This window comes from Argentina anserina, chromosome 7 (assembly GCF_933775445.1).
Source record: "Argentina anserina chromosome 7, drPotAnse1.1, whole genome shotgun sequence".
Classification (NCBI taxonomy): Eukaryota; Viridiplantae; Streptophyta; class Magnoliopsida; order Rosales; family Rosaceae; genus Argentina; species Argentina anserina.
The window spans coordinates 13,948,420-14,019,911 of NC_065878.1; the positions used below are offsets into that span (position 1 = coordinate 13,948,420).

A 71,492-nucleotide genomic window follows, 5' to 3' on the forward strand; every position below is an offset into this window, starting at 1 on the left:
CTTCATCTTAGAGCCAAGAATAGCCCGAAAAAAAAAACTGTTGGAAGACTTCTGTTTTGGAGTCTTCAGCCACCTTTAGACATGGTTCAAAAACGTTCGTCCAACTGAAAAAGTTGTGAATCAAGTGTTTTCCATTGATAAGAAGTTATGCTAATGAACACATCTAAAGTTTGAACAAATAATATCAGAAATTCAATTTAGACAATGATCAGACCAAAATGTCTGAACTACTTGACAGAGGCAAACATTCTATCTATACCAAAGGAAAACTGAGTTCAGCAAAGTAAAGCATATAGTCAGGCTTCCAATAAATTTGGAGATCCAATGAAAGCTAAACTAGTATAATTGCATTATAAAAAGTCAGCTTTGGGTTGCAATGCACAGGAGTTGTGTTTTTGAGGTTGCAAATGTTGGTTAAGATTCACGAAAATTACAGCCCTTCTTGGCTGCGGAGGTCCGCATTAAGATTTTGTTGCGGATTTCCATCTTTTTACCACTTTTTGATCAAATTTTCTCATCTCCACCGTCTAGTATCTAGATAATATTGTGTAGATCATCTCTGCAAAATGTCAGACAATTTGGTAATCGTTAAGGCCCTCAAAATTGAGTTTTTCTGTTAAAAATATGAACGGTTCATGTTCGACAGAATTCGGTCCGTCCATTTGTTATTCGATTTTGAGGGCCTTAACGATTACCAAATTGGCTGAAATGTTGCAGAGATGATCTACACAATATTATCTAGATACTAGACGGTGGAGATGAGAAAAGTCAATCAAAAAGTGGTAAAAATATGGAAATCCGCACAAAAATCATTGGTGCAGACCTCCGTATTTGAGAAAATCCGACGAAAATTATATCTTTGCCACCCCTAACCCCTAAGTTGGTCCAAATGAAAGCTGATAACGAAGTGTTGTCATGCCAATATCTTCCAAGTTTATGATAACTTGGGATAAAGACCAGTTGCTGACACATACTACAAATTTTATGATACCTTTGGAATGTTCATAGTCCAAACGAACACAAGGGCCAATATATAAGAAAATAACATAATATAAACTTTTACCTATTGATGTATTAATCAGTGTTACGGAATGCATACCTTTGAGTAACAAAATAGGAATGACACTCCCAACTAGCTCCAACAGACCTTCCAGAGGTCACTGTACGCACGCACTAGGGATCTAGGGAGGGTTCCATCTAGGATGTGGGGGCAAATGCTTTGTACAAAGTTGAAAAATTGGGTTCAGCCAAACTATTTGTGAAAACTTCTGGACTGTGGTAACTCTAGGTAGTACTGGATGTAGGTTGACCAGCCTGGTACTTCAGACTCTCTGTAGTACATAAGAAACATCACAGCCTTTCATAACTGCATTGCCAATCATTCTTCTTCTCCCGTTCTCCCAATACATGCATACTAACAAAGACGCTATGAATATCCTCACAAAGCCAAAGCTTGTCATAATCTTCTGTGCTTTCACCTACCTCTCTTTAAACTTAATCTCATCCTCTGCTTCACACAATGAACTCGCTTATGCGGATCACTGTGCTTCAGTTGTTCCTAATTCAAACCCAAAATTAGATCGAGAACTTCATCCCTTTCCTTTCAGCCATTCAGGTTATTACCACACTCCTGGTGACAATGCCAATAGTCCTAATGAAAACTTAACGTCTTACGAACAACAGGTTCTAAAATCAATTGAATTCCGCAAATTGTATATTAGAGCAACTGATGTGCAAGGCCTGTTCAAGTTAGGAGCAGTTCTTCATGTGGAAAAGGCGAGCATATTATACTATGTAGGAAACTCCAGCGGCAGCCTGCCTCAACATCCGGGCTACAGGAGTTTATCAAAAACAGCAAATCGAAGGCCTGTTAACTTTGAACTTGACGGGTTCTGGTCAGAATCGTCTGGGAAGCTTTGTATGGTTGGTTATGGGCACAAGAAGTATGATCCAGATGAGCAACCCAGAATTGGTTTCATCAAAACCATCTCTCTCCCTCCCTCCCTCCTTGATTCCGATATGCACCCAACTAGGGCACAACAGCTCTCAAGCCTTCGACATGGAGAACCGAGGTATATAGACTTCTTGACATGGGGAACGAATGGAGAGGGAATAGAAGAAGAGGAATTTTTCAGACCACCCTCTAAGGACCTCGGAGGTAATGGAAGCGAACAACCCAACCGGGAAAAGAAGGGTGAAAACAACAACAACAGCAGTCCCTTTCTCTCTACACGGAACAAACAGCTGTCAAGAAAAGAACCAAAACACACCTGCATCCCACAAAATACCCGCAAAGCCCAACCAAAAACCCGGCCCAATGGCATTTTTACAATTAGCTGCACCACCCTCCCATCCTTAATAGTTAGTAAATCATGGTCGCCGCACGATAGGTGTCTTATCCGAAAAAGAAAAAGAAAAAGAAAAAGAAAAAGACGAAACCGAAATCGGAGATCTTCGAAGCCCCTCGAGCCATGCCGTTTCCTCCCGACGACGATGAAATTCGCTCCATACGGATCCAAGGCTTGGCCCCGCTGATGAGTGCGAAATATCTCTTCCAGTGCTTCTATGACAACGCGGAGGTATATATTTAGGCTTGAATGCCTCTGATTTGCTTTTTCGAAAAAATTGTCTGATGATTACTTTGTTTTTGGTTTCCAAATTATAATATGTCTGATGATTACTTTGCTTGGTACATTAGATTTTCACGAGAAATTATTTAACCCAAGATTGTTTGTTTGTATTATGTTAAACACCTTTTTTTGTGGTAGGTTTTGGCTGCAACAGTCCTGCGCGTAAACAATTTGATGGGAGATTGGGATTCTGATACGGTGAGATATATGGAGGTGGAACAGTGTGGTTTTGTCGAGTTTGCTTCTCACGGTATCGCTCAATCTGTCTTGACCTCCTACAATGGTGAGCTGATGCCCAACTACGATGATATACGATACTGCCTGAGCTGGGACACTCAAGGTTTCGGTACAAGGTGGCGTTTCGATCGTGCTTACCAGGATCGCTCTTTCTTTGGTTATAATTGGTCAGCACATGAATATGATGCCAAGGCAGTGATCAAGCTCTACAAGGACTCCATACCATTGATCGATCTCGACAAGGACTCCACGTATGGAGTTGCTAAAAAGCGAGCTTCTGAAATCGAAGGTATGTATTCTAGAGTCCCAGTTAATACTGCATAGTGATCTATAGTAACACCTTGAGTTACTATGAGTATTGCATGCAAAAGTGTAGGTGTTTTGTGTTTAAATGACAATTTGACAATTCAATTGTTTGATAACCATGATGTAGAGTGATTTATTCTTTCAAATTATGCAGAGAGCTTTAGTGTGCATATGCAATCTTAAAACCCCATAGACCAGTGCTTATGTTGCTCATCTTGTGCAGCTGCCTATCCGAATACACGTTTGAAGCTTATAGACATTTCCCTCACTCAATATGCTGGACATCGTGAGCTTAGTTCTATAATCCATCAGGTTGTTGATTCAGACCTTGTATTCTTCTTAGCTCTTCTTTGATGCATGCATGTTAACAGGTATTTTTTTGATTGACACAGTGGAATCAGGAACTGTATCCTATGGGGAACATCGGAATTTCTGATCTCCATTTTAATTGCATGTATTACGGTTATTCTAAGACAAAAGAGAAGGAGCTGTATTTATGCTTCAATGAAATCAGCCAGATCAATAAAGTTTGTTATGTCTTCCGCACCATCAAGTTGTCCGAGTTATTGGAATGTTTCTGTGAGTTTAACATCGGAACTAGAACATTGACCAAGTGCAACTATTGCACCGCCAAACCAGAACATCAGTTGCGCCAGCGGGCTTGGATCTTTCCCTGGGAGGATGCTGCCAGCTGCGGCGGTGAGGAAGCAAAACTCCCAGCGTATATGGGTTGCTGTTCCTCCGGCTCCAGTATCTTCTTCGCCGGTGGCATGGTTCCACTTCCACCACCAGATCCAAAAACAATAGGGGATTATGCGCCTAGTGGAGCTGTCTATAGTTTTACTCCAAAGTGTACTAGATGGCAAAGGCATGACTGGAGTTTCAAGAAGGAGAAGCCAAATCCCCTGCTTTTTGAGGTGAACGGAAATTTATACTGTCTTGCACGTCAACCCATTGGTGGTCTTATTAAACATCCCACCTTCGAGGTATACAATAGCCGTTCTGGTGAATGTGAGGCTCTGCCAGATCCTCCATTTTACAAACTGGAGCGGGAACACTCTTTGTTCCCTGGGCCTCGTCTTAAGTTGTCTTGCACTATTGTTGGTACCAAAATCTTGATTTCGAGCAGGTTAGAATCATCTAACAGTCCCATTATGTGCTTTGACGTGAATGACAAGGAAAATAAATGGAGAGAGATGACTTCCTTGTTTGGTGGCAAGGGTTTTCCCTTTGATGGGAGGGCTTTAGTATTGGACGTGAACGATAATACACATGTCATGTTTTCCTTTCGTGAGTGTGAGATATATGTATCTCTGCTACATTCACTTGATGAAGGTAGTATATGCATCTCTGAGGACAATCGTCTGCATGGTTGGTTCATGTTACAGGACTTGATGGGTGACTTTGATGAACAGTCATACACCTTTGTTGATCTTGGAGATCAAAAGGTTGGCTTTATTTTGTGTGGGAACAGGTTATCAGCGGAAAAGTGGGATAATGATATGGATCCCTGCCGGAAGGCGCGTGCTCTTATAGTGGTAATTCATTATAAAGTGGTGGATTCAACTTGTCTGATCAACGACATCGTGGCATGTCGCACCTTTGATTACAATTGTCATTCCCCCAGCATCTATGGCAATAAATTGGTCGGTAGCTTTGTGGCCTAACCCAATCCAACCATGGTAATTCCTCCTCGTTTTATCCAGTATTAACTCTATATATGGTGTGCTCTTTAACTTGTATGGAGTCTAGCTAGATGTTTCCTCATATCAGTCTTATGGAAGTAGTTGTGACCTAGGAGCAACCAGGCTGGTTTCTTCCGATTAAGACGGTTGAGGGAGGCACGCCTGCATGCGCAGCTGATTTTTCTTTGTTTTGTAACAAATTAATGACTGTTCTTTCTGTTATGAGTTTGGAAAAAAGATGGAAAGAGGTATTGGTTTGTTGCTTATGTAGGTGCATTTTGTCTGTGTTCACTTCAAACTAAAGCACAGAAGGTACAGATTTGTGGATCACCTCAACCCGTTTAGTTTTATATTATGAGCATATGGTGCATTCAAGGTACTTATAAGTAGGGTTCACAGAAGCTTGTTTATATACTGCATCACTGGCTTTCATCAAGTTTGATTCAGATAACCATTTACGATGGTGGTATTATTTATATGCCATAACTTTTGCTTTGATCCATTTGCAGGTTTTGAGGTGTGCAGATGAGAATTGCAGGCTTATGAAAATTGAAATCAGTTTGGTTGATATGTTTGGTCATATTTTGTTTTCCCCTTCTCTTGGAGAGGATAGCGGGTGAACTTGTAATATTTCGTAATGCAATGAGGACCTTCTATTATTCTCTTGGTCCATGAATACTATTAAGAATTAATTTTAATTCTCTCCTAAACATTATTTTTTTAGAAAGCCCATAACGGCAGCCCCGAAACCGTTACTATTACTAAAAACACATAATACCAGGTGAGGATATAGAACTTTAATTCCAAATTACATCAATTCAATAGCTGAAATCATAGTAGAATTTTAAACTAAAATACTGATGTATTCTATCACACATCAATAGCAAAGAGTGCAACTTTGACAACTCTAATTGTTTTACAATTTTTGCGACATACTAGGAAGATATTGCTCATATGGAGCCATAAGTTCTTAATTTGAATAGTTTTCCTGTTATGTTGCCACCAAATATAAAATCCGATGATCCTGTTACTAGAAGGAAACGACCAATTGACAATGCAAGATACTTGTTGCCATCCTAGGACAAACACGGCACCGAAGGTGCTCATTTGGAGACTATGCTCACCTCTACTACTCAAGAAATTGAAATAAACAAGACAAAGAAAAAGTAAATTACAAGAAACATAAATAATAAAAACTTGGGATACAAATCATACAATTGAAGCTCAAATTATTTGCAAGAAAATCCCAGCCGCCGCTAGCCAGAATCTGCATCGGGGCAACCCTCGTACAATGGTCATCATCTCAATTCTCACCATCTACTATGAAATAAAAATAACTAAATAACCAGCTAAAAATAATAACCCACCAAAGAAGGCCCAACAGCCTAGGACATCAGGCCACCAACCCGGCAAGATTACCCGACTCGGAGACACACCACTAGTATTGTCGGAATTGCCTCGTAGATACCATTAGAGCCTATCATGTCATTGTACCAAAATCACCCACAGATCTTGGCGACAAGATCTCCCTCGTCTCTGATCGCAATAAGGAACCCGACACACACCGGGATCGAATACATCAGCCACCCTCAGATCTCCCCAACTCCAAAGGGGGGAAACACAACAGATTTCCACCTAGGCACCCATGAGCGGTCCTTCCAAACACCAAGACTCCCTCGCGTCGCCATCACCTTTCCTTGGATTGTTTCACATCTTTTGGAACCTGTGCTCAATCGTTGAGCCACTGCAAACCACGAGACTCGTCCGACCACACTCATCGCATGTGGCGAGGCCAAGAGGTTGTCGCAAGCATAGAGGCGTAGTTGAACAAGTAGAGATACTTTTAGGGTTTTAGAGAGAGTGGATCAAGTGATGTTTAAAAATATTCTCCTAAATATTATAGCAAAAAGCAGTCTACTAGTTAAACTTTCACGCCGGCCCCTGCTCTCAATAGAAATCAATCAAGGACGGAAATAATGTGAAATCAATTTAGCTGTTGGAGCTTGTATTCGTTAGCATTTACCTTATTTTTTTGGCAAATTATCTAAATTACCCTTGTGAGTTTTTTTTATCTCATTACTGAATCCATCTTTACTATTATTAAGTGAGCACCCAAGTATGGCAGCTAATTCTCTATCCCTAATTCTCTATTCTATACCATGTACCCCTATTACATTGTTGCATGTGGCACATAAAGACTACTCAGCTCCATAGCCTCTAACCTCTTGCTAACGGACTCCCACGGTCCCACCAACAATGTTAACCACAGTTACCTATAAAAATGAGATTTTGTGAGAATTATTGTTTGGACATCATTGACGCCTCGGCAGGGGTGTCAAGAGGTTGGACATTTTCACCAAATGAGATGGTGGTAACTAGTCATGGATTGAATATGCAGGAGCTAAATTGAAATTAGAGGAAGAACCCAACGATATCCTGATTCTTAAATGGATTGAACTCAATTAATGAGTTGTGAAGGAAACCAACTCCCTCTATCTCCCATTCCTATATATTTTAAGAAAACCAACTATAATCCATATTAGATTAGATTGTGGTAATATTGAATGAAGAGTAGTTTTAGAGATCGATGTTGTTATATTGGAAAGTGTCAGATTGTCAAGGAAGTATGTTGGGGCATAAACATTTTGGGAGAGAGATTGCCCAACAAAAATCTCACTCCTTTGGTTTTCGAGAAGCCCTAGACGCAACCATCATGATAGATTTTGGGGAAGAGGTACCTGCAAAATAAAAAGACACTCTGACGCCTAAGTCAATGTCGATCTAAGCAAGGAGGTTTTTGTAGTGGGAGGTTTTTGTCGTAGTAAGGAGGAGAAGGTGTTTCACGTTCTCCACTTTATGATAATGCGTTAGTGGTTTTACTAACTTTTACTTTGTCAACTATCAAGTGTCCTTGGCCTTTAACCATATGATTCAGTCTAATAAGTAGAGGGCCCAAAGCTGAAAATTTATTCTTTCACAAAGTATGGCTGATCCGGATATTGTATTGAATAGTCAAGGTGCAAAGTGTTGCTGATTAGAATTGAAGAAGATGAAGGAAGTCCAATTCTATTGTGAACTGCAAAGTGAAGGCTTTTGATATGGAATTCTAGTTTTATTGGTTTTCTCGAGAAGACAAAGCAAAGTTAGAATTAAAAAGTAATAATTAAACGACAGTTTCCTTTGATATACCACATGTCAGTTTCATACTGGTATGTGAAATTACATATGTTAGATAGCTGGCTAAGAGGGTGTGAGGCTGAGTAAGAACAAATGCCAAATATCATAATTTCATAGGGGTATAGAGAAGATAATAGAGGATTAGCTACCCCAAACTACCACCAATATAAGAACTTTCGAAAACATTAATTTCATATATTACACTGACAAGCAAATAAATAGGGGTATTACGGTTAAAATATTAATATTTTTTTATAAATAAACCACTAATTTCTTCACATTAATAACCGAAAATTTCCCACACCCATACGATCATTAGGATGTGTGTAGTTTCTAGTAAGATGTAATTCTAGCAATTAAAAATGCCATATCACTAATTTACAAGCTAGACAAAAATGTAGTTCATCGTCCCCTCCCCGGCAGCAAGCTTATCGCCCTCGATAGACAGGCCTTGGCGACTCCATGTTGGTTGCTTACAAGTCTAGTTCCTCAGTTCATATAGGATCGAGGATATCGTACGTGACTGCTAGGAAGAAAGAAACTGCGCTGGTCAATTGTGCTTCACTTGAATGAGATTTGCGTTGTAGGTGTGGCAGTTGTTATGCGACGTCGAAGTAGTTATAGGGCGGCTTGGATCAGATATATCTAATTGGACTTGGGTTATGTTTCGGTGTTTCCTCAACTCGATCGGTGGAACTACTACTATGCTAGGATCAATGTTCATTTGTGTAGCAGAAGGATGCGAATGGGCGGCGGCCGCAACGCATTAGGTGGTATTACAGGAGCTAAATCCGGGCGATCGAGCTTCTCGTAGCCTTGTATTCCGGTGTGTCAGCTCAATGAGACCTACGCAATGAGTCAAAGTCAAAGGGTCAACGGTGCGCCGGCCTTCGACCCTCCGAAGCTTAAGTTAATTCAAGTTCGAGAGTTAAGGACTTAGGAAAATGTTATCTCCTTTAGGTGGTTAAGGAAGCCTATTTATAGGTGCACTGAAGAATGTGTCTGGCTCTTCTCTCGATGTGGGAATGTGTACCAGTACATTGTATCTATCTCTAAAGGCGATTCACTATGCGTGGCGCCAATGTCGATACCCAAGCAAGCAGAGGGGTTGCCGAGCGAGCATGTCTGCCTGTTGGGTCTTCCAGGTCTCCGGCCATCGGTCATCGGTCTGGTGACCGGAGAAAGAGGATATTAAGCCGGAGATCACTATATCTGGCGTAAATATCCGAGTTCAAATTACTTGGGACCTGAGCCGGCCTATTTGTGTCCATGGAGAATGATTTAGGACCCCGGGGCTAGGTACATGTGTTATCTAGCGCACTCAAGGCGTCCATGAATCTAGCATGACCTAGGTATGTCGGGGTCAGGTTCGAGACTAGGACCCCAAGTGCCGACCGCCCGGTCGGGTGCCAACTATATAGGGAACCCATGGATTTGGTCAAGGACCTCCGTATGGAGTGTAGCCTAGGGCTTCGAGAGTGGCCGGGACCTCAATGTTAAACAAAGGTTAACTAACAAACGCAGTTAGGCACATGGGTTAACTAACATCGGAACGTCACTAGACCTGGAGTGACCTAGGATCTCGAGGTTAGGCTCGCGGGTTAACTAACACATTCAAACCATCTATGGATCTAGAGATTGGCCCAGGTCGGAGATTTGCTTTATTCTTGAGTTATATGGCGAGTCCCCAAAGTCCCTATTCAAGGAATGTCCTCTATTGCAACAGCCGAAGTCTCCCGGTGCGAGTGGCAAACTCACCCCGAGGGCTAGGCCAATTAATGCAAGGGATAAACGTGTGTCCCTCAAGGACGTGAAGCGATGGTGACGTGAGGCGATGGGGAGGGTAACCGAGGCGGTTTTACGGTAGTGGGGCACGTGGCGATCATCCGACAGCTGGGGGCATTTTTTGTCGACGATCGGGATCATCTATAGCGGCTATATATAGAAGGGTTGAATTGTTGGTTCTCATTTGCGAAACGTTTTGAGGCAAAAAAGGAGAGAAAGAGAAGAAATACCGATGATTGTGATCGGAAAAGAGTAGGTATCATCGCGTTTGCAACCAAGGGAAACGCTACGTTATTTCATCCAGTACAACCGAAGGTATCGCTCTCGTTTCTTTACTCTGTTTTCTGGTTTGGGAGAAATTGGATGATATGTGTTGTAGCAAATAGGAAAGTCAGCCGAAGTTGTTGGGAGTTGCAGATCTAAGGATTTGTGCTCAGATTCGCCGGCTTCCAACACGCTGGAGTGGGCTGTAATGTGGGGAAAGTCCAGTTCGGGAGGTGTGCTACATATGGGCGACATGGGGTCATCTAGTAACCCGCTCGGTCTTTTTTTGTAGGGCATTCAAATGACGAAGAGAGAAATCGAAGATGCGGGGACCAGTGACGACGACCGCAAATGGTGGCTGGGTGACAAGAAGGTGGAACCGCCCGGTCGCGGTGCGACGTTAGAGGAGTTAGAGAATATCCGAGAGGTGTATGGCATCCCAGCGGAAATCATCATGATACCGTTAGCCAAAGGAGAGCTCTTCCACATGCCACCGGAGGGGGCGTGTTGCATAACAGAGGAAGCATTGGCGTACGGGCTTACGCTCCCGATGTCTTTTTGCGTGTAGTATATGCTCTCTAGCCTAAACATCACCCTGAGGCAGGTAACGGCAAACATTTGGCCGCAGTTGTTGGGGAGCATCGCGGTGTTCCGGGCGCTCCGACATGGGAAGCCGTGATGGCGGGAGTTTCTTGCATATTGGTCGCTGTTGTACTCCCCGAAACGGGGGAGCGGGGGTTACATTAGGATGGTACCCCTGGAGAAGAAGTACGCCCCATTGATTTTTGAGCCCCCGAGCTCAACTCCAACGAACTGGAAGGAGCGGGCGTTTGTCATAGAGGGGTCGTAGCAGAAGGAGGCCTCAATGTTCCAGGTGCCCAGGCCCTTTCAGCCACTAAGTAAGATGTCTCCCCTTTGGTCTTTGTTTGTATTCGTGTTTGACTGTGTAAGCGGAGGTAAATCCTTGTTTTTTTTTGTAGTGTCTACACCCACCGAGCTATCGCCGATGATGGAAAAGCGACTGATGAGGTGCATGCTCGCTTTCAGAGAGCATGTCGACATATTTGTACCAGTGGTGCCGGATGGTCCTATATCAAGCCTATTATTTCGTCAAAACGGCCGATAAGAATAGGGAACAAGCTAACTTTATATGTATTTTTGATGTGTTGGTTCTAACAATGATTAATTGAAGTGACGATGGAGATCAAGTTGCCCGAGAGGAATGAGCCCGGGTCGTTTGACAAGTTGACGGACGAGGAGGTGGTCCAGGGGATCGAAGAGGTCTTTATAGATTGGGGCCGAAGGATGTAGATGTGGAGGTGAGGGAGCGGTTCCCTCGCGGTAACGGGAAGTTGGAGGATGACATCTACCCCATGTCCCTGGCGCTGAAGCAATATAGACTGTTGTCGGTTGAGCTGGCAGCATTTTGAGGGGTGCAGCTAGACACCAGTCCTTTGGGCGGACCATTCGGAAAAGGTGGTGGTGGTGACCGAGTCAGAGAAAGGTCATGGAGAGAACCCGGAAGAGGTGCAGCAGCCTAGTAACGGGCCGATGCTAGAGCGGATAGTGCCGGAGGAGGTGACCGGCGTGGCAAGGGGGGTGACCCCGGAGGTGCAAGTCGAGACACCAGCCATGCAGGCTTCAGCGGCGAGTGGGGTTGTTAGGCCGGAGGCAGAGCGAGCGGCCGAGGGGAGCCAGCTACAAAAGAGGAGCCGGAGTGGCGGGGACCAGGAGCGGAGAGGATGAGGTTCGTCAGTGCGGAGACGAAGGCCGGGGTCTTAGCAGAGCTGGCCGAGGTCGGGGCGTTGGCGCCCTACTTGAAGAGGATGATTGGGCACATGAGGCACATGTGCAAAGGGCCAACGATCCAACATAGTGACAATGCCCTGCTCAACTTCTACGAGGTGGAGAAGAGGATCAAGCAAGTAAGCGTTGTTTCAGTTGTGATACTGATGTGACAAAGTTAAGGATTTAATTAATACTGTATGCAGGTGGCGGCCGAGGTGCATAATGCCCGGGACTACCTGGAGGCCCAGTTCCAGGCAGAGTGGCCGAGGACAAGCTAGTCATCCATGAATATGTCGCCGCTAATGAATCACTACTGGTGAGGGTGAAGGACTTAGAGGACCGGCAGGTGGTCGACAACGCCTAGATGGATTAGGCTAACGGGGCGGTTGGGGAGTTGCGAGGCGAGCTCCAAAAGAGTAAGGATTCACTTGCTGAGAGCGATGACAGGGTTGTCAAACTAGAGGGACAGCTGGCGGAAAGGGAGAAGGAGATCACGGCCCTGAAGGAGAAGGAGAAGGTGTGGAATGTCGACTCAAATGGCACCCTCAAGTATAAGGGTCAAATTATAGTGTACTGGGTTTATGAGTAGGGGATATTGTACCCAAGGGATTAGAAAAACCCTCTCTAGCTAGGAGAACCTAAGGGATGCTAGAAGAATATGCAAATGTACAGTCACAAATCAAGGCTCACAAGTGAACCCAAATTCATGGTGGATATATGCAAGATGGTGTAGTGATTTAAATTTGTTTCGGATGTGGAGTTACTTCTAAATATTAAATTACCACTTAAAATGTAAACTAGGCTATGCTAAACTAGATGTGATGAAATAGATGGGAGTTAGGACTTAAGGTTTCCACCTCTAGCTTCTTTTGTGAACAATGATGCTACTAAATTGAATGATGTCACTCTAACTAGTCAATTTCTCTTCTTGTATCCATCTCGGGTATGAGGGACAATCTCTTTTGTTGGTATCAAGCAACCCTCTCGGGTGTAGTACTTAACTACCCAAGTCATGCATATGAATCCGGTTAAGTATCAAATGCATCATTGTTCATAAATGCATAAAGTTTAGAGATGAAGAAATCATGCAAACCAACCATGCTTATCTCTAAGTGATTGTAGTTCACAACTGTAACATGCACATATGATATGTTATCATACTTCAAACAACTAAGGTTAATCAAGTCTTAATCATTCATCATGTCATGGCAAAAAATCATACCCAAATTGATTAAGTTTAAATATGAATGTTCAACTTTTGAACTAACATATTAGAGTGCTAATGAAAAGTGCATCAAACAAAATACTTATATAAATGTCATACAAGATTGGCTAGGGCTTTCATCCTAGCCCCAACAAACTAACTACTCACTCATAACCAAATACACAAGCTTCAACATGTTTATGAACATCAAAGTAAAGAGAGAGTAGAGATAGGACTAGTGAATCTCAAGTTGAGGATGATGTGGATGAACTCATGGAGGTCTTGACATGGTGGTGATGAAGGTGGTGGTGATGGAGATCCTAAAATGATGTTAGACTCCTCTTCTTCCTCCTTGCTTGATGATGGTGTATGAAAAATAGTGGATGATGAGGTGATGAAACTTGGTGTTTTTAGAATGAGATGGGTAGATGGAAATATTCTCTTCCTCTCTTCCTTCATTTTTTTTTTGCCTTGGTGGTGGTGGTAATTGAAGTTTTTGTAGATGATAATGGTGGTGGAAAAAGTAGAGAAAAGTGAGAGATAATGGTGTAATGAGTGGGGTGGTTGGTTATGGAAGAAGTGAGTGATAAATGAGGAAGTATGTGGTTATGGAAGAAGATGGTAATAAAGAATGAAATTGGTGATAAAAGAGGAAGTAGGTGATACAGGAGGAAGCATGTGGTTATGGAAGAAGTGAGTGATTAAGGAGGAAGTGTGTGGATGGCTAGGTTATGGCTCGTCAACGGGCCGGGCCTTAATAAATTTAAATAAGTGGCAAGCCGGGCCGGGCCGGGTATTTTCAAAAATACGAAGATCCAAGCCCGCCCACCTAAGGCGGGCCTTGCGGGCTTTTGCGGGCCGGGCCTTACGGGCTTGTATTAGAAAAACAATATAATACTCTAATTTAAAGGTTTGAAACAATAAAATAATTATTAGAAAACATTCTAAAACAAAAGTCACAAATAAATTCTAGTTTCGAAATATTATTGATCGACACCAATAGATGTGATCGATATATATATTTACGGACCGTGTAAACATTTCATCCAATTCGAACCTCGTTTAACCGTCGAAATTTTCGGTCAACAAAAAAAAAAGCGTTTTCACATAATAAAATCTCATTGACCGAGGCTTTACCAAATGGTTTTCTGGTTGCGACAACGCACGATCAGTGAAAAAATTAGGTAATTTCAAATATGTAAAAAAAATTTCGCATTCGCATCTTAGTAATTGGTCCCTCCCCTTATGACATATTAGTGTTATTTTTGGTTTACCGGAAATTCTGACGGTTAAACAAGGTCTGAATTGGATGAACTTTTAAAATGATCATTAAATATATATATTGATCACATCGGATGGTGTCGATCGATTCCGAGAGGTTTCCTTCATATAGTCGCTTCATAATGTGATAGTTTTATTATAAACCTAATATAAAGGTTATAATACATTAGTGGACACTTCGGCGATCGACAACACCAATTCAAAATATGGTCGATCGACACCAGTAGATGTGATCAATATATATATTTAGGGAACCCATAAAAATTTCGTCCATTTTGGACATGGTTTGACCGTTCGTACCAACGGTCAACTAAAAAAGAGGCGTTTTAACATATTTAAACATCATTAACCGGGGCTTTGCCAAATAGATTTCTTCAGTTCGACCGCGCACGATAGGTAAGAAAAATTAGGTAATTTCAAATATGTAAACAAATTTCCACATTCGCATCTTGGTAATTGGTCCCCCCTTAGGACATATTAGTGTTGTTTTTGGTTTACTGGAAATTCCGACAGTTAAACGAGGTCCGAATTGGATGAAATTTTAAAATGATCATTAAATATATATATTGATCACATCGGATGGTGTCGATCGATTCCTAAAAGTTTCCTTCATATAGTCGTTTCATAATGTGATAGTTTTATTATAAACCTAATATAAGATTATAATACATTAGTGGACACTTCGGCGATCGACAACTGAAATTCAAAAATATGGTCAATTGACACTAGTAGATGTGATCGGTATATATATTTAGGGAACCCGTAAAAATTTCGTCCGTTTTGGACATGGTTTGACCGTTCGTACCAACGGTCAACTAAAAAAGAGGCGTTTTAACATATTTAAACCTCATTAACCGGGGCTTTGCCAAATAGATTTCTTCAGTTCGACCGCGCACGATAGGTAACAAAAATCAGGTGATTTTAAATATATAAACAAATTTCCACATTCGCATCTTGGTAATTGGTCCCCCCTTAGGGCATATTAGTGTTGTTTTTGGTTTACCGGAAATTCCGACGGTTAAACAAGGTCCGAATTGGATGAAATTTTAAAATGATCATTAAATATATATATTGATCACATCGGATGGTGTCGATCGATTCTGAGAAGTTTCCTTCATGTAGTCGCTTCATAATGTGATAGTTTTATTATAAACCTAATATAAGGTTATAATACATTAGTGAACACTTCGGCGATCGACAACACAAATTCAAAATATGGTCGATCGACACCAGTATATGTGATCGGTATATATATTTAGGGAACCCGTAAAAATTTCATCCGTTTTGGACATGGTTTGACCGTTCGTACCAACAGTCAACTAAAAAAGAGGCGTTTTGACATATTTAAACCTCATTGACTGGGGATTTTCCAAATAGATTTCTTCAGTTCGACAAAAATTAGGTGATTTCATATATGCAAACGGCTTTCAGCATTCGCATATTTGTAATAGGTTCTCCCTTAGGGCATAATAGTGGTGTTTTCGATTTACCAAATATTCCGACGGTCAAACGAAGTCCGAATTGGATGAAATTTTTACAGGGTCACTAAATATATATACCAATCACATCGACTGGTGTCGATCGACCCCGACAAGTTTTTTTCATATAGTCGCTTCATAATGCGTTTGTTTTAATATAAACCTAATATAAAGGTTATGATACATTAGTAGACGTTTCGGCGATCATTAACTCTAGTTCGAAATATGGTCGATCGATACCAGTAGATGTGATCGGTATATATATTTAGGGAACCCGTAAAAATTTCGTCCGTTTTGGATATTGTTTAACCGTCCGTACCTACAGTCAACAAAGAAAAATGCGTTTTGACATATTAAAATCCTCATTGACCGGGGCTTTGCCAAATTGGTTTCCTTGGTGCGACCACACACAATCAGTGACAAAAATTAGGTGATTTCAGATATGCAAACGACTTTTGGTGTTCGCATTTTGGTAATGGGTCTTCCCTTATGACATATTAGTGTTGTTTTCGGTTTACCGGAAATTCCGATGGTCAAACGAGTTCCGAATTGGATGAAATTTTTACAGGGTCACTAAATATATATATACCAATCATATCTACTTGTGTCGATCGATCCCAAGAAGTTTCCTTACTATAGTTGCTTCATAATGCAATAGTTTTATTCTAAACCTAATTAAATATGTATGTATAATATTTCATTATTTGGCGGGCTTTTACGGGTCAGGTCTTGCGGGCTTTTGGCGGGCCGGACCAAGTTTCACACCTCTAATTTAAGCCCAGCCCTCTACCCACGGAAGCGGACTTTGGCGGGCTTTCTCGCGGGCCGGGCCGGGAAAAGCCCGTATGGCTTGCGGGCCTCTGCGGGCTTTTCGAGTCCGCGGGCTAAATGATGAGGACTAGGCTAGGTAATGATAGACCTAGAGGTGATGATTATACCCAAAATCAAATCAGATTTTTGCATAATATAGGTGTTAGTTGCATCACCTAAGTATAGGAGGTCAAGTTTTAGTAAAGGAAAGTGTAGAGTATCGTACTCAAGAAATTGGGGGAAACTCAACTCTAATTAGATTTCCGCAAGAAAAACTATAAAAACATGCATTCTAACTTTTTACAAGTTCACAATCTTAGCCCTTTGGAAACTAAGAGTCATATAGATGGTATTAACAAATGGTAGTGACTTGGTTGATTTTAGAATTAAGCTAAGCAAACTAATTCTTGCACAAAAACAACAAAGAAAGGTAAATATAGAGATAGAATCACGAAACTAAGAGTCATATAGATGGTATTAACAAATGGTAGTGACTTGGTTGATTTTAGAATTAAGCTAAGCAAACTAATTCTTGCACAAAAACAACAAAGAAAGGTAAATATAGAGATAGAATCAAAAGAGGAGTAGATACTTAGGCATTATGGTGGACAAATGTGGAAGCACAAATTTTGGATCTTAATCTTGAAATTGTCCCCCTCATTTGTCTTCTTCTATTTTGAATTTGAATTGAAATTTAAATCCACAATTCATGAAGCACAAATTGTGGATCTTGTTCTTGAAATGATCCCCTTCATTTGTCTTCTTCTACTTTGAATTTGAATTTAAATTTAAATCCACAATTCATGATTCACCAATGCTCCATTGACTTATTGACTTCAGCCACCACCATTTCCGACAACCACCTTCTCATCCCCGGAGTTTAACCAGCATTTTCCGATGTTGACTTGTTTCCGATCATTTGCACAATTTTCTAGCATGAGTAGGAGTGTAGGACACGTAATAAGAAATAGATAAATATACAAAAAGATCAAGAAAAAGAATAAGAATAAGGCAAACATTACTAGGTTAATATTAACCTAACAATATGTGTAGATTTTTGGACAATGGGGAGCCATGATTTTGTGAGAAAGAAAGAAAAGTGTTGTGGTTAAATCCCAACTAAAAAGATGGGATCTAATTGTGATAGAACAATGTGTTGCTTCTCCATAAAATTAGCCTGAAAATGCATGGCACCACCAAATGGTGGTGCTCCGCCATAATAGTCGAGATATTCCATAAAACATGGAAATGAATTAGTCTAAATTAAATTAAGCACATAGAATAAGTAAATTCCATGTTTTTGGGCATTAGAATATATGAGAATTATGATCCAACATGGAACCAGGCTGCCGCGACCTTGGAGACCCAGAAGAAGGAGTGAAAGGAGAAGTTGGACGCGGAGTGGAGAAGTTGGACGCGGAGTGGAGAAGCTGACCCGGAAAATGGCGGCGAAAGAAGCCGACTTCGCCCTGCGTCGGCAGGCAGCGGATAAAGAGCATGCGGAAGAGCTCAAGAATGAGAGGGCAATAGCGCTGCAACGGTCGAAGGAGGCCTATCTGGAGGGTTGCAGCGACGGCCGACGAGAAGGGTTCAATGATGGGCGGTAAGACCTGTTTGAGTTTGGCATGGATCGTGGCTTCATCATCCTTGATGAGACGCGGAAGTACCTCCAGATTTCAACACATGTGCCCGACCAGCATGCGCAAGTTAGGATGCCGCCCACGGAGCCCATGCCCAACCTCCAAGTGGATGTGTCCTGAAATGCCGCGACGCCTTCCGCATAGACGCAAAGTCCGGGAACCTAACGAGGACATGGGCGAACGCCCTCCAAATCGATGAGGCCTCCGCAGCGCGCTCAACTGGAGACCTCTGCGTCGGATGTTAGAGCCCCAGTACGAGGGTACCCTCCGACGACCTCCTCGACGCCCAAGATCCCATACGGTCGGGGTCGTGATCGGAGGAGGTGAAGATTCTAGGAGGGGGGCGAGTCCAACCTGTAGGGTAGCCTTGAAATGTACTCCCAAACGGTTCGGCCGAGGCACCAATGAAAATGGAGATAAATATTAAAAGCCAGAGAAAAGAAAAGAAGAGAGGAAGAAGAAGCTATATTGACTTACTGATTAAAGAGTAGAAACACCACCTAATTTCATTAGCGTTTGGGTCCCAATCTTACGTCTCATTTTTCCTTCCTAAGCATAGTCGTATCGAAGGGTGATAAATATCTCAAAATTTTTATTTATGTGCATAAGGCGCATCATTGTGATCAAATCTGCAAATTATGTCACATGGATTACTAAAGCTACTTACGAGGGTGATAAATATTACCGAAAATATGTGAATTTATACCATGTGATGGGATTGTACAGTGACTGGCTCCGCGTGTTATTAGATAAGGCATTATGATGGCCACACAGTTGAGTCAATATTGATTTTGACCAAGTCTAGTATATTTGATGAACTTCTTGAAATGAACAAAAAAAAACAACAACAACAGTAACTTTATTAGAGAATACGCTCAACAGAATACACTCGATATTTTACTCCAGGTAAGACGGCTGCACGTTTTATAATCAGGCATTCAAGAGAGAGATGCCCAGGACCTTGTATCAAAATAAATAAAATGTCAGAGAAATATGATATCTGCTACATAATTCTCCCGCTGTAAATACATTGTACATTAGAACAGTACGACCAAGATAGATACAGTCGCTACCAGAAAGGAAACTTTGAACTCTGAAAAACTCGAGAAGATCTCTCGGCTTCAGTGTTACTGATGGAACATAACAAACTGTTCCTGCACTAAAAGCATTGCCGGAGTAACTCTGAAATCTTACTGGAAGTTGTGTATCCTTTTTGCTGATATGAGTGTATTTGTGAGAAGCATTACTATAGTCATTGGACCAACTCCTCCTGGCACTGGAGTAATTGCTGAAGCAAGTTCTTTGGCCTCCTTATAACAGACATCTCCGACTAGCCGAAATCCAGAACGTTTTGTATTATCCTGTCCAAATATACAAGCACAGAATGAGCGCATAAGCATATATGGTACCTTGAATGAGGCAATAACATGCAACGATCATATAATTTCATGCCTTCAATGTATTATATAGTCCAAATATATCCAATTTTTTTTTTACTTTAAGAAAAAATAACAATAATTATTGAAACTAAGAGATAAAGCATAGAAACAAACAACATAAGACAAAGATCAATTACCACATTTGCATCTTTACAAGCACAAAATGTTCCAATATAACTGATAACTTAGCCAAAGATTCATTTCCTGTTTTAAAACTCAAAATAGATATGCTAAATGCATGAGAGAAATGGAGAGGGGGAGATATAGAACGGAGAGAACAACAAATAGTCAAGCGGTGATAAAAAAAGACCACAACAAAGCAATTATCACCTCAACTGGATTGATTCCAACATCGATAACTACTGCACCAGGTTTAATCCAGCTACCCCTCACCATATTTGCTTGCCCTACAGCTGCGATTACAATATCTGCTTGTTTCGTTAACTCCTCAGGATTCTTCGTTCGGGAATGGACTATACTGACTGTAGCATCTTCCCTCTACCATAATTTCAAAGTTTCAAGTTAGTTTAAGAAGACAAAGAATGAACTCCCTAGTTTGGAAAATGAAACTCACCTGCAGCAACAGAGCAACTGGCATCCCAACAATATTGCTCCGCCCAATTACAACAGCTCTCTTTCCTTTGATAGGGATGTCATATCTATGCAACAACTCTATGCAGCCTTTGGGAGTACAGGGAACAAAGAATGGTTCCCTACCACGCATGGCAAGACAGCCAATATTTAGCGGGTGAAATCCATCCACATCTTTCTCAATCCTAACAGCATTTAAGATGTTCTGTTCATCCATATGCTGGTATAACAAACAAATGAAAATTGTCAGATAGTTGAACATATCATGAAAGGACGAATACAATTCTTATAAATTGAATATTTCTGCACAATTACATGGTCATGAAAAGTACCAAGATCTCCAAATGTTGTATAACAAAATGGGGTGCAAAAAGAAATCCAAGATCAGGAAAGTAACCCTGATTTTAATTGTAATTCATACAATAAACGTGTGAACCATTCTTTAATACATAAAATACATAGACTTATATGTATGTAATAGATACTTTAGAAAAATATGCAGTACAACCTGAGCTAGGGGATCAATCATTGCTTAGACTATAAACCATGTACCTATATGGCTAACAGTTGTCTATTCACAAAAAATGCCTAACATACATTAACACAAAAACTTGCAAACACTAGTGAAAAATTAATAATCTTTGAAACATTAACTCATACTCGTATTCTCACTGTGGCAGGATATCATTAACAGGAAAGCAAATTCAAAATAAGTCACACACCCTAGGCAAAGGTAGCTGAACAAGAATCCCATGAACTGATGGATCCTCATTGAACCCGGAGATGGCATCCAGCACTTGTTGTTCCATGGCGTCCTCCGGCAAATGCACTTCAAAAGAAGTAATCCCCACAACCTCACAAGCCTCCTTCTTCTTACTAACATAAGTAGCCGACTCCTCCCTATCTCCAACCAAAATAACCGCCAACCCCGGAACAACCCCAATTGCATCCTTCATCCTCAACACTTCCTCAGCTATCTCCCCTCTAATCTTCTCCGCCACCTTCTTCCCATCAAGCCTCTTATTCACTATCTCGAGCTTCGTACCAGATTTATCAAGCCTCTCATTAACAACAGAAGCTGTAATACACACCACATTATGCACAATTAGCCAAACAAAAGCACTGCTACTATAACAGAGTTCTGATTTCGATAACAAAGCTTTGATTTTGATAATAAAGTTCTGATTTTTTTGACAATAAAATGTTCTGATTCTGATGATAAAGTTTCGATTTTGACAACAAAGCTTTGATTATTAGAGCTTCTCATTATCAACTGAAGCTGTAAAACACACACACAACACAATGCACAAACTCACTAACTAAATTGATAACAACAACCAATACCCATCAAACAAATTCACAGCCACTATTAACAGAGTTTTAATTTCAATAATAAAGGTCTAATTTTGATGATAAAGCTTTGGTTTTTTATGATAAAGCTTTGATTTTTAAGTTGTAGGGAGAGAAATGAGAGGCGTACCGGTGGAGAATTGGGAGGGAGAAGAAGAGGAGGAGCGGACTGAGAGGCTTCTGGGAGCGGTGTTGGGGTAGAAGAGGCGGCGGGGGGAAACGACAGCGTTTTGGGTGGTGCGGAGGAGGAGGAGAGGGGTGGTTTGTTTGACGAGGCGAGCGGCGGCGGCGGTGGAGGAGGAGTCCGTGAAAACCATCGAGGCTGCGGCCATCGGAGGATGTGACGGACGACAGAGGAGGAGGGCTCTTCTGTACGTTATGGACGGAATTTGAAACCCTCCGGGAAAGGGTTTAGGGTTTTAGAGAGATGGAGGTGAGGAGCGACATATATATATATATATATGACATTATAAAATAAGTATATGAGTGTAACTTAGTTTGTGATACCAACAACTCCGATGTAGCTCAACTAAAATCGGAAATTGTTAAATCCGGGTTCGACTCCCGGCAGCGGAAAACATTTTTGCTTTTCTTTTTCTTCTTTCCTTCCTTCCCCCCTCAATGGGGTAAAGTTGTAAAATGAGCTCTTTTGACCTTCATGATAATTTGACGTACTACCTTGCATTTGTTTCACAATTGAGATACAATTAAGGTTACAATCTCTAAGGATAGCGGTCGAGTTGGTGATAAGCTTGGTGTGAGAATTCCGCATACCTAAGTTTGAATCTCACCGATGCTACTTGGAGTTTAACTCTCAAGGAGAGGAAGCATTTTAACATGACTCATCGGCACGGAGCGTAGGAGCCTACAAAGACTCTGAGATACCTGACATTAATTATATTCAAACTTCTGACAATAGAAGCATATGTTTTGCAATTTTAGTATGGGGGAGCGGGAGTCAGCTAGGCTTGGTTACTGAGTACTTGAATGAATTCTATTGTTCGAGCCCACTCCACGACATCAATCCAACATAAGTCGGAGAAAAAGAAAAACAAGTCTACGTCTAGAACTGGAGCATGAATCATTGGAACAAAATGATTGAACTGTTTTGAAATCCCAAAGGTGGAATGGCCACCAAATGGGAATGCCAACTCCATTTGGAAACGATTATTTTCATTGCAATTGAAGCAGACTCTGATCTGATGAGGTAAAATTTTGTGAAATTCGAATCTTTCCTTCATCTTAGAGCCAAAATTAGCCCGAAAACAAAAAATGTTAGAAGACTTCTGTTTTGGAGTCTTCAGCCACCTTTAGACATGGTTCAAAAAACGTTCTTCCAACTGAAAAAGTTGTGAAACAAGTGTTTTCCATTGATTTCTCCAGATTTTTTTTTCTGTACAAGTTACCCAATGGAAGATAATATCTTTCCTTTCATTTGGGTCCAAAATTGAAGAAGTAATCTGCTATACAGTTCGTGAGCTGTTTCTACAGTTTCCCTTTCATCCTTTACTGTGTCATCCGGCATCTTTTATATTGCCAGAGTTCCTTCGGTGAATTGGTTATCATCAGTGGAATCTGAAGCCGGACCTTTAGGTTTGATCATCATTCGCGAAAATCCGTAGCCAAGAGAGCTTCCACTGGTTTCACATAACTGCATGCAGAAACATAAGTTTAGGACCCCAACTCAAATCTGAAGCATAAGGGAGATAAAGAAGGCAGTATATAGTGAGAAGATAAGAAAAATAAGTGATACTAAAGCCACACAGGGAGTACCTCAGTTAGCTCTGCAAGATGCCGGGACCTATACTCATTGATGGCTGCTGCAATCTCTGATGTCGGTAGTTTAGCCTGAAAGAGGACAAAGTTAACCATAGAAACCGTATTACCATCATCTCCGGGAGAAATTGACTACAAACTGAAACTGCAATCTCAAGTTGAAATAAAGGAGAATGTTCAAAAGCTATTGAATCAGTTTTGACTATGATGCTGAACAATCAGAATCATACGCAAGTTTCAGATTAATTGAATAAGACCACACTTACTCCCATTCAGACTCAATATTTTGAATGATACCATATTACTTGTGTAATGAAATTGGAAAGTCATAAAACCAGGACTCTGGGTAGGAACAGTACGGATTAAAAGTTTATGTGACATTTCAGTTGGGCCATAGTGTATATTGACATTTCATTACGGATTAAGAGTAGCTGCACCCACAGTACAATACACTAAGGCCCAACTGCAATGTCACGTTAACTTTGGTGGGACTCAAAAGATGTTAGACTGAACAGAAATGATCAAGAGTAGGAATGGAACTTCTATAACAAATACGAGAAATTATCATTATATGTACAGTCCAGGACAGGTACACATGACTATAAGGAACATGAGACGTATCCAGCACTTGCGACAAGAGTCACAAGAAACATAACACATTAAAGAGAGTTGTAAACCAGCATCTCCATCAAGTTACAATATAAGCTACAGCAAACAGGTATGTTTTTTTACGACTTGTACCAGAAAGTGATGATAAACCATTTACCTGAGCAAGAACAGCAGCTGCCAACTGTAGACTCGGTTCCAAGGTCTCTGGGACAACCTGTAAGTTTCTCAAAATTTTGCAAATTCTCAGGTATGCTATGAAAGAGATAATAAGAAGACAAGATAAGCATTCCAATCTGTAAGTCACTGAATGTCATTAGTGGATTTACTTTTGTTAAGTAAAGGAAGAATGCAGTTTTAAACATAACCCAATAAATATTGCATTACATTTACTGGGTTACTTCTGACAGTTGCAATAACAGGTAGTATAATAAGGAAAGGTATAGGAGCATTACCGCTGTGGCCCCAGCCTTCTCTAAATTGAGACCATGGTCAACATCATGAGCACGGACAAAAGTTTTCACATTGGGGAAATACTTGCTCAAAGCCCAAACAGTTCTATAATTTGCACCAGGCGAATCTAAAGTTATTGCTGCAGCACATGCTCTGTGAGCACCAACTTTGTGGAGCACCTACTCAGAGTAAAAAGCATGTCAGATCATAAATCAGCATGTTCAGATCATAAACCAGCATGGCTACATGTAAGTTCTAAAGTAGTTTATACTCATTATACATACCTCTCGACTACCAGCATCTCCAAAATAAACTGGAAGGTCCAGGGAACGTCCAACTGTCACTCTATCACTGACAAATATAACACATGATAGGTAGTTATTATTTTTCAATATATACCAGAAACATATTGTAAACAATGTTGTAAACCTTATTTATCCAGAGAATTTCTTGGCTATTTTTTTTTCTTGAGCAAAAAAAACTTCAATAAATTTTGGACAACTTCCAAAATTAAGGTTAAAATTAGTGGTAAAATCTTGCTCAGATCTAGGCAAAAGAAAGAGTTTGGAATACAAACAACTTCAATACTGAAAGACAGTCAAAATGGCTCAGTATCCATTTACAAACAAGATGGAGCAAATTTAGCTATCTTATGAACAGCCTTATTATGATATTGATAATCATTAATAATTTAATTAATAACTTCCAATAATCATCATATTCCTGGTGATGACTAAGAGGAATTACTAAATGCAAGACCCATTTTCAGGCATTCATACTAGCTAGACAAACTACACGAGCTTTTTACAACAACCACAGCAACAACAACAAAAACAGAGATACAGGAGACTGAGGGGAGTAACCTATCAGTCTATCACCAACATGAACTATGATGGCAGAACTGTAGAAGTACTAATTACCTCCTCACATCAAGGGCTACAAATGGAATTAGGCGCTCCGAAAGAAGCTGTGCGATTATCTGCAGAGACAATGGGAACACCACAAATTGTTAAAAATACATCAGTAGGTGCAACTATGAATATAAAACAATTTGTACAATGAGCTATTTCACAACCTGGCCAACTCGTCCGAATCCGCAGATGATTATATGATCTTGTAAATCATCTGTCTGGAAATATTATCAAGCCATGCGAACCCAAAAGTATCAGTAATTAATAATTCCCAGAAAATATAGGATCAGCAAGCACAAACAAGTCTGTATCCAGTCTTACAAACTGACCTATATAAATTGAATATAATAATTAAAGATACCATTGTGGACGGCTAAATTTATGGACCATGATATACCAACCAAATTTTCTTTTGAAATATATATATATATATATATATATATATACCTGCAAAATTTTCACCATGATTCCATAGATTCGCACTTGAAGAATTTTTGGGTAAAACAGTACATATCAACCATTTGTCATAACAGAAAAATTACGAATAACAATCATGCATTCTCCGTCAGTCATTTTTACCTCACTCTCATCAGGTAGTAGACTACGAACATCATGCAGCTCAAAACGAGATGCAAGTAATTGTCCTCCAGCACCTAGCCATGGTGTGAGGGCCATTGAAATTCCCACGACAAGAAAGAGCAAAGAAGATAGTTGAGGAGACATTATTCCCTAAAGATGACAGAAAATGGTATGACAGAAATGAGTATGGTAATCCATCAAACATCCAAGACCAGCTGAGATGGTATAAAGCTGCAGATGCACCAACTCAGCAAAGCAGATGATCAATATATATTAGCACTATTATAGAGATCTGATAGTTAATAAATAATTAAACCATTTACTATTGCCTTTACCCTGTCTACTTAATTTAGCAGAGCAGAACCTGCTCCTTTATTGTTTGACAACTGTGAGAAAATTCTTTTGAACCAAAAAGAATATCAAATGCATTAAGGAAGTGAAGAGGCCAGACGAATAATAATTAATATATATATATATATATAGAGAGAGAGAGAGAGAGAGAGAGACTGTATAGCTGATAATATTATAAAAATTCAAGCAATTTTCCAACATAGTAGTTGATAAAGAAGCAAACCTGATTAACAGCTTCACCAAAAGCAACAAATGCAAATTCTCCACCAGGAGCAAGAAGAAGACCAACTCTTATTGCCGATATAATTGAAATGCCAGATAGTTTGCCAATCAAAGCAAGCAATAAGGTTTTTCCAACAAGTAGGAGTCCTAATGATCCAACTACAACGGGGAAGTTTGAAACAAGAAGTTTTGGGTCAATAGACATTCCAACCTGAAAACCAACAAAGATAACATGTAAGAATCAATAGGCTGACAGTTGACTGCATGTCCAAGTCAAGAACTCGTTTATTACTATAAATTGAACTTTTTTAAGACTGTTGATGGTAATTGATATCAATATTTAATGGATGGATGTGAAAGAAAAGAAACTACAAGTTTAAGTACATACCGTCATGAAAAATAGACCCAATAGAAGGCCACGATATGGAGCAATGTCTGACTCAACCTGCAATGAAAATTCAGTTTCTGCAAGAAGCAAACCAGCCAAAAATGCTCCCAATGCCATGGATAGTCCAGCCTGTTTGATAGAGGAAAAGATCAAGAGCAGTAAACCACTAAAAAATTAAATTTGTCAAGCAAATAGTGCAGAACCTACCCTGGCAGTGAGAAGACTTGTTCCCAGAATAACAAGCAATGTATTGGCAGAAAATATTTCTGCATTTTGATTTTCTGCAATTTGCCTATAAATTGGTCGAAGCAACTGCAAAACCACACCAAACGAGTTTAGGTTTAAGACACAATTTTGACTCTTATAGAAAAACATGCGAAGATCAAAAGAAGAGCTCGCAGAATACACGCATTCCAAAATTGTTTTAACAAGCAGTAAAGTAAAACAGATACGTTTTATTTCCTCCTAGCTACTTCATTCTAAGAGAAGCATCACACTAGAATAAAAATCGTTATGAAAATACATACATTGTCCCAATATTTTTCTCACTTCTTCACACTAAAAGGAGTTTCTTAATCATGCCAAACATGGGTAACATTTTGACCGATACAAATAGATTTGCAAGTACAACATTGAAGGTCTAAAAACATGCATTAGTCGTCTACCTATTCAACGTCGTTATTGAACAAGGCTTACCAAGCGACCACCAGCAATAATGGCTGTAATAGCAACTGCTGCCTTTACAGCAGCAAGTCCAAGAGCTTCAGCGATAGCTTGGAAGCCAATCTGAAATGTAACAGACGAAGTTATTCAGTATGTCCCGAAGAACATGCAGCAAGAGAGTTCATAGTATTTCTTGATTTATTTACTTATCATGTTTTATTTAATTACTGTGTGAGATAGTAAGAAATCAATCAAAATGAGAGAGCATTCATCTCTGTTCTCCGGGATCATAAGCATTCTGCTTTCGGGAGAGGACGAATCATATATGAGTAAGTTATTACCAAGTTAGCAGCACTAGTCAAGATAGATCAAAATTTAAAGAAACAAAAATATACTATTATCAGCCATTGGTTGGTTACCCAGAATATATATGTGGTCAGTCCATGCTATTTGTGTACCATTCACATCTAGTAATCAATATGTCCACATCTGAATTTAAATTAAACAAAATGAAACTGAAAGCTCATGTGTGTGTGTGTGTGTGTGTGTGAGAGAGAGAGAGAGAGAGAGAGGGAGTGTGTGTGTGTGTGTGTGTGTGTGTGCGCGCGCGTGTGTTTCATTCGGCCATTCGACATTCCAAACAAAAGTATCTGAAGATTGAAAAAGGTTACAGGAAAGTGTAAGAAATATTACCCCTCCTTTGGAAGAATTTGGTGAAACAAGAGGTATAAGTATTAGCAAAACCACAACAGCCAAATCCTGAAAATTAATTAAACGATCAGGAAAGTACCAATTTAGGTCCAAGACAGGCATAAAATAGAAAAGTGCAAACCCGAAGTTAACTACAAATTAATCTCTTAACCACATGTTATTCAAACATATTGACATCTATTTGCTGATTTACCAGCACAAAAGGTAGAATATTTTTCAAAGGAACTATGTATACTGTATAGACAATACTTGCTTTTCTAACAATATATATATATATATATATGCAAGGACACAAAGTCATAGCAATCTCAGCCTGACAATTCAGTTGAATAAATGAAAGATGATCCAAACTCTTAGCTTGACATTCAAATCATGGTAAAGGCCCTTACTATATTTAACAAAACAGAATCCAGATTGCAATATATTAATCTGTCATACTCAATACATGATGGAATGTCAGAATAGCCTGGAAACCTGGAAAAGTAAAACAGAAAAGGTTGCACGACCATGACGTGATGTGCTCTCACCCCGCTCTTGCAAGACCTGAAAATTAAGTCATGAAAATTAGCTTCTCTGTCAAAAAGATGAAGATAAAAAAAATTCCATACATGTCCATTAGAAGGCTACCATATTCGCCAATCTTTCCATACATAGAGCTTTAAGAAAGAAAAGTACTTCTCACTGTTACTAAGCATCCTAACAGACTAAAAAAACAAGGTGGCAGATTATATTTTTTTACTAAAATCCACATTCACCAATGAAAAACTCTCAACCCAAAAATCCCAGAAAAAAAAATTGCCATAGGAGCATTGAAAAACCTAGTCCATCCAACCATTCCAAGTAATCCATTATGCAGTGTGACTATAAAGCAGTTGGATTTGTCCATTGACTGTCTACAACTTCAATATTGAAATCAGGTAATTTATCTGTGTCGGCCCTATTTGGCCAACCTAGGCCCATGTACCAAATAAATCGATCCACATTATTGGCTGAATCCAATCCAGCCACATGTGATGACGCAACGTGAGGACATAAGAATTTCAGGTTATTACTTGCAGTTGTGTCTCAACATATAACTATTCTGGCCCTCGCCAACTGGTTTTGTACTGTAATGCTACTTTAACAGACTCAAGCCAGGCAACGCCTAGATATCTTAGTTGTCCATCCATTACATGCTATGTCTGTTTAGCATAGCATTGAAACTATCCCTTTTGACCATAACTGCTATAAAAGATTCCTGAATAATCCATCCTTAGAATGATGGGCTAACTGGTAATTACTGATCTGGCTTCAAGAAGGGGATTTGTCCCAGTCTTTAACCACTTTAGTCTTTCTAAATATATATTACAAGGGTCACAGTGAAGATGTATGTTGTAACTTGTAAGATAATTAAGAGATACAATTAAAGATGCCCAACTTTCTGTCTGTGAAGCTGCTTATTTAAGCTTTAAATTATCAAACAATCGAATTGAAGATGCCTATGCACAAAAAAGTATATACTAGTACTGCTTATAACTATTACCTGCAGCACAACTGCAGTGGATGATAAAGCTAGACCATTGCCAATCACAATTGCAGCAGGGCCAGGCAGCCCACAAACAAAATGAGCAGCCAAGCCAATTACAACAGCTGTAATCAAAACCTGCATTTGTTATATATATTAAGAATCTTGTAAAATCTTATTTACCAATAGCGGATGAAAAGTTTTGTTGTGGCCCAACAGAACAGAAAATCACCTGAGCAGAGCCTAATCCAAATACATATTTCTTCATGGAACTCAACCTTTCAACAGAAAGCTAAAAATTCAAACCAAATTCCTGTTAATTTTCTGTTGTTATTCACATAAAATTTCAGCATGGTGAAGATAAATGAGTGATTGGTCTAGAAATTTTCATTTGATAGACTCACCTCAAGGCCAATGTTGAACAATAAGAAAACAACTCCAAATTCAGCAATTGCTTTTGTTCCATGTACATGAGTAATAATTGAGAGGCCATAAGGTCCAATTAAGATACCAGCTGCCAAGTACCCAAGAACAGGACTACCTACAGATAGCAGCGCAGAGAAGGCACCCATTAGTGAGTGACACCATTATTACTAGACACAGCAATATTTTGGCTGCAAGAGATGGTGCTGGAAATCCATAAGGTTTTCAAAGCATAAGTTAGTGGCCCAGGTTTATGTACAATAAAGATTGGATGAGTATAGGTGTAGATTATAGTAACAAATGGAAGATGACCAGAAAGTGAAAGATACGATGATTTAACAGCTAATCTATAACAGACTTCTTAGGAATATGGATCAACCATGTACTTCATAGACTAATGGACTAAAATCCTGTAAAAGAAAGAAGACCGAGTGTGAAAGTAGATATAGAAATACAGAGCCAGTTACCTCCAGGAATCTTCGTGAATATAGGCACAAATATCACACTTGCTAGCAATAACCATAACATGTCAAAGAGGGAAGCTTCCTCCTCATTCACCTGAAGGAAGAGATCAGGTCAAGCAAGTAGAAAGGACCAATAATAGACTCATGAAAAAGCACATTTATGTTAAGGTGTATAGCCACATACCTCTTGATGAGGCAGCATATCAATTAAGCTTTTAATTCTCTTAGGAATTTTGCGTAATTGTTGAACTAGAGGCATAGCAGTTGATGAAACTTCTTCAAACCTAGTTGTAATGGCATCTGGCTGTTGTATCAGTTGAGTGGCTCTGTCTGCCCGATTAGTGTAAAAGGTGAGCCTGTGATAAATCCCACCAACTTGAGATCAAAGAAAGACAAATCTTCACACCACATAATTATTTAATAATAACAGAAAGCCCAAATATAGAGAGCTATCTGATGAAACAAAGAAGAGTTATAGTGAAATAAAAAAAATCATGGCAATAATGTATTTGCTAGGCAATTTGTGCTTGATGAGGGAGAAATATGCATGGTCAAAAGTTTGGAAATTTCATAATCGCATGTATCTAATTTAATGTATCTAAACCCTGATATACTGTACACACACAGATTATCTCTCTTATAAAACTAAGTAGATCTACAGTGTGTGGACCGGTTTTCATCAGAGATCACCCCCCCCCCCCCCCCCCCGGCCAGGATTCCAGACATGTCATGACACTGATTATGCACCCACAGACCAAATACTCAATATAGCTGAAAGACACCTTATAAAATCTGAGCAGTAAATTAAATGAAGGGATAAGAAAAAATTATACGTACCCTATGCCACATAGGAATATCCCAACAACCAACTTTGGCCATTGCTTACTTGCATAATCCAACAGACCCTGGAACACTGATGTTGGTGTGAATTCAGTCCCATCTTCAGGAAAAGAGAAGAAAGATGCAGGGAGAAAACGAGAAGATTTCTTGACTATTGTCTTGGGAGTACTTAAGGGTGCACTTTCCCTACTCAATTCCTTCTGAGTTTCCTGCTTTTTAGTTTGAACCACATTCGTTGACTTTTCGGTCTCTACTTCAGCTTCTTTAAGAGAATCTGTGCCTATCTTTCCATTCTCGTGATCACCTACATCAGCAGTTTGGCTTGTTTCTTCAACACACAGAGTGATTCTGTCCGAAGGGATCACTGGTAAAGGATTGATAGCAGAAATATCACCATCAATTAGCAGATCTTTGTCCTTTTCTGTAGCAGAGGTTCCTTCCTTCTCGTCCTCCTCGATAGCAGCATCATCATTTGACACCGGTCCCAGGTCGTTTTCTGTAGTATCAACAATTGAATTGGATAAAAATTTATCTGCTCTTTGTAATGCAATCTCTGCATCGTTTACACGTTGTGCAGCCTCAATTTCAAAGGCAACAGCTTGCTCTGCTAATAGCATTATATTTGTTACATCCTCCTCTGCTTTCAAAGAATCCAGCTGTGCTTTTTCTGCAACCACATTTAACCTGTCTACTTCCTTCTGCAACTCATCCTTTTTACTTTGTAAGCGCCTTAATTCTAACTCACAGCTGGCCAAGTTCGCCCGGCATTCACGAATTTCTTCTTGTGCAATCGAAAGTAATTTTTCGTCGTCTTCAGAATCATGTTCATCGTCACTTTCTCGTGAAGCATCCAGCGAACTAGTGCCTTTTTTTGCAACCTCCAAAGATTCTACTCCCACCTGAAGTCTTGCCTCTGCTAATGAAAGAGTCATTGTTGCTTTCTGAACAGCTTCTTTGGCAATCCCCTCTTCATTCACAATCTCTTGGATAATATCAAGGGTTGAATTAACATCGTTCCAAGCAGTTGCTGCTTCATCCTGCAGGGAAATCGCAGCTTCTGAGATTTTCTGAGCCTTTTCTTCGAACATGGTACTATTACAGCGTGCAACTTCCAATTCTTTCCTAGCATTCAGCAGAAACTCCCTCAATTCATCCACAGTAGGTGCTTCTGATTCATCTGTTTTTTCTTTGTCACCATCTTCTTCTCTGGAACCACTCGACTCATCATCATGGATAGACCCAACCCCTGAGCTCTTGTCATGGCCTTCTACGTATTCTACATTCCGACCATTCCCATTGACATATGCTAATGAGTCATTACTCTGACACCGTGACCACCAAACCATTCTCAACCCCTTAAGAACATTACCAGAGCTGCGAAACAAAGGTGTTTTCAGATTCAAACTCCAGCACCGATCGTCAGCATTCTCTCTATACGCCAAACATGAAACCCTACAATCATTAAAACACACACTCCTCTGCACCTTCTTCCCCAAACACGACTTCACAACCACTCTCGACCCCCGAAAGCTACACCTACCACCATCTCTACTCCCAAACAAAATATGCTTATCGACTCCATTCAGCTTCCTAGAACTCCCCCCTTCACCTCCACACAACACATTCGGCTGCCCAAACCCACACGCAAGATCCATACTTGATTAACAAAACCACTTAAACCACCTCCACCCTCAATCAGCACCACATTTTCCACACTCCCATTTCCTACCACTCAACACAACCCACCTGCTCAAACAAAACCCAACAGTCAAAACACTAAACCAACTCAAAAACCAATCAAAGATTCAACCTTTTCATCTCTAACACTAAACACATCAATCAACTCAAACAGAGATTCAAACTTTAACAAATTCCCACACAAAAAATGAATATTAACTCAAACCCATTATCTGTATACCAATCAATATCGATGAACAAATACAAAAACCCATGAAGAGTGAATGTAAATGGGTTAATGAGAGGCGGACTAACCGATCAAACTGAACAGCTGAGCAATCCAAAGGCGGAGTTTTTGAAAGAAAAACGACTGAATGAACGCCGTCGTTTCAGAGATATCAGTTTGGGGTCTGAGAATATGAGTTGGAGCTCAAGTCTCTGGTACTCTAGTACTAATTGACTCAATTCTCTCTGTGCTTGGGAAATGGGGAGATGTTACCAAAATGGCATTCTTTGTTTTCCTACTAGCCTCGTCCGTTTTAACGCCAAAATGATATAAACAAAGAATATTCTCTTTCTCATTTTATATTTTCATTTTTGTTAAGAAAATCCAGAATTTCTACTTGCAGGGTTCTTCCTATTTTATATCCAGAATTTCACACACGCCTACCACATCCCTCACTGAGATCCAAAAGGAATCCGTCATGGCTAATAACTTCTTTTTGGCTTTGCCTAGTTTGAAAATTATTTATTTACCGGACAACGTCTTCTCAAAGTATCGGTATTTTAATGTATTGGCAATAAGAACTGTTGATGGTTATTAAAAATAACAATCTAATTGTTGAATTAATATCAACATGATCAAATATTAAAACTATAAATATAGAATAACTTTTAGGGAGTAATTGCTCATACGAAAAGTTAATCCAAGATCATAAAATGAAAATGGTTATGTTCACTTGCTTATAAAACTATATTACAATTTATTATCAATTTGGTTTCCTTGATATTTCAAGGTTTCTCCATGCCAACTTTCGTCATGAGTCGATGAATTTGATACGCTCGGATATGTTGATAACTTTTTCTCTATCGCCTCTTTTTCTTCTAATTATCGCAAATGAGAACTCCTAAATTCGTATTATCAAACCGGTTTGTACGCAGATGAATATCCTATCTAAAGTTCAATCTTATGTCAACATGCATATTAATGATCAGTTCTGTTACTTCTGTAATGATGAGTATCGCATGAGCATGACACAACTACTTCAAAATACATAACAGAACACATGAACATATAATAATGGCATATGAAACAATCTAAAAGAAAAAAAATCATGGCAGGTACTCAGTCATGATCAAGGTTCGAAAAAACGTTAGGCGGTAACCGGACAGGCGATCACCTTTAGGCGGTTTCAAATTATTAAATATTTATTTATTTTTATACATGTATTAAATATTATTTATATGATTACAAATATATAATGAGTAAAAAAGTGCTCAATATTAATATTCAAAATAGTCTCCACTCATAATAATTAAAGTCCAAAGTTTATACCATAATATTAGAACAAAAGGTAAATATTAAAACAAGTGGAAGACTAAATCTTAAGTTTTTTTTCTCATAGAACTCATTCTCAAATGCGGTTAAAAAATAAAAATAAATTAAAAGTCAAACCACTTAGGACCGCCTAGAACCGTTTAAAACTACTTACGCGGCCGCCTAATCACTCGACCGCCAAAAATGACCGACTAGCCAAAAAATGAAATGGTGACCCACCACCTAGGCGTTTTTTAGAGCACTGGTCGTGATGATATAGTTCAATCTTAGTGAGATATGTGGGAACATTGTCCACCTCTTCAACCTCTTAAAGGTCATGATCCTTTGAAACAAAAATATTTGAGGTCATTGATACATGTGACCTTTTTTGCCTATTGACACATGATGGTGATGTACAAATTTAGGGTTTGTTATCGTTTCGAGAAGAGCTTACACACTTGATCAAATACCAATTAATATAAGAAAGGCCATAAAATATTCAATTTGCTCAAAATTCCCCTTGATAATCTGGCTACATGAGGACATGAGGTAACATGTTGCCATTGGGTTAGTTGTTGAAGGCTAGTTTGGGAAATTTACTATCGTGATATTATATATGCCTGGGATATTCTATATAAGGCACAAAGATGCAGCTAGAGTGAGGATCCAAATCAATCAGTTTCATGTCGTTTGGAATTTGCTGAGATTTGCTCTCTCTATCTTTTAAAGCATCACCACTCATTCCAACTCCTGATGATATGCACATCCGAGAAATTTTTCAGTCCTCCCGAAAAATTACATGAAAATGTCCGGTGGTTATTATTTTCAATCACCATTTAATACTCAGGATTTAATAAAAAATTATATTTAAGTTATTTTATTAAATACTATTTTAGGTTTTTTTTTTTCAAATCTTTTACACCCTACACTCTAATACCCTAAACTCTACACCCTAAAACCAATATCATGAACCCTAAATCTTAATCTCTAAACCCGAAATCCTAATTCAAAATTATTAATATCTATGAATGTCATTTCACAAATAATAAAAAATGTAAAATTATGATTTTAGTGTAATAAATCCATGTGTTAAAATATAACAAGTGAAAAGACAAAGTAATACGTGGTTCTCCGGGATGATTGAAAAAAAAATTTCTACAAACCCTAGTTGCAAACCCTACACTCATCTTTTCAATCGTTTTTTTTTAATTGCTTAAAATCCTTCTGCTATTACTAATACACGAAAATGGAAAGTAACATTCTCAAATTCTTGTGTTTTTAGAAAACAAAAATATCGTTGAAAGATACTTGTAATACATAATATATTGACATACGGGTTTGATTACTCGATTTGCTTGAGTATATCGTCAAGTATAACTTGGTTTCCTCACCAAATTCAAATCCTCAGATGCACTAGGGGGATCACTGGGGAGCCACAACTTGTTAATTATTTCGACACATCTTACTTCCAACTCTGTGCTCATCCAGCTTCTCAGGCTCTGTCACCAGCGCAAATCAAGGATTTTGAGATGAGGACAAGAATCAAGAATCTTCTCCAAGCCATTACAAGTTAGCTCATTCCTCTGGATCTCAAGGAGGAGTAAACCAGGCATGGTTTCTGATATAGCAATTGCATCCTTGTCGCCATAATATCAATCATCACGTTTGGGCGTTCTGTTGTTAAATTTGAATGATTTCAAAAGACGGCAGCAGCGCCCAACTATTGTAGAGATTTACTGTATAATTTGGACATCGAAATGTCTAGTTCCTCCAGAAGTGGAAGTCTCAAAGCTGCTTGGCACAACACCTCATCACTTAGAACAGTACAGTTGAACAAACTGATCGAGGTGTCTGATAAATCCAGCTGAACTGTAAGAGATCGAGGTTAAGAAGAAAATCGACGTTAGCCAATTCGTACAATGCAACTTCTATATTAATGACCAAATATACATAATTACTCTTTAAGGTATACATGTATGATGGTCGTCCGTCTCCGCTTTGCCGGCCGATAGAAATCATATATAATACATTCGAGTACGTCTATAGCAAGTTCGAGTACGTGTGCATCAATATGATATAGTTTATGTCTTCAAAGACCTTAAAGGAGGAGGAATTCTTCATTGTAAATCATACTTTTTAAGGTTTAAAAATCATGGTAATTCACTTACCAAAAAGATAATATATTATATATACTTTGAATTAATCATATTATAAAAAAGTATAATGAATTTGAGAGAATAACAGTAATTTGTAATCAAAGATCTCGATAAATCTAGGATAAGATATTATTCCTCATCTAGTTGGGCTATACTAATTAGGACAAGATGTACCAATAATGTATAAGAAATGATTCTCCTACAACACTCCCCCTTGTATCACGATCCTAATGTGTCATAGTGCAATATTGTTGTTTCAGTAAACACTTTGCCAAGCAAAACAAAAACCTCTTGAGTAAAATTAAAAATTTTGGTCGAAGGAGAAAAATAGCACAATGCACTAACTACAAATGGTCAATGCATGTGACGTAGACTCCTCATGTTGTCTACAAAACTGCTCCCCATGATCATTAACTCAATCTTGGAGTTTTGATAAACAACGCAAACAAGCCAATTTCTCTCACATGCTTCATAAATGTAGATTTAGGTAGAGACTTAGTGAACAGATCTGCCACATTATCCTCGTAACGAATCTGATTAATTTGGATATACAACATCTCTTGTTATTGCTAATTAGAAAAGAACTTTGACGAAATATGTTTTGTGTTATTACCCTTAATGTAACCCAACTTTATCTACTCAATGCAAGCCACATTATCTTCATAGATACAAGTTGGTTCAACTGTAATAGAAATTAATCCACTAGCATCTCGAATATGAGTAATGAGTGCTCGAAACCAAATGCACTCTTTGACAGCTTCATGTAATGCAATAATCTCATAATGATTTGAGAAAGTAGCAAAAAGGGTTTGCTTGGTTGATTTCCAAGAAATTATTGTATTCCCCATGGTACAAACATAACCAGTTTGGGAACGTCATTTTCTGTGGATCCAAAAGGTATCCAGCATCAGCGAATCCTACTAGCTCATCACTATAAGTTGTAGGAAAGGAGGAATCGTCGTTCAAGTGCTGAGAACTAGCACTGGCGGTGACAGCGGTGGTGGCAAAGCCATGTCTGGCTTTCCAGGGGGCTGTGGCGGTGACACGATCACGTACCAGTTTGACATCGCCATCAATTCCCGCCAGAATAGCACCAATTCTCGCCAGAATAACACTTTTCTTGTCAGAATACTGATAGTACAACCTCATATCAATGGAACCCTTTAAAATACTTGAAGATGTTCTTAATACCGTTCCAATGACGAACGGTTGGTGCAGAACTAAACTTGCCAATAAGTTCATTGAGAATGCAATGTCTGGACGAGTACATTGAGCTAGATAAAACAAAACTCCTATAGCACTCAAATAAGGATATCAGGACCAAGGATCTCTTCATCGTCCTCTTTCAGACGGAATGAATATTTCTTGGTATCTAGATTTCTTACGACCATAGGAGTACTAGTAGGGTGCTCAATTTTGTCTATATAGAAGCGCCTGAGTATTTTTCGGACATATATATACTGGTGTACAAGGATTCCACTAACTCTATAATTTCTAAACCTAAGCAAAACCGAGTTTTTCCCATGTCTTTCATCTCAAATTATGCCTTCAACTAACTTATCGTCTCACCAATCTCATTTAGAGATCTTATAATATTCATGTCGTCAACATAGACAGCTACTATAGAAAAACCATAACTATTGCGTTTGATAACACGCAAAGGCACAATTCATCGTTCTTGTATCCATTCCCAATCAAGTACTTGCTCAAACGTGTATACCACATTCTACCAGACTGTTTCAATCCATAAAGTGAGCGTTGTAACCTAATAGCATAGGTTTTGCGTGGTTTACTTGACTTGGGTACTTGAAGTCCATCAGGAACCTTTATGTATATTTCTATATCTAGATCCCCAAAAAATACGCGGACACCACATCTAACAACTGGATGTCTAGCTTTTCAGAAACCACTAGACTTATCAGATATCGGAAGATAATGATATCCATAACCGGAGAATATGTCTCATCATAGTCAACACCAGGACACTGAGAGAATCATTGAGCAACGAGTCGTGCTTTATACCGCAGGACTTCGCCTTTCTCATTCAGCTTTCGAACAAACACTCATTTATGTCCAACAGGGTTAACATTCGGCGGTATTTCCACAACTAGTCTGAAAACTTGTCGTTTATTTAGTGAGTCTAGTTCTGTATGAATTGCTTCCTTCCATTTCGGCCAATCTGCTCTTCGTTAACATTCTTCAACTTAGCATGGTCCATGTTGTCATCCTAAGCGACAAAATAAGCAAACAGATCATCAATCAACATGGAATTCATATCCATGACTTCTTGAGCATTTAACTCACTCAATGAGATTTTTTTGCTCTTTGATATCAACAATGAGTCTGAAGCGTCCCTCAGATCATCAAGTGTTAATTCATGGACATAACTATAATCAGAGACAATCTTGAAGCTCGACTTATTCGAGTCTATAATGAGTGGATCGGTTTGTGCCTTAACTTCAGCTCTTTTTCTTGGCTTTAAGTTTGTGGAACCTTTTGGTCTCTTTGGGGTAGGCTCGGCCGAATGATGCCCGGGTACGGCAGCATCATGCCCGGAGTTCGGGACTTCTAAACTCGCAGGACAGTTTACAGCAGGTTTACTTGATCTCGTCACTTTTGCAATATCCATAAAGGCGTCAGGCATCAAATTTGCCACCTTATGTAGTTTCAAAATATGTTGCACTTAAATCTCACTGTGAGATATGCGAGGATCATAATGAGATAAAGTTGGGGCACACTACGTCAGTTCTTGACGTTTCTATTGAACAAGAATGTTCTTATCTCCCCCTAAATGCGGGAAGTGTATCTCATCGAAGTGACAATCTGCAAATATAGTAGTACATAGATCTCTTATCTGAGAGTCAATATAGCGAATAATCGTTGGAGAATTTTAACCAACATAAATTGTCATTCATCTATGTGAACCCATTTTCTTACGCAATGAAGGCGTAATTGGCGCATAAACAGCCCAACCAAATATGCGTGAATGTGAAATGTCAGACTCATATCCAGTTACCAACTCGTACGCACTAACATGTTGCTTAGCGGTAGGTCTGAAATGAATAAGTACAACTGTATGCAAGATTGCATATCCCTAAGCAGTTATGGGTAAATTTCTTTGCATAACCAAGGCCTTAGCTATAAGCTATAATTGTAATTGTCACTTATGCTAATCAATTCTGCAAATGAACATGGGGTACGGGATGTTCCACATCTATCCCGATTGACATGCAATAATCTCAAATGTCTTCGAAGTGAATTCTCTTGCATTATCCAGTCTAATAAACTTAATCTGATGGTCTGGGTGGTGAGCTTTGAGCTTAATTATTTGAGGGAGCTTCAGAAATGCAACATTGCATGTGGACAATAGATCGACATGTGACCAACATGTCGATGTATCCCACCATAACCATAAAGTATCTACATGATCCGCACTTTGGTGTTATTGGTCCACATATATCACCTTGGATCCTTTGTAAGAATGGTATGTTATGTGTATTATCAACTGCAAAAGAAGGCTTAGTCTGTATCTTAGCGTACGCACAAGCTCTACAAAATGATTTATGGGTATTAGCGATCGCGGTAAAAGCATCGCATAACTCCATGAGCTGCATCACGGCCTCAACGGACTGTGGGATAGCCTTGGAAGGCTGTGAGGCCGGGGCATGGACGAACACAGGTGCCACAATCTTGCCACCATCATCTATTGCGTGTGGGATTCCCTCATGCTTTCTGACTTTGAACAATGGATGATCGTATGAAGTTTTAAGTATACGAATCATCATATCACGTCAAGGATGACCCAGACGACCAAGTCATAGCTTGTAAGCATCTGAATCACAAAAAGGCTGACTAACTACATTAGATTTAATGACACGTAGTGTGGTAAAGTACAACCCACTACTAACATGCGCAAATCCCTTTAGAGTACGACAATGACGTCTGAGTCCAGAGGTAACACATAGATATTCAGTTCCCTTCACAACTTTGGTGTTCACGTGATAATTATTGGCACAACTATCCTTAAAAGTGAGCAAGGTATGGTTTCCCTCTGGTGCATAAAGTGCATCTTTGAATGTGATGGGAGTACCATTAGGTAGCAAGAATTGCGCTATATTACGCCCTTGGATCAATTGAGCAGTCCCAATAAGACAAGTCACAGAGGATTTGTAAGGCATAAATTTTGTAAAAAAGTTGTTTATCCCGCAAAAATGTGTGGGTAGTTCCACAATCTACTAAACACCCGATCTCGTTGGTTGACATCTACAAGTAAATTGTAAAAAATAATTAGTCTTTGAAAAAAACAAGGCGAACATTCTCTAATAAAAGAGAAAAATATGAATACTAAGGGTTAAAACAACTTGTGATCCTTTAAGAGTGCATAACGACATCATAGATATTTAGATGAATCACTTGAGAATCTTAATTGAGTGTCAAAGAGTAAGCACTATGCCATTTGATCAAAAGTTATGATCGGCAAAGGACAATGAAGGATTAAATGCAGGCTCGTGCGGGGGGTTGAGGGGGAGGCCGTGCAGGGACTGTGGGGGAGCCGTGCAAGCGTTGCAGGGGCTCGGCAGCACCAGTGGTGCAGGGTTCTGCCTGGCTATGTGTAGGCCTGTAGGGCTGTGGGGCAGGGTCGTAGGGAAGCCTACATGGCCAAGGCAGTGCAGCTGTAGGGGTGCCGAGATCAGGCAGCGAGGTAGGGGCCGTGCAGGCATCTGTAGGGCTTTAGGGTAACTTGCAAGGGGGCTACAGAGACGGAGCAGAGTAGGGTCGAGGCAGGGGGCTGTAGGACCGCAATGGAGCACTATCAGCCATAAATTGTTTTTCCTTTTCTTTTCATTTAACGTATGTGTGGGGGTAAACCGAGCCGCGGACAAAACTTCTCAACTGAGGTCAAGGTCATGCAACGCAAACCTATTATAGTTTTGCCACTCCCCTAAGCTTGCATGTATTAGTTCAATTCGAACTATAAATTCTCAAACATCACCATAATTAAACCAATGGAATTTAATTCTATGAAATCTGTTGATTATAAATTCCAAACCATTCTCCTTCTCCTTAGTCTGAAAGTCATCTACTTTGAGCGCAATGGTAGTATTAGCATCATGCATCTCCACATCTTCAACATAGTTAGCTTCCTTTGACAAGTATTGCTTACATCTCTTGTAAGCTCGAACAATCTCTGTAAAAGCACGACATTGCTTATGCAAGTGCTTATTTGAACAACACTTGTAGCATGGAAGGTTTGGATTCTGAACCTTTACTGAGTTGTCAGGTCTGGAGGATTGGGAGGCACCACAGCCTCTAGGCTTAGAGGAGCTAGTGGCGGCGCCATCCTTAGTCCAAGTCATGTTGTGACAAAGCCCTTTGTTTCCTCAGTTCTGGTACGGTGCAGATCAATTCCTTAATTTCTCTTTTGGACTTTTCCCCTTACTTTCCTGATTAGCTTCTGGAACTCTTTTCATCACTGCAGGTCTTAGATTGTTGTTGAGAATAATCTCATGGTGACATTCCTTCTTCTTGAGAAGGTTCATCAAATCTGCAATACTCTTGATTTTTTTGTCTCATAATTAAGACGATATTTGTGACCTATTTCACTCGCAAATTCTGGGAAAGTCTCTAATGTCTTCTCAATCATGTCATCATCAGTGTTTTCCTTGCCACGCACATTTAGGTCTACCTGGAGATTTAACATTGTATGCTAGTAATCATGAACCTTAGCAAAATCTAGTAGACGAACAGATCTACATTATGCTAAAAGAGTTGACAACCGTGCATCATGCACATTATCAAACCGTTCCTTGAGAGCTTCCCAAAGAACACTCGAATCTGTATACTTTAGGCACTATTTGTTGAGCACCTTGTCTATATGGCGCCTGAGAAACATCAGGACATGAGCTTTCACCTCATCGGACGCTCCCTCTTCCTTATCTTTTGGAGTGTTGATGGCAGCAGTAAACTTCTTCCCGACGAACGTGATTTCTACGTCGGACACTCATTGATGATACTCAGCACCATGAGAATCTAGGATGTCGAACTTTGTTCGCGTATTTTCTAGCATCTACAAGAAAATATTGAAGGATGTTAGTTTCGATTTAAAGAAACAAGTTTGATTAAATATTGAACAATTGTACATGTCAAATCAATGCGAATTTGCGACTATGTGATAGAGCGTTTTTTAAAACGTCTATAATAAACCCTGTAAAACATCATCGTTAGTATAGAATAAGCAGGGATCATTCTTTCCGGGGAATTGAAGGGAACTCTAAACTTTTAGTGTTAACAAATAATGGGGGAGCGTTTTTTAAAACGTCTATAATAAACCATGTAAAACATCATCGTTAGTATAGAATAAGCATGAATCGTTCTTTCTGGGGAATTGAAGGAAACTCTAAACTTTTAGTGTTAACAAATAATGGGGGGTTTAAGATTGATTATTAACTACTAAAATAAAACCTAAATTACTATTTACATAATCGACTTCTCTTTAACAAACTTAAACCAAATTTTCCATTACACCACATAATTACAAGTTCGAACCTATCATGCATTCTAATTCCACCAATTACATACTTTTTAGACACCAATACAATTAGAGCCTTAGAGGATCATCTAATCATGCAAGATTTCAATTAACATTTAGATTGACTTAGGGCCTAATCTAAATTCGCATGCAATCAAATTCAATAACACTTAGAGTAGAAATCAAATAAGATTACATTTAAGCACCAAATCTTTATTGGAGACATGTTTCATGTATGGCGTCACCCACCATGGTTTCACATGCAAATTTCCAGAATTTTTCCCACTTTTAATCAACACAAACCGAACCTACTTAGGGCATGATTCGATTTGTGTCAATATGATTGATGAATCTAGCACTCAAACACAATCTTAAGGACTACATCCAAGCACTAAATTCATATGCACATATATGAATATCTAAAAGTATGAGAAAGATGATTAGAACACAACAATAGAAATACAAACTCATTAATTATAGGAAACTATGAATTTGGCAAAGAACCAAAAGTCCAATAAAACAATCTAAAAATTTTGATTCTTAATACAAAACAATAATCCCACACAAACATCATACTACAATCTTCATAGACAAAGTATTGTAAAAAATCAAAAACGAACAAACCCGTGGAGAAGAGTTGCGAGAATCACACGTTGTAGGAACCTTGGAGGTGTGTCTTCAATGGTGATTTTAGTGGAGATGGAATTTGTATATGGGGGAGAATGGCTTGCTGTTTTGGTGAAAGATGTTTGAGGTAGTATTTTGATAGAGATTTGGCTCTTAAATGCAAAGGAGAAGTGATATTTTTCTTTGTGAATGATGTGCTATTTATAGAAGAGTTTTGGCTCTTTGAATATTATAGCTTGAACTTTTTCTCCTTAATTTCTTTCACTTATTTTTGTCATTGGTGGGTGCAATCTCCATTGATAAATTCCTTCTTTTTCTTCTTCTTTTGGTGTCTCTTTTGCATTATCTCTTTTTATTCTCTTCCTTTTTCTTTTTTCTCTTTTTCTTTCACTTATTTTTGTCATTGGTGAGTGCAATCTCCATTGATAAATTTCTTCTTTTTCTCCTTTCAATGTGTCTCATTCTTTCTTTATTTTCCTCCTTTGCTTGACTTTTTCTCTATTTTTTTCTTTCATTGTACAATCTAAAAATAATAAAAGAAAAGATGATTCATATAAAAAGATCAGTAAGTTACTACAATAGGAGAGTAAGATTAGGAAAGTTACGGAATAAAAGTTTAAGTTCAAGTAAGATTTTCTCAAATGGTACGTTTTTTAGTCTAAAAAAGATTCCTAATGCAAGAATGACTCTCAAGATATTGCCAATGCGACCAAAATGTAGAAAGATGAAGACTCCTAATCCAACTAGGTTTCCTAGTCCTACAAGGATTCCTACTCAAACTAGGACTCTAGACCAATTATGCGTTTTTAACTCATATAAGCACAAAAATATATCTAATACCGCCCAAGACTCTTAATACGACTCAATAACTCAATAGTACAACAGTAAGGACTAAACAAAGTACAAATGGATGTAAAAACATGTTAAGAACGTCGCACAAATTGCTCTTATCACTATGACTGTCACGATCAAAATTTTATTATATTGTTCTTCTTTTTCTTTCATATGTAGCTACACACAATGGCTATGGGTGGTAACAACAGCAATCCCAACCGCTCCTATTATATAACTCGATATTAGTTAACTAGCAAGTTCCCCTGATATCTAGCCGAGAAGCAGAGAATCGGGTTGACAAGAAAATGGAGTTTGAAAGTTTCCGATGCAAGAAAAAAAATCTCATCAAAGTAAATTTTATTGAAAGTAAGAACTTTAATATATAAATTTACCTTGATTTTGTAAAAACAAGTCTTGAATTTTCTTTTTCTTCTCTTCTCTTCTCTTCTCTTCTCTTCTTTGGCTTCACTTGGTGCGGCAGCAAAGGAGGCTAAGACCACCGAGGAGCAGCGGCCGGAGGAGGCAGGGGTGGAGGCCGGAGGCGCTAGGAAATATGCGGTCGGCTAAGAAAAAAATCTAGGGTTTTAAGTTTTTTTTTTCGGGTTCTAGGCCTAAGATTTCATGGCTAGAGCTACGTGCTTGATAACGTGAAACATTATAATGAATTCGAGAGAATAACAATAATTTTATTGATAGATATGGAGCCTTATATATAGGCATTACATCAAAGATCCCGATGAATCTGGGATAAGATATTATTCCTCATCTAGCTAGGCTAAACTAATTAGGACAAGATACACCAAGAATGTATAGGAGATAATTCTCCTACAACATATTACTCTATGTGTGTATTATAAATTAAAACGCAAACCTGATAGTGATATACTTGAGCAGTTCAACGTTACAGAAGTAGTTGGCGTTGATATAAACAACACTACCGGAGTTGTGAGCCCTTGAAAAATTTCTTTATTCTTTCCGGCATTGTTTTCATGTTAACCGACATTTTTCCGAGATGTCAAATTTTTTGTTTATCATTTTTGTGTTAAACTACGCGTCATCACGAGCGTAAGGGTATTTGCGGAATATTTTTTCTACGCTCGGTTAATTTTCTATGCATTATGAAGTTTACGATTACTTAAGTCGCATTTTCATATATTACACTTTTTACATTTTTAAATCTCAACCCTTGATTTCCATCATTTTATCTCCGCCGTTGATTTAAAGAAAAAAGAGAGCCCAGGGCACAAACCTCTCTCTCATTTTCCTTTTCTTTTCCTTCTCTTTTTTTTCTTCTATTCTGGCTCTCCCTCACGCATCTCTCTCTCTCTCTTTCTCTCTTCTCTCTGTTTGAAACAGAGAAACCCAGAAAAAAAAAAGCGCCATTGACCGCCGCCTAGCGCCGTCGTCCGGCCACCAATGGCCACGAGACCACCACCAAAATCTTTCTTTCATTCTCCTCTTCAAAACTCATTTCATGCATGTAAGATTCAACCAGTTTTGTGACAAGGTTGATTTTGAGGCAGTGGGAGTGCCTCATCGAGTTTCGGAGCTCCGATGAGCTTTCTTGTCGTTGTGTTGGTAAGCACGGTCATTGAACTTCAGCTCGATTATGTCCTCAATTTCATTAATTTGAAATTGATTTGGGATTTTCCTCCCTGTTTTCCATGTTTTCCTTCACCGCAACCATTTGAGCTCCGACGAGACCCATCTTGGACCCTAGGTGATGGAGCTCGGCAAAGACTTTTCTGTGTAGTGAAAAGCCTTGGAGCAGCGCTGACGACCAGGGTTGGAGAAAGGAGGCATAACAGCTCCAATTGGAGGATCGTTGAGGTATTAAATCTACCTCTTTCTCTTCGATTTTAGTGTGGTTGTGATCGTTGTGTTGTTGTGATGTCTTCTATGTAATTGCATGTTGAATTGGATGAGTGTAGATGCCGGATTTTGGCCAGAAAACTAATTGGAGATCATAGGGTAAAACCCCTGTTTTAACCGAGAGAATGTTACCCTTTTCACCTTTTATTTCTATGTAAAATGACAATTTTGCCCCTGTAGTGTTTGGTATTTACTGTTTTGCCCTTAGTCACCATCTTACTCTTATGGATTTACGGTCTTACCATTTACTTATGGTTCAGTTAATTACCTTTTTAGATTTATGAATTGAATTGGGGATTTAATGTTAAAATCTAAAGTTGGTCCACGCATTTTAACTATGGAATATGGCTACGTGACGTTTGTTTTCGATTAAACATCCACCTTAGTTCTCGCCCGGTTTGATAATTAAGAACGTACCTAATTTAAAATTTTGTTAGATATAATGAATTATATCACCGAATTGATATTGATGCATTTGCGCACTAATGTGCACTTAATATTAGTCGGTGTTGTAAATCGGTGATTATCTAGTTTACTGAGTCTTGGCCCACTTTGGTTAACTTGTTAGACTTGGTCAATGTCAAGGTCAACCCTTGACCTTTCCTAGTCAAACTAGGAAATGACCATTTAACCGAGATAAATATTTCCTTGACCTTCATATCATTTGGTTGCTTTCCAATTGAGGATCTTACTTCACAGTGTTCAACTTTCCGATCTCTGAGTTGGATCCAGTTGACGTAATTGGCGTACTCTGGTATTTCTCGTCTTCTGACATGGTCATTTACCCTATTGTCAGACCGAGTTGGCCATTGAGACTTAGACTATGCTTTTTGTGTGATGTTTGAGTCTTACATTGCTACATTCCGCGTTTGTGTATTTGCGTCTACTCTTCATGTCTTATCGTCGGTTTATTTTTATTTTATTCATAGCCTTGTAGTTTCGGGCTGATAGGTAATCGACATGTCGGGTTTGACGTGTCGGTAACTTATTAATTCAGGACTACAGCGAATACTGTTGCATTTCGGTCTCGGAAATAATCCTGGGGTGTGACATGAGCTACGGTCTATGGCAAGGTGACAAATCTTGACTATATGGAAACGCCGCGGCGGACCAAACAGGTTCGTTGTATGGTTGCTCATGAAGTCGATGGTGCACCAAATGTTAGGGTCTTTGCATATTTCATGCCACCTCTTGCACACCATCTCAGCCGCTGTGAGGGACTCGATGTCTCCGAGACGTGACAGTATCGACGCTATAATGGGGTCCGGTATTCCGTCCAGTAGTCTCGACGGCTCAGGCGTCGGTTTATGTGAGTTCCAACACTTCCGGCCATAATTAATTAAGGCTTGCGCTGTGCCCCGATCGTCTAGTAGTCCCGAGTATTATGATTACGTTCTAACTCGGTCTCCGATCCCATATATATCTACGTATGACCCCGGTTTTTTTTGTTTTTTTAGAGGAAGCAGAACACGAATTGGAACTGATTTACATGATGGGCTGACAGAATACGAGTCCGTAAGATATATAGTATATGAGTTCGTACCCTAGAAGGAGGTGGAGAACGAAGACCCCTCCGTAAGATACCGAACAATCCCAAAACCCAAGGAAACAGGGCAAACCCCAATTAAGCCGAGGCAAAATGGAGTCGAGGTTTGCCCTGATTTTATTATAAATAATCTCATCGATATTTTGATATATTTTTTTCAAATTTCATGTATTTGTCGTATTGTATCAAATATGTGGGAAAAAGGAAAGTAATATTCTCAAGAGATACACAAAATAACGATATTTGTAAGGATACTTGTAATATATTGATACGGGGTTTGATTACTCGATTTGGTTGGGTACGTACACTAAATCAAGCGTACCTTCATCGCCAAGAAAAGGAAATATAAATTTCATGCTCTCCAGCCTCTTTTTATATATACCTTGCCTCCTGTGCATGGTTTTTAACTAGTTAGGGTGAACTACCTATAGCATCAAGGCAGCCATGTCAATCCAAAGCCAACTTAAAGAGTTATGTTCTTCCTTCAGATTTCGTAAACAGCTGCTTGTATGGTTCTTTCTAGCCTTAGTTTTCGTTATCGCCATCCTTACTCTGTGCCTCACCAAGAGCCCGGACAACGTCATCTGTCGCGTAACCAATGCAACGTTGCTCACTGATTCCAACCAGCTCAATCTTGAGTTCATAATTCGAAACCCTAACGGATATTACCATGTCCGCCATGAGAACATTAATTTTACAGCCTACTTCCAAAACCAGACGTCCGGTTCGGTATTGAATTATACCTCCTTCTCCCAAGGACGCAAGAAGGAAACTCGTCTAACACCATCCTTCAACGGGCTGCAGATCTGTGGAGGCAATAATGGCCTAGTTCATCCCTGTGATGGCTATTACGATATTCTTGTCAAGCTCAACATGCTTGACGAGTACAAGAAACAGCTTCTTCCCAGGAAAAGATATCCAAGGAACTTGCAGTATATGTGCCAGTTGAAGGTTCCTTCTAACGGTGGGGGTAGCTTCAATACCACCCGGTGCCATCGAATCTGAGAGACATGACTGCATGATCGAGTAGTACTACGACCTACTGGTAGGACACTAGGACGTAGCTGGACATATATATGATGAGTTTTGATTCGAATTAGAAGAACAAATATTTTTAGTTATATAGGCATGCATGCATGCTTTTGGCTTATTATTTAGTATATATGCATGCAAAGCAAGTCTGGAAGGATTGAATTTTGTATGACTTATCAATCATTAAATTAAAAAAATTTGGATTCTATTATTTGAATTCGTTTCTTCAATTCAAATCAATTCATCTATTTACATATTAATTTTGTTTATTATTCTTTCTAATATTGTGAATTTGTGAAGTTTTTGACTGCTATATGTCCAAAGTTAATTACGTACTGATTAAGTAGACATTTAGCTCTATCCATAGGAGATCAAATTAATCTTCTTAATTAATCACACCGACAATATGGCATGCATAGATGAGTAAAAAAAAGGAGAGGGTAATCTCTTTAGGAACTTTATATTATTTAAAGGGAACGTACGTGCGTCCCCTAGCCAAAACACTATAGAAAATCAGAAATCGAAGACAAAATCTCAAAACAAAAGAACCACATCCAAGATTCCAGCAGCTTCTTCAACGCAAGGAAAGTTCAGGGACAGTTTGCCGGAAGCAGACCACTCCAAAGTCACCATATTACCGTTCAAACAGCACTCCTTTGGAAATGACTTGAGTAGGCCAAGAAGTTGCCTCCACCTTTAACGTTAACCTTCATCATAGCGCTGTTAGATTCTATGCCGCTTGTATACTCCAGCTCTTGGAGGGTGCCTCCACTGTTGAACATGTTGTAGAAAAAACAATGATATATTACATATATAATTTAATATTTTGAATTATAAATAATTATAACACAACATTAAAATCTAATAACGAAGAACACGAAAAAAATTCAATATGAATCAACCAAAATACCGAACGATTGATGATTGAAAAACTAGTCGAGACATGTGTAATACCACATTGTCTTTAAGACGTTTACGCCTCCTCTACCGGTGTAAGGATGTTTATCGTTTGTCTCCAAAGATAAAATGACTAAACAATTCTAGGAAGTTGCACTACTAACTAGAACTCTCAATGAACTCGAAAAGTACTTATTTCTATCACTAGTGTAAAACTAAGAACACTTTGAGAGAGGGAAAGCTGATTGTGATTGTGTTTAAACAGTCAAGAGAAGTTGAAACGTCCAAAAAGAATTTTCGAAAATGCAAAAAAAAAATTGCGTTCCAACCCTCAATTCGGTGTTACATTCATGTCCGCATGTTACACAAGTTTCCCTTGTAACCTGAGATTTGCACCCCCCATGCGCGTGCGCGATATGGTATAAAAAGACTTACACACTTTACAATTCATAAACAATATATTTCATATAAAGTTTTTCCAACACTTCTCTTTTCCAACGTGGGACAAACATTTTCTCTCATTTTAAATAGTCATCTTTTAGTGATAATTTTTTATTCACCCACTAACCAAATAATTTGGTCCCATAATTTCAGAAACATGCACTGAACAGAGGATTTCCTTGCAGCACTGAGAGTAGCCTTTGATTCTTTCCCAACCATCCCCTTGGCAGTTGAAAGCTCCCACCACACCACCAATTGTGCAACAAGTAACAATTTGAGTCCCAATTAAGTTACACGTTAAGTTGAATCAAGCTCCATAATCAATTAGTAAGTGTGATTGAATATAAGAGAAAAAAAAGGTTTCGAGGTATATTTATAAGGGTTTATGCATGTACCTTTTAACATCTTGAGAGAAGTTTTGCTGTCAAATAAGGGGTTCTTGAATAGGCAGTCCCCAGTTGGAAGAGCAAAATGCTGGCACTTGGGAATGGTACCATCTTGATTGTAATAACCCGATTTTTCGGAACGAGTATTGGATAGTTTTTAAGTTTATAAATTTGTGAAATTCAATTAAACGAATTTTGTTTACTAGCGAAGCGGTAAATCGAAAACGAAAACGTTATCGAAACGTTTATTTAGAAAAACGTTACGTTTCTGCGACGTAAAAATCAACTTTTACTCCGTCGATCATTTGTGAAAATTTCCTTCACGAAAGTTGTAGAGCTCGTCGTTACGAGTTTGTGGACACTTCATGTGTCCGAATCGGAAGTCGGACGTGAAAGTTATTAACGACGGAAGTTAGTTTCCAATTTTGGTAACAAGTATAAATATGGTATTTTCGAGATTAGGGTTTCCATAATTGGAAAACCCTCTCTCTCTCTTCACTTCCGCCTCCCTCTCTTCTCTCTCCCCGAGTTCGTCCTCTCCTCCCTCCGAAAAAACCTTTCACCGACGATCTCCACCTCCAGTCGACCGTGTTCCTCACCGCCACTCCCTACGGCCTCACAAGGTCCTCCGCAAGCGACCCCGAGCTCGCCGCACCACGCCTCGCCGCCATGAGCTTCCTCGAGACAACCCGAAGCTCGGAGGCAACCTCATACTGTCGTCGCAACCGCTCTCCTCTCATTTCCCTCCACCCTCTGACGCCACCACTAGTAATTGCAGCCCGAATCGAACCATGACACGCCTTCCACGAGAAATCAACACGATCGGCGATTCGTTCCTCTCCGACGACTTTCGAAGCCTCCACCGTCCGATCTAGGTATGAAATGATGAATTTGATGTTTGTGTGTGATTGTGTGGTGATTTGAATCGATTTGGGGAGATTTAGAGGAGGATCGGAGGTAGAGGTGGAGTGTGGAACACCGCCGCCTTAGGCGGCGCGTGTGAGTGTGTGGAGTTGCCTAGGGGCGGCGTGAGGCCGTGGGAAGGGCGGAGGAAGGAAGGGGAGAGATTTAGGGCGGCGGTGGCGTCATACGCGCCTTGGTTGGTGTCGGCGCATGGGCCCCACGCGCTGCCACAGTGAGTGGCGCGTGAGCGCCACGCGCGGTCGCCGGTGAGTGGCGCGTGTACCCCACGCGCCGCCACGTGCGGCGGCGCATGAACAGTGACTTCGACACAGTAAATTGAAAAATTTTATTTTTACGTACGGTGAATGTAAAAAGCAAATTACGTACAGTAAAAGTAAATTTTATTTACGTATGGTAAATGTAAATTACTTTCAGTAAATGTCAAAAGTAATTTCAGAAGGGTAAATCAGTAATTAATATTTACTGAGACAGTATTTACATTTAAATAGTATTTATACATACAAAAATACGTAAACAGTATGTACCCATACAAGAATACGTAATGGATGTGTATTTGTACAGTAATACATAAAACGGTGAATATGTGCATAATACTCAGTGAATAGTACTCAGTGAACAATGAATTCGTGAAACCATAATTGCTGAACAGTAACCGATTATTACTATTTCGGCATTTAAAAGTTTGCGAAACGTTTCTAAATTCTTTTCTTATCTTTTCAAGGTGATCGATAAATCAAAGAAATGAATTACCTTCGGAAATTGTGGTATTACGCTCGAGTTGATGAGGTGAGTAAAATCTCACATAATTACGAATTTACCCTTGCGGAGATTCAAGATTTTACAAGAGTTTTTAAATATTGAATTACGACATGTATACGATATAATGAATTATATATATACTGTATAAATGGTAATAAGTACATATATATATAGTTCGTTATATTATATACTATTATGAATTCATTATGAATTGGTCATTTCGATGACGAGAATTATATATTGAGTAAGTGATTTAATTTGTACAATATGAGGTGTGATTATTGTACGTGGTTTTAACATGGTGCTTGTTAAACGTTTTGTCTTCGGACGTGTTTATGAAATATGACATGTATATGATATAGCGGATTATATATATATTGTATAAATGGTAAATAGGTACATATATATATAGTTTGCTATATAATATACTGTTATGATTTTATCGTGATGATGTCATTTTGATGACGAGATTTATATATCGAGCATGTGATTTTGATTTGTACAATATGAGGATTATTGTACGTGATTTTAACATGGAGATTGTTAAAATGTTGATTTGTCTTCGGACTTGATTTTTGTACAATATGAGGTGTGATTATTGTACGTGATTGGCATGTCGGAACCTAGCCTTTGGCCGGGCGAAAGTTACGATACAGTTAGAGCTCTAGTCTGTCTGTCGGAGTACTGCATGTGAGGTAACAGGTGGTCATCGGCTCATGAGTACTCATATTTTTGGATGTTGGGTAGCAGTTGGTTGCCCAATATCGGCGGTGTACTACGTGAGGGGTAACAAATGTGTACCAGCGTTCATTAGTACCCGTATTATAAATGCATTTGGGTAACCAGAAAGGTTGCCCAATTTCTCATGAGCACTTTCGTTTCATATTTGGACAACCATACGGGCCGTCCATCGACTCATGAGTGCATTTATATTTGATGTTTTTGTGGATTTCCGTATATATTGATATGCGAGTATTATTGTTGTTTTTACTCATACGAGCTGTAAAGCTTACCGGGTTCGTGTTTACAATCCCGGTGCACCAATTCGATGGTGTAGTGGATACTCCGCATGTGTGGATTAGCGGGAATTGACGGACCGCTCAGAGGACTTGAAGATATTTAGTTCCAGCTTGTGTGAGGATTTTGTGCGACTTTCTTGTGAGGATTATACATTTCCATTTTATGTAATGTTGAATTATAAATTGGGTTGTAATAATTGGTTGTCTGAGTTGTATTGTGAACTCAGTAATGATCCGCTGTGCATTTAAACGATTTCAATTCGTTGAGATTGTTTTAGTGTTGTACGACTTTAATATTTTGAGTTTTTATACTCGAAATTTTAGGGTCGTTACATTGATAAACAAGCTGTTTGATAAGATCAAAGTTGTGACCAGCAACCGAGTCACTTACATACACCGGACCTCACAAATAGCCCTAGATCCGGCATGGAATTTGGCACACAGATGATCTGACTGGAACATATCCCAATCAGGCTGAATGAACTGACCCATCCACATGCTGTTGTAGGCACAATGGATCATATGCACACCTTGTAGCCAGTAAACTCCCATGGGGTCTCCATTTGGATCCTGAAACCAAAAATCATCACCTGCAATACCGATTTGTTAGCGTACATAAACTGAAATAAGTGTTAGAAAACCAAATTGAAAATCTGTATTAACTTACCAACTCTTCCAATAGAGATTTGTTTTGTTCCAAGGAAGAAGAAATCATTGAACTGTTGCATGCTAGCAATAAGTCCAGTTCCATTGAAGTTCTTTACAAGGGAAGAAGTCAGTCCCTTGTAATAAGCCTTTGCAAGTTCTACACGGCCTCCGAATTCCTCACATACATATTCAAGAGTCTGTAAATCAAGAAGTAACAAATAAAATAGAGATTATAAGTGGGTGGATAATACCTAATTGTACCGAGACCTTTTGTGATTAAAACCCAACACCTGTGAGGTGGCTAAATTGGGACAATATCGGTACAGTTGGTCCATGGGTCACGCTTGTCGTTGTTTAACACCATCTAGTTATGGAGACTTTGCACGGGATGACCTTTGAATCAAGATGAGTTGTACCTGGTTTAACACCACCCCAGGCACCACAAAGAGCATGCCATACATAAATATCATCCAAACTCTTGAATTTGGTTCTCAAGTCGCTTGTGAAAGACTGAAAGCCTTCATTCCATATTTTTGAGCCTTGCAAGAACAGTTTCCACATCTTCCTTCTTTAGAAGCAATATTGCTACCTTCTTCTCCACCACCAATTATCATATCCGACTCTTGTTTGTGCTTCTGCATTTCCTTTTGGAACTCGGATAAATCAGTGACTCCAGATTGAATGGCCTTATCACGAGCTTTTTCGACATTCTCTAATTCAATTGCTTTAGATATCAACATCTTTGGCTTTTTTGGATCAAATAAAGGTGGATGAGGTACCAACAAAGATCCACCTTCATAGTTTCTGAACTTGTCACACTCAAGCCTGTGAAGCCTAGCAGTCATTTGAGTCCCACCAATGACCAGATACTTAGCATCCTCATTAGGGTTCTCATCGCCATGAAAATTAATGCTCTGCCAACCATCATCAATGATGAGAAACCTCGGGGGTACACTGGCTTCAACAAACTCGTTTACACCATGGGAGACACCAACAGGTTCCACAGTCAAGTAGAAGGCATCCCAAGTGCACCAACCAAATTTGTCAACTAGATTTGGCGCAGATTTTTCTTCAAGGAGCCTAAAGGTATTGAGATGACCCTAAGAGCACTATAGGTCTCTTTCATCAAGGTGTAGGGATTGTCAGACACATGAACATAAGCGATGGCATCAAACTTTGATGATTTCACTTGTGTAGAACCACTCTCAGCAAATATCATGACATGACCATCAGAACCGGGTTGAAAAGCAGATCTAAAATTGCCTTCAATGATAGGTATGAATATGACATAGGAATTGATTTCCTGGACATTTAGGAGCAGCCATTGGGTTTCCATTTGCAAATCTGACCCAGAATTCCCAACCCCCCACCTAGTAGACCACCATGTTTTGAACCTAAAGATACTAAGGAAATCCCTGTTATCAAACTTCCCCAATGATTTTTTCAACATATCAGAAGACTCCTCCTTTTTTAAACCAAGGAATCCTGCCTTGTGGGACAAGGCATTTACACGGTTGAGCACTATGAGCAGATGAGTTGAAACATCAGAAGAAGATTGGAAGATTGAACAAAAGGGACCAAATTTGACATTGTTTGGAACTTCAGAGAGTAAAGGAACACCTTTGACACTAAATCTTCCATCAGACAAATTAAAGTATTGTTCTGATCTTTCGGACCCGACAACATTGAGGACTGGATTAACATGCACATTAGGAGGTGCCATGAGGATGGAAAAATCAAAAGAAAGAAGACGGTTGAAACGTTTGATAACAAGAAGATCTGAAAAAATGGAAGCTATAGCAGAAAGGAACCTTGGTTTGAACATGGAGGATAAGAACTTGGATAGGGTATTATAAAGGACTCATACAGTCGCTCATTTTGGACCCTAATCTTGGTTATCAAGGCTAAATCAAATCAGAACTATTGAAAAAGGAAAATATGTTATGTAATTACGCTTGATTTTTGTCTCTTAAATGTCTTTGTTCATAATTTATGTTTTTTAAGCCGGAAACAAAAATCTTGGTAATGGAAAATTTATCATTTTTGGAAAATTTGTCTTTGTAATGTAATCTCTGCACTATAACTGGGAATTATCATTTCTAGTTTCTAACAACAGTATTAATAACTTATAAAAATGAGATTGAGATGAGAGAGAATCTCTTGAATCTTTCTCTATCTACTTCTACTTCTACTTCTTCCATTAATAAAACAAGAATGAGAGTTGTTATGTTGACTGGTTAAATTTTTGAACTACCCGAATTGCTTATGGTTTATTAAACTCTACTTATTTTGGTCTATTGTTGAATGGACATGATGGTAAATTACTCACGCTAAATCCAAAACAATAGCATAAAAGCCCCAAGCAAATAATTTCCTTTTGAATGACTTGGAGATTATCAAGGTATGAAGTGTAAGATTGGTGCAATTTTATTCTTTCATTGATCTCAATTTATCAAAAGATTTTATGACTTGCTTTATTAATTTATCAAAAATATCAAGCACATGGGTGAGCATGGTCCTTCCACTCGCAATACTCAGGTGCATGAAGGTTAGTATATTAATAAAGTCAGAAGGAAAGTTTTGTGGTTAAATGTTTTAAGTGCCTAAAACGCCGACCGTTTATTAAACTCCAAATCTATATGATTATGGTTTCAAGGATAGATATGTAATTTACAAAATCAAAACTAAAACAAAAGAACTGGGAAGAGAAATTCGCGCGGAAGAGAGGAATGAGAGAAAGAAAAAGTAAAGAGACTGGAGGCAACTGCCTGGCCACGATCTCAACACAGAAGATAAATGTGAGGTAGATCGGAGTACAAATGGATACACCAACTGACAAACACAAATCACTCACACAGTTTACAGTTCTTGCGAAAGAAAAAAGAGCATAGCAAAATCAAATTCAAAAGAATGAGAAAATTGTCATGGTATTGAACCATCAGCTGAGGTAAGCCTTGATAATTGTATATTCACATGGTTTTTGGTTTTCTTTCGTCCTTTAATTTTCAGGAATTATAGCAAGAAGTTTGCCGAGACCGTCAGGTCATTGACTTCGGCGAATGTGATCAGTATTCTGAAATGTAAGGTTTGCAGATTGCACGTAGGAAGAAAAGGTGTGCCCATTTTGGCATAAATTATTTTTGTGGGCAACTCTAACCCACATCTACCCCATATTAGCCCCCGGTAAGTCTTTGTCAGGTCCTGAACTTTGGCATTAATAGTTGATAGTTCTTTGCAGATGTAGTTCCCAAAAGCCTCTTAAGATTGTTCTTTGTCAGGAGAGTGTTGCCATTGTAGTTGACAAAAGAAGGTATGAATTGAGACGCTGGAGTTTTGATTTCGGTTTCTAATTGTTTGTTTGTTGCGCCAATTTTAATTTTAGTTTTATTTGTTTTGAACTTAGTCACGTTTTGAATTATAGTATTCATTCAAGTATAAAATAATCCTCTAATCGACGATATTTTATCAATAATTGCAATATAATGTTGTTTCTCATTACAAAATAAATGAAGACAAACCTATATGCACACGCGTGAGCATGGCCATTCCCCACGTGCATCGCACCGGTAAGAAGGTTAGTATGAAGAATAGAGATCTCACTTTGATAGAAATTATATCAGTAAGTAGAATTTATGTACCTGCAATATCCAAAGCAAACTTACCATCCAAGTTAATCACAATTCACCAAGGATTGGATACAATTTTTCACGCCAAAACATTTGTACAGGATATATATGTACATCTCACTAAACAGAGATTTTCCATTTTGTGAGTTTCGCCCTACATTACATAAAATCTTGCGTTGGGGTCAATTACGTACTCTTGTGATGAACAGCACATTCTTTTAAGAATGTATCAGTATGTACCTAGAAGTTTGCATCATTAAAATCAGGTAAGAAAACGATCTCAGATTGTTCTGGAGCAGACTCCTATTCATCATGGCCTACAGGGAAGTACAGCATGATGTTGCCTATTGAACCAACAGCGAAATTCAGCATGGGGGGTGAGTCAGCAGACTGGAGCAACCATACAATGTTTGACAGAACGCACGCGTTGAGGATAACATTGAGGAAGTGGAGGCTGAAAATGAAGGCAACTGGATGTTCACGCTGGACGCCCCCAATAATACATTGCCCAAGCTGCACATAGGACACAACGTCATATCAAGAAAATACTGATCATTTGTAGAGACATCGTATTATTTGAAGGTCATATTGGTTCATTACTTCTGATTCAAACTCCAGCTTAAGTTTATCTCATATATTGGTGTAGTAATCATAGCACAACAGAATTCAAATTAGTACTCGCATTTATATTCTAATAAATGCACTGCATATCTGCAAACTAATTTGGTGACCATAACTAACAAATTGTAATATAAAACAACTGGCGCCAAATTTGAATCACAAAGAAACCATGGACAGGAATTTTAGAGTTAATGGTGCTAATTACCTCTGTCCTGTAAACAACTTCCTCATTTAGTGCAGAAAACTTGACTTCAGTATCAGTTGCATGTACAGAAACTGCGATTATATATGTATAAGAGTCTAGTGAGTAACTGAGTGAAATACATATGATTACTTGTGAACGGTGTAAAGCAGCATCTAGACAAGAAAGCAAAAGATTCTGATACAACACACTGAAGTTACTTAAATCAGTTAAATGTGATAGCAAATTCCTAAATTTGATCAGCAAAAAAGTTGATGTATAGGTTAGAGTGGTCAATCATATTTGATCTATCTGTAATAAGCATATCAAGATAGTTTAAACTGGCATGTATCATATTTCTCAAAATGAAAACAAATAAAAAATAAAAAGTTGGCATGTACCACAGTTTCTTTTGGTAACTCTAAACCTGAGATATAAGGCATCAAATTCTCCTATCCAATAAGGCATAGGCTAATAGTGTGCATTGTTATACACAGCACAACCAGGCTCATCACAGTATAATACAAGCTACAGATTCTTATGCCACTGAGAATTCCCAATACAGTAACAAAATGAAAATGAACTTGTTCTCTTCAAAATAATATATGAAAAAAACTGATATTGAGAAATCCAATTTGTAAATGCATGCGTGTCACAACAAAGAAAACGAACATAGTGCAGATGGCATGTACCAGAATTCCCAAAGTACTGCATATATCTGATAAGATGTCTAAACTTCTGTGAAGGTAATCCAATAATGGCTCGGTATTGGTAATCTAACTCCGGTATATTTCTTTCAGCTTCAGTCAATTCCAATTGAGACATAGCAAACTCCTCAGTTTCTGTTATCATCAAGAAGGAATGTTGAACAGAACAGAAAAGCATTAAGACTAAATAGGCACAAACAGAATGCAGATAGTTCTCAAGAAACTACCACAAATTCTAGCAGATAATGAAGAAGGTAACTCAAAAATTCTCAAGAAACTCATGAAAATCAGAAACAGGATTAAGCATAAGTCATAAGTGCATAACCAATAGTAAAATCCAACTAAAACTACCACAAATTATGCAGATCAAGAACACCCCTGGGAAATCTTCAGTCCCTAATTAAACGAAAACCGCCGAATCTCAAGAGCTTCTTCAGTACAATCTGAAGCTGAGGGCTTCCATTTCCAAGAACCAATTCAAATCATCAATAACACCAGAAACCACAGCCTAATTCAAAACTGTAAAATCCACAATCCTAGATTCTTTTCTGCAAATTTTCAAGGTTAAGATAGTAAATTGAAAAATTAGCTATAGTGATTTCCACTCTCAAGAAAGTACCGGTAAATCTTTAAACCCTAAAATTGAAGCCGGTGCCGGTAAATCGTCAAATTGACTACGATTAGTTCCAAGGAAGTACTAAACTCAGTGAATTACTCGGAGAATTCAGCTAAGAAATCAAGAAACGCGAAATCAAGAAACGCGAAATCAAGAAACGCGAAATCGAGAAAGCAAATACTGACCGGGATTCCGAGTGACGATGACGATCGTATCCTCGTCGTCATCGCCGTGGATGTTGACCTCTTCGTCGGCGACGGCGCGGCTCAGATCGAAGTGCAGGTCACGGAGGTTGAGGACGAAGGACACTAGACCATAAGTATCGTCGCATTCGAGGTAAGCAGAGGCCGAATTCGGAATCCGCAGTAGCGCGCGGTTCACGGCGGTCGGGGTGTTGCCGGAAATCGAGACGATCGCCTCCGCCGGAATGATATCGACGTTGCAGGAGTCGGCCATGTCGAGGAGCGCCGCCAAGGCCTGGCGGAGGAGAACGGTGGCGTCGTGGTTCAGTCGGAGCCAGAACATGGTTGGAGTCTTGGAGAAGGGAGAGGGAGTTTTTTGGCGGGAAAAATTGGAGAAGAAGGTGGACGGTTGTGAAATGCGTTTTCTGAGGGGATTTCTGTGAATCAGTTTTGAGGTTTTGGGTCCCACCAGTTTGTGGAGAAGTCCATATAGCCCTTGTGTACTCTCTTTTAACTACACTCGAAACCGCACACACCCCAAATGCAAAGTGTGGGTAGTTATTTGCGTGAAAAAGTTATTAATTACGATCTGAAAGAAATAATTATTTTTATTTAATTTATTTAAATTTTGACCATAATTTTTTTATTTGTTTGCTTGTTGATATAAAAATGATATTTCCATCATTTCGTAATTTAATGGTATTTGGTGCTGGTTTTATAGTAGTAGAGATAATAAAAGTGAACAAAAGTGGATATTTTGGTAAACAATATTTTGCTACAATTTTTTTTTCTAAAAGAAAATCACAAGGTAATTAGGCAACATCCCAGCTGATTTAACAAAACGTTAAATACTCAACATGATAGAGATGCATCAAAGATGAAGGGTATGACTGAGCGACTTGTCGTATGTGTTTTCTTGATTGGATTTTGGGGCGGAACCACTTTATAACATGAAGGGGTCCGGACCCCTTGCATTTGTGAACTTTGCACTTAATCACTATATACATTGTAAAATTGTATGGAATTTGGTCTACATGCAACTACTACCCCCCCCCCCCTCTTTCAGTATTAACAACAAGAAAAAAAAAGAATATAATGATACAATTAATATTTATAGTACTGATGTGCACTAATGATACTAATTTATAATAAGAAATATTGAAATGTTGTCAAGTTTTTAATATTTCGTAGTTCGTTGTCCTATATATCTAGATTACTCAATTATTTTATTTTAGAATATCTAATAATGTAAGTTTAACATACTAAAAGTTTTTAATAATGATACTTTAAACTCTTATATTTTGGACTTAGACTCCCTTAAGGTCTAAATCTTGATTTTGCCACAGATTGGATTTATGAGAATTTAGAATTGAGAGTTTTAGGGTTTAGGGTTGTGCAAAAGGAGTCCTAATTCCTAAACCCACCGACATTTGGGGACAATGGCATGGTCTTTTGTTCAGTGCATAATTAGCCAAAGCTTTGAATCTCAAATGGTCCTTATCTAGGGTCAGCAACACAAATATGTGACCATCAGCTATATGCAACATCGCTAATCCCAAAAATGAGGAATGCAATTTGCACAACCATGAGTTTGCACAGCCAGGAGTTTCCAATTTCATGATTGAGATTTGTGAATCACCAAAAGTTTGTTTAGCTAGTCATATTCCATTTTAGATTAGGAAAACAAAGTGTTGTCTTTTTCCTTTCGTAATTCTTGTTTACAGTATTTAACCAGTAATTATTTTCCTATATATTACAGGGTGGTTATATAGTATACCTGCATTGAGTTTCGCCAAACAAAACCCATATGCTGTGATCCCTCTGCTAAAGATTAGAATCTCATCCCATCTTTCAATCCAAGGCTCCAAGCTTTTGACATGTTGCCATTGAGGAGCTGGTAGCAGTAATTAAATCATTGATGTAACTGTTCTCTTTTACTGAATGTTGAACAAAATGTATGAAAACCATCAAAAGGAAGGTTTCAAGTTGAGAAGGAGAAGAATTCATCTCATTTATGCGTGCACTAATAACCTAAAATTAGTGAAATATGTATTAGCACTCTCCCATGCCAACTGAAATTGAAGGCATGTGAATATATATGTGAGGATGTGAAGTTGCCCTTTTGAATCGATTGCAGTGCATGAAGTCCATCTCTTGTGCATTATGCATTGTACACCAAGTTACCGAAATTTAACTTTTGTCATTATCATATTAGGCTAAAATGTAGACACCAATAACCCTGATTTCATAACCACTTAACTAAAAGTTACCAACCTGGATTGCGACTCATAGATTGCTGCATAATACGTATATAATGTAAATAGAGAGTATGAAAATGAAGCATTTCCTCTATTACTTTAAAACAGAAATGTACATATGGTTTAAAACAGTTGTGGAAACAATGAGATTAAGGTCCTTCCTTGAACCATTTCAGCAAAATCATAGAATTGTTTAACATGGTTATGTTTCTTCTCCTATGCACATACGTGTCACCAAAATGAGGTGGAGGCAAGCTACATCCGACATGACATAGACACATAATACTCGAGCACAATTTGTAATCTGGAATGGATACTCCCACAGACACTTTTAATCAAAAACAAAAATACATGAAAAAAAAACTCATAGAAGATCACCTTAAACCAGTTAAATAGGATGGTATCAAGTCCCCTAACATGCACTTCGAACACAGTGTGTGAATCCATAAGCTGGTGCAACCAAACCATCTCTGACAGAATCATCGCATTCAATAATGCACTAAGGTAATGAAGACTAAATCTTAATCAGAAAGGATAATGTCATCATTGTTGGGAAAGTAGTCGTTGCCTAATACAAGGCCCATGGATAAATGATTTTCACATGGGCTTAATTTAGGCTAAGTTTTTAGGCTAAGTTGAGTATAACCGTTGATCATGGGCTTCATTTACAGGCCTACCAATATGTAAATATTTATAACTATAGTGGTAATTAAAATAATTTGGCCAATCTTGTAAATTTGATAAGCTTATGACATACCCATAGTTACTATGAGCAAAGCCCAACTTTCCCTCTAGGAAAAAACCTATCCCTCTTTTTTTTGCAAAAATGTCGATTTGGTTCGAGCTCTCACTCCGATTTGATGAAATGATTCTCTTCAAGAAAGTCGTGCAAGTTTGCACCCGTGTGACTTACACATACCACGAGATACCATATTCCATGTTCGCTGAACATCTCATCCCGAACGTCGCCGATTTGGTTTTTAACTCTAGATGAGATGAAATTTGAGATCAATAAACTTTATCTTCCAATATTCTAGAATGGTGACAACGCTTGTGATGACTCCATCAGAGTATTGGGCTCTGCAAACCACATGCTATCTATTTCTCCTCACAGCTTGAAGAGTATATTGGAAATGATCGATGATGATGATGATGATGTTGATCAGCATTCAACGACTTTTTTTGTTTAGAACAAATTGAATATCACCTATTCTATAGGTTTGGTGAGAAATTATTTTAGTAAATTTTATTATGGTGTAAGGTTTAATAAGATCAGAGAATTAGGGATTTTGAAGGTCTATGTCTTTATGTGATTTCATTTGTCACAGTTTGATTGGTGAATTAAGTAATAAGTAGTAGTTTGATAGGTGAATTAAGTAATAAGTAGTAGTTTTGGGGTTTTGTTTGTTAAAGATGATATTTTGTTTGAAGATTAGGGCCCTATTGAGGTTTAGATTACGGATTAAATCTTCTATTAATTTTTTTAGCCTCATTTTTTTATTGCATTCCCTATTCAATTAATATTCACATATCTTATAGTCTTCTAGTAATTTCACAATCTTGTAATGGAATTACATTTGTACAGGTTTACAGGTAAGTAGTGTAATTTATTGCTTATTAAGTTCATCCCAAAATCGTGTATGTTTGTTTGTGTAGTTGTTTATATTTCATTTTTTTTGTAACCTATCACACAGACTGATGACTGATTATGAGAGTGTTTGCTTTCATCATAACTGTTTATTTGTTAGATGCAATCAACTAACTAAATGATATTTTATGCTAATTTTTTGCATAGATGATCTTTATTGGTTTATTCATTGGAAAGGTTTACACTAACTAAATGATATTTTTATGCTATTTTTTTGCATAGATGATCTCTATTGGTTTATCCATTTGAAAGGTTTACAATTTTTATTTACATTGTAAAAAGTATGCAAATAAGCGAAAATTTGGATGTACGCGTACATAATAGATCCGTAGATCGGACCCAAGTTAAAAAAAAACTAAGATAAAGAAATGAGTTTTGTTTTATATATTGTAGTTTTTCAATTTAGTTGAGTATGAGTTTCAGCAGTGTGTATTGTGGATTGTGTTTCTCATGATGAAATCCTTCATAACCTCATTATATTGTTTCATAAAAAATTTGTAAAAGAGACTTAATTGTTTGTTTTTCAATTTGTACTTGAAGAAACCTAATTCAAATCCATATACTTCATAAAAAACAATCCGTATACACTTACCTTCCTTTGGATATAGATTTCTATAATCTTGCCTATCAATTTTTAATCATATTTATTTTCTATCAATTGACTTGATGTTTAAATGCATTGATTCGTCTTTTAGTTGCTTCTCAAGTGGGTACTTGCACAAGTAAATATGGATGAATCACTTCCTGTCAACATTTATGTACATAATTTAATAAGCTTCAATTTTCAGCTGTTACCTATTTAATCAATGGTCCATTAGATCTCTCTGTTTGATTATGTTTGGATAAATCCCTCGACTCTAAACCCTACCCATCAATCTATTTTGCAGCTCTCTCTAAGGTTAAAGAGTAGTTTAGGTTTTACAATCTTTGTACCAACTTACTTTTTTTTTTTGTTCGCATGCTCGAACATATTAGTTAATGAAACTATACTCTTCCAAATGGTTTTTTTTCACTTAGTTTGAACATAAAACTTAAATAAGATTTTAACAGTTTAGAAAAAAGATCATTTGGGCTTAATTAATTTCTCCCATTATATTGTTTTTATTTACCTTGAATAACTCAATCTAACATGCTAAGGTCGTCAAGAATTATTATGTTGTCAAGATGACCATTGTCCTTACTAGACTGCATTTTGACTATGGGGTTGAGATCGAAGGAGGAAGTGAGCTTGTTGTCCAATCCATAATGGGAAATGTTTCTTGAATCTTAGTCGAGTTATGTTTAACACTTTGATGGAAACTATGAAAGAAACTTCTGATTGTAGCGTGGATACTTGACTCATATACAAATGTGGCAGCCTGTTCTTTGGCTAAATATGTTCATGATGGTTTGATGACTGACTTTTGCAATACTTTTCTCAATATGCTCCTTAATGAAAATTTGGTTGGATCGTGTTGAGATTTACTATGTTGAGTTATCTTTTGTCTATTAGGGGATTAACCTGAGATTATGAACTCTGATTTTGGTGTATCATGTTGAGATTTACTATGTTGAACTACATTCCGTCTATCTATGGGATTTACTGAAATTATAAACTTACTTTTTGTTCATTAAAAAAAAACAAAGGTGAAGAAGGATCGTGAGAAGAGAAAAGAAAAGAGATGTGATATTGACCTTCAAAATTATCTCTTACTTCGACTTCCTTCATCGATTCCAGCGCTTACTGATTGACCTCAAATTTTTTATCCATCTACATCACTCTCTCGGAAAGGGGAAGACAAATAATTGCTTTTCCTCGATCTTGTCTCCATAGATACTTCTATAGGGATTGCTAGAAACATTGTAGTTTTATTGTCTATATAATGCAAGAGAAAAGATAGGGTTTACACTCTAATTTGTGTACTGCAAGTGAGACCTCCCTCCTCTATTTTCTCTATTATCTTGTTTTCTCTTGTTTCCAACTCTCTACCTATTAATTCGAATTAAAAAAAGCAACATATATGTGTGCTTGTCCTTAATAATCTTGACAATTGACCTTGTGTTTGAGGAATTTATGTTGCTAAATTTGAGTTTTATATATTTAAAATTCACATTTTGTGATTTTCTTTTGATAATTTAATTATTTTATTTCAAATATTGAAAAGCATGAAAGGCTTCGGCTTGACGCCTTAAAGCTTTCAAGGCTTGAGACGTCATGTCAATGAAGTGCCTTGCCTTACACTTTGGCCATTTTAAACATTAATCTAAAAACTAGATCATATTAACTATTGTAGTTGCAAATTGTGTTAACTCTTCAATAATATCATTATTAGAACGTCTTAAATCCATGGTTAAAACTTTGTTTTTTTTTAAGAAATGGACGATAATATCAAAGTAAACATGCCCTTATATAATATTCACACCATGGTGAAACCGTCTATGCATGAGAGCATATCCAACTTTTGGTCTAAAACATATAATAGGTACAGGTTTTGACCTAAAGTAGGATTTACCTAAAAAGGGTTCTATTTTGACTCAATTAGTTAGGAGGAATCTTATATTTGGAGAGCTTAGTGGAGCATGAGTCTCATTACTAGTATCAATTATGTGTATGATATAATTACTCAGTTCGTAGTTAAATAATAAAACAAGATGAAAATAGATTTGGTTGTGAGTTTTATGCGTTAGAGATGCAAAACAATAATAGGTTTGGGTGCTCCATAGTTTGAATTTGGGTTTGTTCTAAAACAATACCCAATTATTTGAACGGATGGCTCCAAATTATATATATCTTTATTCTTTAGGCCTTACAAATCAAATTAATCCTATTAGATTAGATTTCCTTCTCACAAAATCTCTACTTTTTAAATTAGGTTTGCAAAGGAAACAAATGTACTCGATTCATTTCTTTCCATGTCAATTAAGGTCCATCATCAGTCACACTCTTTCCAAGTCAATTAAAGGTCCATCATCTGTCCTTCCAAAAAGTCGTCAGAGACTTCCATTTCTAAAGACCTGATTCAAAACTCCCAATAGCATTATCCAACTCCATATCCCCAAAAACAATTTAAACAAAAACCAAACCAATGGGTCCAACCCACGGTGCAGAGACGAATATAAAAAGAGAACAGGGGCCGCTTTTGCAAATAGCCAAAATCCAAGTGACGCCCTAGCTATAGCCAAATAGGACGGTTTTCCAAGAACAACAAACAACGACGAAGCAGCAGTTCATCTACCTCCTCCCATTTTTTCCTCTCTCTCAAATTCTCATGGATTCCCAATCCATCTATTAGCCCGCGCGAAATTACCATCTGGCCCCCCAACAACCTCATTTCATCTCTCTCTCTCTCTCTACATCCGCCCCCCCCATTTTTTTCAAAACCCTAGCCTTCTCTCGATTTCGGCTTCCAGATTTTGTTGTTGTTGTTCTTCTTCTTCTCACAATTGAGCGCAGAGAGTCTTTTGAGTTTTCGCGCGCTTCGATTCTTAGGGCTACGATCTCCGACTCGAATCAGGATTTTATTTTTTTTAGGGATTTTTTCTTAGGGTTTCAAAATCGAGGTGATGAACAACAACAACAACAGAGGGAGGTACCCGCCGGGGATCGGAATGGGCCGCGGCGGAGGCGGCGGGGGAGGCATGAATGTTAACCCTGCGTTTCAGTCAAGGCCGCCGCACCAGCAGCAATACGTACAGAGGAATATGCTGCCGAACCAGCAGCAGCAGCAACAGCAGCAGTTCTATCAGCAGCAGCAGCAGCAACAGTGGCTCAGGAGGGGCCAGTTGGGTGGGAGCACTAGTGCCGATTCCGCCGTCGACGAGGTTGAGAAGACTGTGCAGTCCGAGGCCGTCGATCCGAGGTCAGTAGTGGTTTGTGTCAGTGGAAAAGATTTAATGTTTCGAAATTGTTTATGTTATTGTGTAATTAGTGAATTGAGTTTCGGTTTAGACTCTAATGTGTTTAAATGTGTAATGTGATATGTGGAAGACCTTGTTGTATAAAGATTCCGATTCGTTTTACAATAGACTCAGGTGACCGTAAGAATGCGAGTTTTTATTAGCAAGCCTTCTTGTTGGTGCTGAAAAATTGTATGAAGACTGGAATTTGTTACTGTGGTCAGCGTAAGAATGCAACTTAGCAAGGCTTAGTCCTTGTTGTTCATTTTTTATGAACCATGAGGGAGGTTGTAAGTGCAAGTATTAGAGAGAATATTTATCTGGAGGTTTATTATTCCTCCAGTAGCTTTAATATGGTTGAGTGCAAAATATCTTGCCAACATTTAAGTTTTACGGTTTTTTGCTTTTGGTTCCTTTTTATTATGGATCATGTGTATATGCTCTACCTGCAATCTAATTCGTTTACTTTCCTCTCTAGTTCGCAAGATTGGAAGGCAAGGTTAAAGATTCCTCCAGCTGATACACGCTTCAGAACAGAGGTTTGTTTTTTTTTTAATTCAATTTCTTGTGTGCTATACTGCTATATTTTCAACACGTGCTTCCTTAGATTTTCGAGCATTAGTCATGTCTTTTATAATTAGAAAGTCAAAATTTCTACACCGAACCAATGAAATAATATAAGAAAATAATTGTTGTTGGTTACCTGAGCTCTTTATTAATGATTTTCTCCAGGATGTTACTGCAACTAAAGGAAATGAGTTTGAGGACTACTTTTTGAAACGTGAACTTCTGATGGGAATATATGAGAAGGGGTTTGAAAGACCATCTCCTATTCAGGAAGAAAGTATACCAATTGCTTTAACTGGAAGTGATATTCTTGCGAGAGCCAAAAATGGAACAGGGAAAACAGCTGCATTTTGCATTCCTGCTTTGGAAAAAATTGATCAAGATAACAATGTAATTCAAGGTTTGTTCTCTACGATCTAGTTTGGTTCCTGTGTCATCGACTTCTAGAGATATTAGTTATAATGGTACACTGGCACTTGTAAATTTGCTTGACTGCCTATCTAATTGTTACTGCTATTGTTACTTGTTACATGTAGTGAAACTGCTTATCGTATGAATCATCAATTGAGAAGGATAAACCTGGAATTTGGATTAGTGTCCTCCTTATGCTCATTCACTAATTAGCTGAGATTTGCTATTTTGTTACAGTTGTTATATTGGTTCCAACCCGTGAGTTGGCCCTTCAAACATCGCAAGTATGCAAGGAGCTAGGGAAGCATTTGCGAATTCAAGTTATGGTTACTACTGGAGGTACCAGCTTAAAGGACGATATCATGCGTTTGTACCAACCAGTTCACTTACTTGTTGGAACTCCTGGAAGAATCTTAGATCTTTCAAAGAAAGGTGTTTGCATCTTGAAAGACTGTTCTATGCTTGTATTGGACGAGGTAAAAATTGTATTTCTGCGAGTTTAGTGGTGCAAAGTACTATTAGTTGGTTTCTGCTTTAGGGAACTATTTTAATGGTTGAGATTGTCTCAGTGAGCGTGTCAAAATTATAAGTTCAGTGTCCTTTTTAGTCAGAACCTCATTACTTAGTAGTTTGGGCTGTGGGTTGGGTTAATCATCAGCTGCTACAATCTACTGATATGCATCTGAAACCTTTCAGGCTGATAAACTTTTGTCTCCAGAGTTTCAACCTTCAGTGGAGCAGCTTATCCGCTTCTTGCCTCAAAATCGGCAAATTTTGATGTTTTCGGCTACATTTCCTGTTACTGTTAAGGACTTCAAAGATAGATATCTGCACAAGCCATACGTTATCAACCTTATGGATGAGCTTACTCTAAAGGGTATCACACAGTTTTATGCTTTTGTTGAGGAGAGGCAGAAAGTCCACTGTCTAAACACTCTTTTCTCAAAGGTATGATTACAATTGCAGTAGCTAGTAATGATATTTTATCTTCATAAATTTCGCCTCCTGCGGTGTTCTTATGTAAGATGGGTCGACTTTTCAGCTTCAAATAAACCAGTCAATCATATTTTGCAATTCTGTGAATCGAGTGGAGTTATTGGCTAAAAAAATCACAGAGTTGGGCTATTCATGCTTTTATATTCATGCAAAGATGCTACAAGACCATCGTAACAGAGTATTCCACGACTTCCGTAATGGTGCATGCAGAAATCTTGTTTGCACTGGTATGTCAGTGATGCCTCTCTCTCTCTCTCTCATTATAAATTGGGATTCTGTTTAATACTTAGCTTATTTCTTCTGCCGCTGCAGATCTATTTACAAGAGGAATAGATATTCAAGCGGTCAATGTTGTCATTAACTTTGATTTTCCAAAGAACTCAGAGACGTATCTGCACAGGGTAAGAAGCAGTCTTTATTTAAAACAATTTACAGAAGTGATGCAGTGTTTGCATGAATCTCTCTTATAGTACATATCCTGTTTTAATGGTTTTTTTTCTCACCTGCAGGTTGGTCGATCTGGAAGGTTTGGACACCTTGGTTTGGCTGTGAATTTGATCACCTATGAGGACCGCTTCAACTTGTATGTATTCCTTCCTTTCAAATCTAGTTTGCATCAAAATACTGGTTTTTTTATATATAGTTTAATATGATTGTGTTCTGTTTTCTCTGCAGGTATAGAATTGAGCAAGAACTTGGCACTGAGATTAAGCAAATTCCCCCACATATTGATCAGGCAATTTATTGCCGGTGACCGGTGGTGGATATCTTATTATGCAGTCAATGATGGTAAATTTTGGACATTTCTCTTAAAAGTTACATATTTCACAGTTTCTGTTGGTTAATGTCATCCCAGCTTAGGCCTACCTTTAAGATATATGCAAACATATTGTTATGTTTTGTCGGGAACTTGGGATTCATGCTGACAATCTCTCATGCGTCATGTCTAATTTGGTTTCTAGTTTTGTGGGGAATCTGCACGAAATTATTAATTCTCATTAAAATTTTGCTTTTACCCTTCAATTTGAAGACACTGCCAGCGACCACTAAAGTCGATGATGGCTGATAATTGTCTCAGATCATTCATCTTTCTGCTCTCTAGATTTAGTGTTCTTTTTTGTGCTACAGGAAAATTATGTTGTTGGGTGAAATATGAAATTTTATTTTTGGGAATAGGATCACCGGGATCTTCAAAGAGCTTATTTGACCTAGTTTTTATTCAGTTGAGAGATTGAGTTAATGATCTGGAGGAGTAATGTTCATGTTGGTGTGGCTGTTGTCTGGCTATCCTTGGATGGAAAGAAATACAGGAATAGGAATTTGAAGGAGTTTACTACTTTTCTTTATTTGTCTTCATGGAGCT

The 71,492-nt window shown here is 38.5% G+C and overlaps 5 protein-coding genes and 1 pseudogene across 7 annotated transcripts in view; 2 read left to right on the plus strand and 4 right to left on the minus strand.

The window, feature by feature from the left end:
• The first annotated feature begins 2,407 nt into the window (after positions 1-2,407).
• Positions 2,408-5,573, plus strand: LOC126802330 (uncharacterized). 3 transcript variants are annotated; one of them, XR_007672932.1, is made up of 5 exons: positions 2,408-2,579; positions 2,769-3,156; positions 3,397-3,485; positions 3,566-5,234; positions 5,368-5,573. XR_007672932.1 is itself a non-coding variant. In XM_050529942.1 (5 exons), exons 1-4 carry the CDS (start codon positions 2,472-2,474, stop codon positions 4,838-4,840), a joined length of 1,860 nt encoding a protein of 619 aa, XP_050385899.1. In that variant the 5' UTR covers positions 2,408-2,471; the 3' UTR covers positions 4,841-4,855; positions 5,368-5,573. The 3 variants fall into 3 exon arrangements, 2 of the variants coding, with proteins under 2 accessions (XP_050385899.1, XP_050385901.1); XM_050529942.1 differs by having other exon boundaries at positions 3,566-4,855; XM_050529944.1 differs by lacking the exon at positions 5,368-5,573 and having other exon boundaries at positions 3,566-5,359.
• Positions 5,574-19,173: 13,600 nt separating this feature from the next.
• Positions 19,174-22,088, minus strand: LOC126802197 (bifunctional protein FolD 4, chloroplastic). Its single transcript, XM_050529780.1, has 5 exons — positions 21,796-22,088; positions 21,038-21,393; positions 20,299-20,535; positions 20,055-20,222; positions 19,174-19,646 (listed from the first exon to the last, which is right to left on the minus strand). The coding sequence occupies exons 1-5, from the start codon at positions 21,995-21,997 to the stop codon at positions 19,476-19,478; spliced, it is 1,134 nt and encodes a 377-aa protein (XP_050385737.1). The 5' UTR covers positions 21,998-22,088; the 3' UTR covers positions 19,174-19,475.
• Positions 22,089-22,890: 802 nt separating this feature from the next.
• LOC126801754 (K(+) efflux antiporter 2, chloroplastic-like) lies at positions 22,891-33,760 on the minus strand. The gene is made up of 21 exons (XM_050529211.1): positions 33,549-33,760; positions 31,554-33,302; positions 30,901-31,072; positions 30,720-30,810; positions 30,234-30,370; positions 30,062-30,121; positions 29,848-29,967; positions 28,800-28,868; positions 28,308-28,373; positions 27,648-27,737; positions 27,159-27,263; positions 26,952-27,080; positions 26,565-26,774; positions 25,991-26,140; positions 25,576-25,629; positions 25,421-25,479; positions 24,785-24,851; positions 24,503-24,679; positions 24,208-24,264; positions 23,439-23,513; positions 22,891-23,316 (listed from the first exon to the last, which is right to left on the minus strand). Exons 2-21 carry the CDS (start codon positions 33,209-33,211, stop codon positions 23,194-23,196), a joined length of 3,669 nt encoding a protein of 1,222 aa, XP_050385168.1. The 5' UTR covers positions 33,212-33,302; positions 33,549-33,760; the 3' UTR covers positions 22,891-23,193.
• A 16,140-nt stretch (positions 33,761-49,900) lies between these two features.
• LOC126803617 (stachyose synthase-like) lies at positions 49,901-56,163 on the minus strand (annotated as a pseudogene).
• A 2,206-nt stretch (positions 56,164-58,369) lies between these two features.
• Positions 58,370-60,743, minus strand: LOC126803618 (proliferating cell nuclear antigen-like). Its single transcript, XM_050531397.1, has 4 exons — positions 60,377-60,743; positions 59,561-59,710; positions 58,893-58,963; positions 58,370-58,579 (listed from the first exon to the last, which is right to left on the minus strand). Exons 1-4 carry the CDS (start codon positions 60,714-60,716, stop codon positions 58,370-58,372), a joined length of 771 nt encoding a protein of 256 aa, XP_050387354.1. The 5' UTR covers positions 60,717-60,743.
• Positions 60,744-67,457: 6,714 nt separating this feature from the next.
• The window catches only part of LOC126804101 (DEAD-box ATP-dependent RNA helicase 8-like), a 4,950-nt gene continuing 915 nt past the window's right edge, over positions 67,458-71,492 (plus strand). Inside the window, exons 1-9 of the mRNA XM_050531875.1 lie at positions 67,458-68,118; positions 68,634-68,694; positions 68,888-69,122; positions 69,371-69,609; positions 69,830-70,081; positions 70,176-70,356; positions 70,442-70,530; positions 70,639-70,712; positions 70,805-70,918. Coding sequence (XP_050387832.1) covers positions 67,823-68,118; positions 68,634-68,694; positions 68,888-69,122; positions 69,371-69,609; positions 69,830-70,081; positions 70,176-70,356; positions 70,442-70,530; positions 70,639-70,712; positions 70,805-70,883 — 1,506 coding nt within the window. The 5' untranslated portion in view covers positions 67,458-67,822 and the 3' untranslated portion in view covers positions 70,884-70,918. The remainder of the gene's footprint in view (positions 68,119-68,633; positions 68,695-68,887; positions 69,123-69,370; positions 69,610-69,829; positions 70,082-70,175; positions 70,357-70,441; positions 70,531-70,638; positions 70,713-70,804; positions 70,919-71,492) is intronic.

What these genes read in the sequence shown, in the direction of transcription:
- LOC126801754 (XM_050529211.1), bottom strand. Translation starts at nt 33,211, where the DNA reads ATGGATCTTGCGTGTGGGTTTGGGCAGCCGAATGTGTTGTGTGGAGGT. An exon ending in ATTCACGAAGATTCCTGGAG is followed by an intron (nt 30,371 to 30,719) that starts GTAACTGGCTCT and finishes TGCTATCTGTAG; the next exon opens with GTAGTCCTGTTCTTGGGTAC. An exon ending in CAAGTCTTCTCACTGCCAGG is followed by an intron (nt 27,081 to 27,158) that starts GTAGGTTCTGCA and finishes TCTATCAAACAG; the next exon opens with GCTGGACTATCCATGGCATT.
- LOC126802197 (XM_050529780.1), bottom strand. Translation starts at nt 21,997, where the DNA reads ATGGCCGCAGCCTCGATGGTTTTCACGGACTCCTCCTCCACCGCCGCC. An exon ending in TTCAGCTACCTTTGCCTAGG is followed by an intron (nt 20,536 to 21,037) that starts GTGTGTGACTTA and finishes TTGTTATACCAG; the next exon opens with CATATGGATGAACAGAACAT. An exon ending in TTGGAATCAATCCAGTTGAG is followed by an intron (nt 19,647 to 20,054) that starts GTGATAATTGCT and finishes ATATTTGGACAG; the next exon opens with GATAATACAAAACGTTCTGG.
- LOC126802330 (XM_050529942.1), top strand. Translation starts at nt 2,472, where the DNA reads ATGCCGTTTCCTCCCGACGACGATGAAATTCGCTCCATACGGATCCAA. An exon ending in GCTTCTATGACAACGCGGAG is followed by an intron (nt 2,580 to 2,768) that starts GTATATATTTAG and finishes TTTTTGTGGTAG; the next exon opens with GTTTTGGCTGCAACAGTCCT. An exon ending in GCGAGCTTCTGAAATCGAAG is followed by an intron (nt 3,157 to 3,396) that starts GTATGTATTCTA and finishes CATCTTGTGCAG; the next exon opens with CTGCCTATCCGAATACACGT.
- LOC126803618 (XM_050531397.1), bottom strand. Translation starts at nt 60,716, where the DNA reads ATGTTCTGGCTCCGACTGAACCACGACGCCACCGTTCTCCTCCGCCAG. An exon ending in CATCGTCACTCGGAATCCCG is followed by an intron (nt 59,711 to 60,376) that starts GTCAGTATTTGC and finishes TGATGATAACAG; the next exon opens with AAACTGAGGAGTTTGCTATG. An exon ending in AAGTTGTTTACAGGACAGAG is followed by an intron (nt 58,580 to 58,892) that starts GTAATTAGCACC and finishes TCCTATGTGCAG; the next exon opens with CTTGGGCAATGTATTATTGG.